Genomic DNA, 51,279 nt, shown 5'->3' with positions numbered 1-51,279 from the left:
AGAGAGGCTAGCACAGAGAGAGGAGCACAGAGAGAGAGGAGCACAGAGAGGAGCATAGAGAGAGGAGCACAGAGAGAGAGGAGTAGAGAGAGAGGAGCACAGAGAGAGAGGAGCATAGAGAGAGAGGGCACAGAGAGAGGAGCACAGAGAGAGGAGCACAGAGAGAGGAGCACAGAGAGAGGAGACAGAGAGAGGAGCATAGAGAGAGGAGCATAGAGAGAGGAGCATAGAGAGAGGAGCATAGAGAGAGAGGAGCATAGAGAGAGAGGAGCACAGAGAGAGGAGCACAGAGAGAGGAGCACAGAGAGAGGAGCAGAGAGAGAGGAGCACAGAGAGAGGAGCACAGAGAGAGGAGCACAGAGAGAGAGGAGCACAGAGAGAGAGGAGCATAGAGAGAGGAGCACAGAGAGAGAGGAGCACAGAGAGAGAGGAGCACAGAGAGAGAGGAGCATAGAGAGATAGGAGCACAGAGAGAGGAGCACAGAGAGAGAGGAGCATAGAGAGAGAGGAGCATAGAGAGAGAGGGCACAGAGAGAGGGGCACAGAGAGAGGGGCACAGAGAGAGGGGCACAGAGAGAGGGGCACAGAGAGAGGGGCACAGAGAGAGGGGCACAGAGAGAGGAGCACAGAGAGAGGGGCATAGAGAGAGGAGCATAGAGAGAGAGGAGCACAGAGAGAGAGGAGCATAGAGAGAGGAGCACAGAGAGGGGCACAGAGAGAGGGGCACAGAGAGAGGAGCACAGAGAGAGGAGCACAGAGAGAGGAGCATAGAGAGAGAGGAGCATAGAGAGAGAGGAGCATAGAGAGAGGAGCACAGAGAGAGGAGCACAGAGAGAGGAGCATAGAGAGAGGGAGCACAGAGAGAGAGGAGCACAGAGAGAGGAGCACAGAGAGAGGAGCACAGAGAGAGGAGCACAGAGAGAGGAGCACAGAGAGAGGAGCACAGAGAGAGGAGCACAGAGAGAGAGGAGCATAGAGAGAGGAGCATAGAGAGAGAGGAGCATAGAGAGAGAGGAGCATAGAGAGAGAGGAGCACAGAGAGAGAGGAGCACAGAGAGAGGGGCACAGAGAGAGAGAGGAGCAGAGAGAGAGGAGCATAGAGAGAGAGGAGCACAGAGAGAGAGGAGCACAGAGAGAGAGGAGCACAGAGAGAGAGGAGCACAGAGAGAGGAGCACAGAGAGAGGGAGCACAGAGAGAGGAGCACAGAGAGAGGAGCATAGAGAGAGGAGCAGAGAGGAGCACAGAGAGAGGAGCATAGAGAGAGAGGAGCATAGAGAGAGAGCACAGAGAGAGAGGAGCACAGAGAGGAGCATAGAGAGAGAGGAGCACAGAGAGAGGGGCACAGAGAGAGGGGCATAGAGAGAGGAGCATAGAGAGAGAGAGGGGGCAGATAGAGACACAGAGGAGCATAGAGAGAGAGGAGCATAGAGAGAGGAGCATAGAGAGAGAGGGACAGAGAGAGGAGCACAGAGAGAGAGGAGCAGAGAGAGGAGCACAGAGAGAGGAGCACAGAGAGAGGAGCATAGAGAGAGAGGGGCATAGAGAGAGAGGAGCACAGAGAGAGGAGCACAGAGAGAGGAGCATAGAGAGAGAGGAGCACAGAGAGGGGCACAGAGAGAGGAGCATAGAGAGAGGAGCACAGAGAGAGGAGCACAGAGAGAGGGGCACAGAGAGAGAGGAGCATAGAGAGAGAGGAGCCGGAGCATAGAGAGAGGAGCATAGAGAGAGAGGAGCCGGAGCATAGAGAGAGGAGCATAGAGAGAGAGGAGCACAGAGAGAGGAGCACAGAGAGAGGAGCACAGAGAGAGAGCATAGAGAGAGAGGAGCATAGAGAGAGAGGAGCACAGAGAGAGGAGAAATAGAGAGAGGAGCATAGAGAGAGAGGAGCACAGAGAGGGGCACAGAGAGAGGGGCACAGAGAGAGGGGCACAGAGAGAGGGGCACAGAGAGAGGGGCATAGAGAGAGGAGGAGCACAGAGAGGAGCACAGAGAGAGGAGGAGCATAGAGAGAGAGAGAGCACAGGGAGAGAGGAGCACAGAGAGAGGAGCACAGAGAGAGAGGAGCATAGAGAGAGGAGCATAGAGAGAGGAGCACAGAGAGAGGGGCACAGAGAGAGGGGCATAGAGAGAGGAGCCTAGAGAGAGAGGGGCATAGAGAGGAGCACAGAGAGAGAGGAGCATAGAGAGGAGCACAGAGAGAGAGGAGCATAGAGAGAGGAGCATAGAGAGAGGAGCATAGAGAGAGAGGAGCATAGAGAGGAGCACAGAGAGAGAGGAGCACAGAGAGAGGAGCATAGAGAGAGGAGCACAGAGAGAGGAGCACAGAGAGAGGAGCACAGAGAGAGGAGCACAGAGAGAGGAGCACAGAGAGAGGAGCACAGAGAGAGGAGCATAGAGAGGAGCACAGAGAGAGGAGCATAGAGAGGAGCACAGAGAGAGAGGAGCATAGAGAGAGGAGCATAGAGAGAGAGGAGCATAGAGAGAGGAGCCTAGAGAGAGGAGCACAGAGAGAGGAGCATAGAGAGAGGAGCACAGAGAGAGGAGCATAGAGAGGAGCATAGAGAGAGAGGAGCATAGAGAGGAGCATAGAGAGAGGAGCATAGAGAGAGAGGAGCATAGAGAGAGGAGCACAGAGAGAGGAGCATAGGAGCCGGGGCACAGAGAGCGGGGCACAGAGAGAGGAGCACAGAGAGAGGGGCACAGAGAGAGGGGCACAGAGAGAGAGGAGCATAGAGAGCGGAGCACAGAGAGAGGAGCATAGAGAGAGAGGAGCATAGAGAGAGGAGCATAGAGAGAGAGGAGCATAGAGAGAGGAGCATAGAGAGAGAGGAGCATAGAGAGAGGAGCCTAGAGAGAGGAGCACAGAGAGAGGAGCATAGAGAGAGGAGCACAGAGAGAGGAGCATAGAGAGAGAGGAGCATAGAGAGAGGAGCATAGAGAGAGGAGCACAGAGAGAGAGGAGCACAGAGAGAGGAGCATAGAGAGAGGAGCATAGGAGCCGGGGCACAGAGAGAGGAGCACAGAGAGAGGGGCACAGAGAGAGGGGCACAGAGAGAGGGGCACAGAGAGAGAGGAGCACAGAGAGGAGCACAGAGAGAGGAGCATAGAGAGAGGAGCATAGAGAGAGGAGCATAGAGAGAGAGGAGCATAGAGAGAGGAGCATAGAGAGAGAGGAGCATAGAGAGAGGAGCCTAGAGAGAGGAGCACAGAGAGAGGAGCATAGAGAGAGAGGAGCACAGAGAGAGAGGAGCATAGAGAGAGAGGAGCATAGAGAGAGAGGAGCATAGAGAGAGGAGCATAGAGAGAGGAGTATAGAGAGAGGAGCACAGAGAGAGGAGCATAGAGAGAGAGGAGCATAGAGAGAGGAGCATAGAGAGAGGAGCACAGAGAGAGAGGAGCACAGAGAGAGGAGCATAGAGAGAGGAGCACAGAGAGAGGGGCACAGAGAGAGGAGCCTAGAGAGAGAGGGGCATAGAGAGGAGCACAGAGAGAGAGGAGCATAGAGAGGAGCACAGAGAGAGAGGAGCATAGAGAGGAGCATAGAGAGAGAGGAGCATAGAGAGGAGCACAGAGAGAGAGGAGCATAGAGAGGAGCACAGAGAGAGAGGAGCATAGAGAGAGGAGCATAGAGAGAGAGGAGCACAGAGAGAGGAGCATAGAGAGAGGAGCATAGAGAGAGGAGCATAGAGAGAGGAGCATAGAGAGAGAGGAGCATAGAGAGAGGAGCATAGAGAGGAGCACAGAGAGAGAGGAGCATAGAGAGGAGCATAGAGAGAGAGGAGCATAGAGAGGAGCATAGAGAGAGAGGAGCATAGAGAGGAGCATAGAGAGAGGAGCATAGAGAGAGGAGCTGGGGCATAGAGAGAGGAGCATAGAGAGAGGAGCATAGGAGCCGGGGCACAGAGAGAGAGGAGCACAGAGAGAGGAGCATAGAGAGAGAGGAGCATAGAGAGAGGAGCATAGAGAGAGGAGCACAGAGAGAGAGGAGCACAGAGAGAGAGGAGCATAGAGAGAGGAGCATAGAGAGAGAGGAGCATAGAGAGAGGAGCATAGAGAGAGAGGAGCACAGAGAGAGAGGAGCACAGAGAGAGAGGAGCATAGAGAGAGGAGCATAGAGAGAGGAGCATAGAGAGAGGAGCATAGAGAGAGGAGCATAGAGAGAGGAGCACAGAGAGAGAGGAGCACAGAGAGAGAGGAGCATAGAGAGAGGAGCATAGAGAGAGAGGAGCATAGAGAGAGGAGCACAGAGAGAGGAGCACAGAGAGAGGAGCATAGAGAGAGGAGCACAGAGAGAGGAGCATAGAGAGAGGAGCACAGAGAGAGGAGCATAGAGAGAGAGGAGCATAGAGAGAGGAGCATAGAGAGAGGAGCATAGAGAGAGGAGCATAGAGAGAGAGGAGCACAGAGAGAGGGAGCACAGAGAGAGAGGAGCATAGAGAGAGAGGAGCAGAGAGAGAGGAGCATAGAGAGAGGAGCACAGAGAGAGAGGAGCACAGAGAGAGGAGCACAGAGAGAGGAGCACAGAGAGAGGAGCATAGAGAGAGGAGCACAGAGAGAGGAGTATAGAGAGAGGGGCATAGAGAGAGGAGCATAGAGAGAGGAGCACAGAGAGAGAGGAGCATAGAGAGAGGAGCACAGAGAGAGGAGCACAGAGAGAGAGGAGCACAGAGAGAGGAGCATAGAGAGAGGAGTACAGAGAGAGGGGCATAGAGAGAGGAGCATAGAGAGAGGAGCTGGGGCATAGAGAGAGGAGCATAGAGAGAGGAGCATAGAGAGAGGAGCACAGAGAGAGGAGCACAGAGAGAGGGGCATAGAGAGAGGAGCATAGAGAGAGGAGCACAGAGAGAGGAGCACAGAGAGAGGGGCACAGAGAGAGGGGCATAGAGAGAGGAGCACAGAGAGAGGAGCACAGAGAGAGGAGCATAGAGAGAGGAGCTGGGGCATAGAGAGAGGAGCATAGAGAGAGGAGCTGGGGCATAGAGAGAGGGGCACAGAGAGAGGGGAGCACAGAGAGAGGGGAGCATAGAGAGAGGAGCACAGAGAGAGGAGCACAGAGAGAGGAGCATAGAGAGAGGAGCACAGAGAGAGGAGCACAGAGAGAGGAGCACAGAGAGAGGAGCCGAGGCATAGAGAGAGGAGCATAGAGAGAGGAGCACAGAGAGAGGAGCACAGAGAGAGAGGAGCATAGAGAGAGGAGCACAGAGAGAGGAGCACAGAGAGAGGAGCATAGAGAGAGAGGAGCATAGAGAGAGGAGCATAGAGAGAGGAGCACTGAGAGAGAGGAGCACAGAGAGAGAGGCGCACAGAGAGAGGAGCACAGAGAGAGAGGAGCACAGAGAGAGGAGCATAGAGAGAGAGGAGCACAGAGAGAGGAGCACAGAGAGAGAGGAGCATAGAGAGAGGAGCATAGAGAGAGGAGCACAGAGAGAGAGGAGCACAGAGAGAGGAGCCGAGGCATAGAGAGAGGAGCACAGAGAGAGGAGCACAGAGAGAGGAGCATAGAGAGAGAGGAGCATAGAGAGAGAGGAGCATAGAGAGAGGAGCACAGAGAGAGAGGAGCACAGAGAGAGGAGCACACAGAGAGGAGCACAGAGAGAGGAGCACACAGAGAGGAGCACAGAGAGAGGAGCACAGAGAGAGAGGAGCATAGAGAGAGGAGCACAGAGAGAGGAGCACAGAGAGAGGAGCATAGAGAGAGGAGCACAGAGAGAGAGGAGCACAGAGAGAGGAGCATAGAGAGAGAGGAGCACAGAGAGAGGGGCACAGAGAGAGGAGCATAGAGAGAGAGGAGCACAGAGAGAGGAGCACACAGAGAGGAGCACAGAGAGAGGAGCACACAGAGAGGAGCACACAGAGAGGAGCACAGAGAGAGGAGCACAGAGAGAGGAGCACAGAGAGAGGGGCACAGAGAGAGGAGCATAGAGAGAGGAGCATAGAGAGAGGACCTGGGGCATAGAGAGAGGAGGCGGAGCATAGAGAGAGGAGCACAGAGAGAGGAGCACAGAGAGAGGACCTGGGGCATAGAGAGAGGAGGCGGAGCATAGAGAGAGGAGCACAGAGAGAGGAGCACAGAGAGAGGAGCACAGAGAGAGGAGCATAGAGAGAGGAGCATAGAGAGAGGAGCACAGAGAGAGAGGAGCATAGAGAGAGGAGCACAGAGAGAGGAGCATAGAGAGAGGAGCACAGAGAGAGGAGCATAGAGAGAGAGGAGCACAGAGAGAGGAGCACAGAGAGAGGAGCATAGAGAGAGGAGCACAGAGAGAGGGGCATAGAGAGAGGAGCATAGAGAGAGGAGCATAGAGAGAGAGGAGCATAGAGAGAGGAGCATAGAGAGAGAGGAGCATAGAGAGAGAGGGGCATAGAGAGAGGGGCATAGAGAGAGGGGCATAGAGAGAGGAGCATAGAGAGAGAGGAGCATAGAGAGAGGAGCACAGAGAGAGGAGCATAGAGAGAGGAGCATAGAGAGAGAGGGGCATAGAGAGAGGAGCACAGAGAGAGGAGCATAGAGAGAGAGGAGCATAGAGAGAGGAGCATAGAGAGAGAGGAGCATAGAGAGAGAGGAGCATAGAGAGAGAGGAGCATAGAGAGAGAGGAGCACAGAGAGAGGAGCATAGAGAGAGGAGCACAGAGAGAGGAGCATAGAGAGAGGAGCACAGAGAGAGAGGAGCATAGAGAGAGAGGAGCACAGAGAGAGGAGCATAGAGAGAGGAGCACAGAGAGAGGAGCATAGAGAGAGAGGAGCACAGAGAGAGGAGCACAGAGAGAGAGGAGCACAGAGAGAGGAGCATAGAGAGAGAGGAGCACAGAGAGGGGAGCATAGAGAGAGGAGCATAGAGAGAGGAGGCGGAGCATAGAGAGAGGAGGCGGAGCATAGAGAGAGGAGGCGGAGCATAGAGAGAGGAGCCGGGGCATAGAGAGAGAGAAGCATAGAGAGAGGAGCAGAGAGAGAGGAGGGGAGCAGAGAGAGAGAGAAGCATAGAGAGAGAGGAGTATAGAGAGAGGAGCAGAGAGAGAGAGGAGCAGAGAGAGAGGAGGGGAGCAGAGAGAGAGGAGGGGAGCAGAGAGAGAGGAGGGGAGCAGAGAGAGAGGAGGGGAGCAGAGAGAGAGGAGGGGAGCAGAGACACACACCACACAGTTTATTTGAGATCAACGTCCTTCTGCCTGCCTGTCCAGCCAAGGTAACCATGGGGAGAACGGAACTGTCTGACGCACCGTTCTGTCAAGGTAACCACGGGGAGAACGGAACTGTCTGACGCACCGTTCTGTCAAGGTAACCACGGGGAGAACGGAACTGTCTGACGCACCGTTCTGTCAAGGTAACCACGGGGAGAACGGAACTGTCTGACGCACCGTTCTGTCAAGGTAACCACGGGGAGAACGGAACTGTCTGACGCACCGTTCTGTCAAGGTAACCACGGGGAGAACGGAACTGTCTGAACCGCTCTGTCAAGGTAACCACGGGGAGAACGGAACTGTCTGACGCACCGTTCTGTCAAGGTAACCACGTGAGAACGGAACTGTCTGACGCACCGTTCTGTCAAGGTAACCACGGGGAGAACGGAACTGTCTGACGCACCGTTCTGTCAAGGTAACCACGGGGAGAACGGAACTGTCTGACGACCGTCTCTGTCAAGGACCACGGGAGAACGGAACTGTCTGACGCACCGTTCTGTCAAGGTAACCACGGGGAGAACGGAACTGTCTGACGCACCGTTCTGTCAAGGTAACCACGGGGAGAACGGAACTGTCTGACGCACCGTTCTGTCATCACACCAGAGACTGACCTTGACACGGTTAGTTGGTTGTGTCAGTGTTGTCTTTATGTTGCAACAATGTCGCTGTGCAAAGGCCTTGACCAGATGGAGTTGTCTCACTGACCTTTACCCATCCTCAACACCTGATTGGCTGATTTAAATGACGTGGTAAAGGACTGGATAGGACGGAGGTACTGTGCAGCCCTCTTTATTGACCTATCGGAGGCTTTCCATACTGTAGACCAAAGATCGTCTGCAGTCGTTGCGTTAATCTGGATGGGGGGTGGGAGGGGGATGTGGGAGGGGGAAGTGGGAGGGAGGGAAGTGTATTTCTGGATCGTAGGATCAATGTGGCTTCTTGTTGAAGAGGCAGCAGATAACGGTAGCTTTCTAGAGCTTTCTAAAGCTTTCTAAAGCTGTCTAGACATTTCTAGAGCTTTCTCTCCTCTTTCTCCATTTCTGAATTGGGGGCCATTTTCTTTCTAGCTGACAAAAAAAACCCCACTTTGTAGACAAAAGTATGTGGACAACCCTTTTCAAATGAGTGGATTATGTTTCAGCCACGTCCGTTGCTGACAGGTGTTATAAAGTCATGGACTCGACAAGGTGCCGAAAGAGTTCCCTGGTCTCATCAACTACGACTAGTGACGTTAATCTGTGTTGTATCAGGTGGATCCAGACACTGGTCTCATCAACTAGTGATGTTAATCTGTGTTGTATCAGGTGGATCCAGACACTGGTCTCATCAACTAGTGATGTTAATCTGTGTTGTATCAGGTAGATCCAGACACTGGTCTCATCCACTAGTGATGTTAATCTGTGTTGTATCAGGTGGATCCAGACACTGGTCTCATCAACTAGTGACGTTAATCTGTGTTGTATCAGGTGGATCCAGACACTGGTCTCATCAACTAGTGATGTTAATCTGTGTTGTATCAGGTGGATCCAGACACTGGTCTCATCCACTACGACTAGTGATGTTAATCTGTGTTGTATCAGGTGGATCCAGACACTGGTCTCATCCACTACGACTAGTGATGTTAATCTGTGTTGTATCAGGTGGATCCAGACACTGGTCTCATCAACTAGTGATGTTAATCTGTGTTGTATCAGGTGGATCCAGACACTGGTCTCATCAACTACGACTAGTGACGTTAATCTGTGTTGTATCAGGTGGATCCAGACACTGGTCTCATCAACTAGTGATGTTAATCTGTGTTGTATCAGGTGGATCCAGACACTGGTCTCATCCACTAGTGATGTTAATCTGTGTTGTATCAGGTGGATCCAGACACTGGTCTCATCAACTAGTGACGTTAATCTGTGTTGTATCAGGTGGATCCAGACACTGGTCTCATCCACTACGACTAGTGATGTTAATCTGTGTTGTATCAGGTGGATCCAGACACTGGTCTCATCCACTAGTGACGTTAATCTGTGTTGTATCAGGTGGATCCAGACACTGGTCTCATCCACTAGTGATGTTAATCTGTGTTGTATCAGGTGGATCCAGACACTGGTCTCATCCACTAGTGATGTTAATCTGTGTTGTATCAGGTGGATCCAGACACTGGTCTCATCAACTAGTGACGTTAATCTGTGTTGTATCAGGTGGATCCAGACACTGGTCTCATCAACTAGTGATGTTAATCTGTGTTGTATCAGGTGGATCCAGACACTGGTCTCATCAACTAGTGATGTTAATCTGTGTTGTATCAGGTGGATCCAGACACTGGTCTCATCAACTAGTGATGTTAATCTGTGTTGTATCAGGTGGGTCCAGACACTGGTCTCATCAACTACGACTAGTGATGTTAATCTGTGTTGTATCAGGTGGATCCAGACACTGGTCTCATCAACTAGTGACGTTAATCTGTGTTGTATCAGGTGGATCCAGACACTGGTCTCATCCACTACGACTAGTGACGTTAATCTGTGTTGTATCAGGTGGATCCAGACACTGGTCTCATCAACTACGACCGACTGGAGGAGAACGCCCGGCTGTTCCACCCTAGACTGATCATCGCAGGTAACACACACCATCATCATCATCATCATCATCATCATCATCATATACACACACACACCACCAGTGTGTCCAATCAGACTATAGATCCTCTCTGTTCGGGGACAGAATCTCCTGGTGTATCATTTGGGCCTGGTTTCCCAGACACAGAATCTCCTGTTGTATCATTTGGGCCTGGTTTCCCAGACACAGAATCTCCTGTTGTATCATTTGGGCCTGGTTTCTCAGACACAGAATCTCCTGTTGACATTGTATCATTTGGGCCTGGTTTCCCAGACACAGAATCTCCTGTTGACATTGTATCATTTGGGCCTGGTTTCCCAGACACAGAATCTCCTGTTGTATCATTTGGGCCTGGTTTCTCAGACACAGAATCTCCTGTTGACATTGTATCATTTGGGCCTGGTTTCCCAGACACAGAATCTCCTGTTGTATCATTTGGGCCTGGTTTCTCAGACACAGAATCTCCTGTTGACATTGTATCATTTGGGCCTGGTTTCTCAGACACAGAATCTCCTGTTGTATCATTTGGGCCTGGTTTCCCAGACACAGAATCTCCTGTTGTATAATTTGGGCCTGGTTTCTCAGACACAGAATCTCCTGTTGTATCATTTGGGCCTGGTTTCCCAGACACAGAATCTCCTGTTGTATCATTTGGGCCTGGTTTCTCAGACACAGAATCTCCTGTTGACATTGTATCATTTGGGCCTGGTTTCCCAGACACAGAATCTCCTGTTGACATTGTATCATTTGGGCCTGGTTTCCCAGACACAGAATCTCCTGTTGTATCATTTGGGCCTGGTTTCTCAGACACAGAATCTCCTGTTGACATTGTATCATTTGGGCCTGGTTTCCCAGACACAGAATCTCCTGTTGTATCATTTGGGCCTGGTTTCTCAGACACAGAATCTCCTGTTGACATTGTATCATTTGGGCCTGGTTTCTCAGACACAGAATCTCCTGTTGTATCATTTGGGCCTGGTTTCCCAGACACAGAATCTCCTGTTGTATAATTTGGGCCTGGCATCTTTTTAAATACAAAACATTGAAATCTGTCATTTTCACAGTTGATGTTGGGAATGGTGCTGAGAAGATGAGGTTTTAAAAAATGAGCCCGTTTCCTGTTAATCGTTCCGTTCTTCTCTCCAGGTACCAGCTGTTATTCCCGTAACCTCGACTACGCTCGGCTGCGTCGTATCGCCGATGAGAACGGAGCTTTCCTATTGGCCGACATGGCACACATCAGCGGACTGGTGGCGGCCGGGGTCGTCCCGTCTCCGTTCGAGTACTGTGACGTGGTCTCCACGACAACCCACAAGACGCTGCGGGGCTGTCGCTCCGGGGTCATCTTCTACAGAAAGGGTACGGAGAGGAGGGGGGTACCATGCTGGTCTCTCTCTCTCTGTGGGGTTTAGTGTGTGTATCATGCTGGTCTCTCTGTGGGGTTTAGTGTGTGTGTATCATGCTGGTCTCTGTGGGGTTTAGTGTGTGTGTATCATGCTGGTCTCTCTGTGGGGTTTAGTGTGTGTGTGTCATGCTGGTCTCTCTCTCTCTCTGTGGGGTTTAGTGTGTGTATCATGCTGGTCTCTCTGTGGGGTTTAGTGTGTGTATCATGCTGGTCTCTCTCTGTGGGGTTTAGTGTGTGTATCATGCTGGTCTCTCTCTCTCTCTCTCTCTCTCTCTGTGGGGTTTAGTGTGTGTGTATCATGCTGGTCTCTCTCTCTGTGGGGTTTAGTGTGTGTGTATCATGCTGGTCTCTCTGTGGGGGTTTGTGGGGTTTAGTGTGTGTATCATACTGGTCTCTCTGTGGGGTTTAGTGTGTGTATCATGCTGGTCTCTCTCTGTGGGGTTTAGTGTGTGTGTATCATGCTGGTCTCTCTCTCTGTATGGGGTTTAGTGTGTGTATCATGCTGGTCTCTCTGTGGGGTTTAGTGTGTGTATCATGCTGGTCTCTCTCTGTGTGGGGTTTAGTGTGTGTATCATACTGGTCTCTCTGTGGGGTTTAGTGTGTGTGTATCATGCTGGTCTCTCTCTCTGTGGGGTTTAGTGTGTGTATCATGCTGGTCTCTCTCTCTCTGTGGGGTTTAGTGTGTGTATCATGCTGGTCTCTCTGTGGGGTTTAGTGTGTGTATCATGCTGGTCTCTCTCTCTGTGTGGGGTTTAGTGTGTGTATCATGCTGGTCTCTCTCTATGGGGTTTAGTGTGTGTGTCATGCTGGTCTCTCTCTCTGTGGGGTTTAGTGTGTGTATCATACTGGTCTCTCTGTGGGGTTTAGTGTGTGTGTCATGCTGGTCTCTCTGTGGGGTTTAGTGTGTGTATCTTGCTGGTCTCTCTCTCTCTCTCTGTGGGGTTTAGTGTGTGTATCATGCTGGTCTCTCTCTCTCTCTCTGTGGGGTTTAGTGTGTGTATCTTGCTGGTCTCTCTCTCTCTCTCTGTGGGGTTTAGTGTGTGTGTCATGCTGGTCTCTCTCTGTATCCCTGTCCTCCAGGAATACGTAGTGTGGACCCTAAGGGAAAGGAGACTCTGTATAATCTGGAGTCTCTCATCAACCAGGCAGTGTTCCCAGGACTACAGGGAGGACCCCACAACCACGCCATCGCAGGTACAGGCACTTCTCTGGACACCTATATTGGCTTTATATACAGGCACCTACACAGACATCTCTAAGGTGGATATTAACTAGGAACAACCACACTATGACAGGTACAGTAGCTAGGACACCTCACTATGACAGGTACAGTAGCCAGGACACCTCACTATGACAGGTACAGTAACCAGGACACCTCACTATGACAGGTACAGTAACCAGGACACCTCACTATGACAGGTACAGTAGCCAGGACACCACACTATGACAGGTACAGTAACCAGGACACCTCACTATGACAGGTACAGTAACCAGGACACCTCACTATGACAGGTACAGTAACCAGGACACCTCACTATGACAGGTACAGTAACCAGGACACCTCACTATGACAGGTACAGTAACCAGGACACCTCACTACCACACTATGACAGGTACAGTAGCCAGGACACCTCACTATGACAGGTACAGTAGCCAGGACACCTCACTATGACAGGTACAGTAGCCAGGACACCTCACTACCACACTATGACAGGTACAGTAGCCAGGACACCTCACTATGACAGGTATAGTAACCAGGACACCTCACTATCACACTATGACAGGTACAGTAGCCAGGACACCACACTATGACAGGTACAGTAACCAGGACACCACACTATGACAGGTACAGTAGCCAGGACACCTCACTATGACAGGTACAGTAGCCAGGACACCTCACTATGACAGGTACAGTAGCCAGGACACCTCACTATGACAGGTACAGTAACCAGGACACCTCACTATGACAGGTACAGTAACCAGGACACCTCACTATGACAGGTACAGTAGCCAGGACACCACTATGACAGGTACAGTAACCAGGACACCTCACTATGACAGGTACAGTAACCAGGACACCTCACTATGACAGGTACAGTAACCAGGACACCTCACTATGACAGGTACAGTAGCCAGGACACCTCACTACCACACTATGACAGGTACAGTAGCCAGGACACCTCACTATGACAGGTACAGTAACCAGGACACCTCACTATGACAGGTAAAGTAACCAGGACACCTCACTACCACACTATGACAGGTAAAGTAGCCAGGACACCTCACTATGACAGGTACAGTAGCCAGGACACCTCACTATGACAGGTACAGTAACCAGGACACCTCACTACCACACTATGACAGGTAAAGTAACCAGGACACCCCACTATGACAGGTAAAGTAGCCAGGACACCACACTATGACAGGTACAGTAACCAAGACACCTCACTATGACAGGTACAGTAGCCAGGACACCACGCTATGACAGGTACAGTAACCAGGACACCACGCTATGACAGGTACAGTAACCAGGACACCTCACTACCACACTATGACAGGTACAGTAGCCAGGACACCTCACTATGACAGGTAAAGTAGCCAGGACACCTCACTACCACACTATGACAGGTACAGTAGCCAGGACACCTCACTACAACACTATGACAGGTACAGTAGCCAGGACACCTCACTACCACACTATGACAGGTACAGTAGCCAGGACACCTCACTATGACAGGTACAGTAACCAGGACACCACTATGACAGGTACAGTAGCCAGGACACCTCACTACCACACTATGACAGGTACAGTAGCCAGGACACCTCACTACCACACTATGACAGGTACAGTAGCCAGGACACCTCACTATGACAGGTACAGTAACCAGGACACCACTATGACAGGTACAGTAGCTAGGACACCTCACTACCACACTATGACAGGTACAGTAACCAGGACACCACTATGACAGGTACAGTAACCAGGACACCTCACTACCACACTATGACAGGTACAGTAACCAGGACACCTCACTATGACAGGTACAGTAACCAGGACACCTCACTACCACACTATGACAGGTACAGTAGCCAGGACACCTCACTATGACAGGTACAGTAACCAGGACACCTCACTACCACACTATGACAGGTACAGTAGCCAGGACACCTCACTATCACACTATGACAGGTACAGTAGCCAGGACACCTCACTACCACACTATGACAGGTACAGTAGCCAGGACACCTCACTACCACACTATGACAGGTACAGTAGCTAGGACACCTCACTACCACACTATGACAGGTACAGTAACCAGGACACCTCACTATGACAGGTACAGTAGCTAGGACACCTCACTACCACACTATGACAGGTACAGTAACCAGGACACCTCACTATGACAGGTACAGTAACCAGGACACCTCACTATGACAGGTACAGTAGCTAGGACACCTCACTACCACACTATGACAGGTACAGTAGCCAGGACACCTCACTACCACACTATGACAGGTACAGTAGCCAGGACACCTCACTACCACACTATGACAGGTACAGTAGCCAGGACACCTCACTACCACACTATGACAGGTACAGTAGCCAGGACACCTCACTACCACACTATGACAGGTACAGTAGCTAGGACACCTCACTACCACACTATGACAGGTATAGTAACCAGGACACCTCACTATGACAGGTACAGTAACCAGGACACCTCACTACCACACTATGACAGGTACAGTAGCTAGGACACCTCGCTACCACACTATGACAGGTACAGTAGCCAGGACACCTCACTATTACAGGTACAGTAGCCAGGACACCTCACTATGACAGGTACAGTAGCTAGGACACCTCACTACCACACTATGACAGGTACAGTAGCTAGGACACCTCACTACCACACTATGACAGGTACAGTAACCAGGACACCTCACTATGACAGGTACAGTAACCAGGACACCTCACTATGACAGGTACAGTAGCCAGGACACCTCACTACCACACTATGACAGGTACAGTAACCAGGACACCTCACTATGACAGGTACAGTAGCCAGGACACCACACTATGACAGGTACAGTAGCCAGGACACCTCACTACCACACTATGACAGGTACAGTAACCAGGACACCTCACTATGACAGGTACAGTAACCAGGACACCACTATGACAGGTACAGTAACCAGGACACCTCACTATGACAGGTACAGTAGCCAGGACACCTTACTATGACAGGTACAGTAACCAGGACACCTCACTATGACAGGTACAGTAGCCAGGACACCTCACTATGACAGGTACAGTAACCAGGACACCTCACTATGACAGGTACAGTAACCAGGACACCTCACTATGACAGGTACAGTAACCAGGACACCTCACTATGACAGGTACAGTAACCAGGACACCTCACTATGACAGGTACAGTACCCAGGACACCTCACTACCACACTATGACAGGTACAGTAACCAGGACACCTCACTATGACAGGTACAGTAGCCAGGACACCACACTATGACAGGTACAGTAGCCAGGACACCTCACTACCACACTATGACAGGTACAGTAACCAGGACACCTCACTATGACAGGTACAGTAGCCAGGACACCTCACTATGACAGGTACAGTAACCAGGACACCTCACTATGACAGGTACAGTAACCAGGACACCTCACTATGACAGGTACAGTAACCAGGACACCTCACTATGACAGGTACAGTAACCAGGACACCTCACTACCACACTATGACAGGTACAGTAACCAGGACACCTCACTATGACAGGTACAGTAACCAGGACACCTCACTATGACAGGTACAGTAACCAGGACACCTCACTATGACAGGTACAGTACCCAGGACACCTCACTACCACACTATGACAGGTACAGTAACCAGTACACCTCACTATGACAGGTACAGTAACCAGGACACCTCACTATGACAGGTACAGTAACCAGGACACCTCACTATGACAGGTACAGTAACCAGGACACCTCACTATGACAGGTACAGTAACCAGGACACCTCACTATGACAGGTACAGTAGCCAGGACACCTCACTATGACAGGTACAGTAGCCAGGACACCTCACTACCACACTATGACAGGTACAGTAGCTAGGACTCCTCACTATGACAGGTACAGTAACCAGGACACCTCACTATGACAGGTACAGTAACCAGGACACCTCACTATGACAGGTACAGTAGCTAGGACACCTCACTATGACAGGTACAGTAACCAGGACACCTCACTATGACAGGTACAGTAGCCAGGACACCTCACTATGACAGGTACAGTAACCAGGACACCTCACTATGACAGGTACAGTAGCCAGGACACCTCACTACCACACTATGACAGGTACAGTAGCTAGGACACCTCACTATGACAGGTACAGTAACCAGGACACCTCACTATGACAGGTACAGTAACCAGGACACCTCACTATGACAGGTACAGTAACCAGGACACCTCACTATGACAGGTACAGTAACCAGGACACCTCACTATGACAGGTACAGTCACGATACTCCATAATGACATCACGATACTCCATAATGACATCACGATACTCCATAATGACATCACGATGCTCCATTATGACATCACGATACTCCATAATGACATCACGATACTCCATAATGACATCACGATACTCCATAATGACATCACGATACTCCATAATGACATCACGATACTCCATAATGACATCACGATGCTCCATAATGACATCACGATGCTCCATAATGACATCACGATACCCCATAATGACATCACGATACTCCATAATGACATCACGATACTCCATAATGACATCACGATACTCCATAATGACATCACGATACTCCATAATGACATCACGATACCCCATAATGACATCACGATACCCCATAATGACATCACGATGCTCCATTATGACATCACGATACTCCATAATGACATCACGATACTCCATAATGACATCACGATACTCCATAATGACATCACGATACTCCATAATGACATCACGATACTCCATAATGACATCACGATGCTCCATTATGACATCACGATGCTCCATAATGGCATCACGATACTCCATAATGACATCACGATACCCCATAATGACATCACGATACTCCATAATGACATCACGATACTCCATAATGACATCACGATACTCCATAATACTCCATAATGACATCACGATACTCCATAATGACATCACGATACTCCATAATGACATCACGATACCCCATAATGACATCACGATACTCCATAATGACATCACGATACTCCATAATGACATCACGATACTCCATAATGACATCACGATACTCCATAATGACATCACGATACTCCATAATGACATCACGATACTCCATAATGACATCACGATACTCCATAATGACATCACGATACTCCATTATGACATCACGATACTCCATAATGACATCACGATACTCCATAATGACATCACGATACTCCATAATGACATCACGATACTCCATAATGACATCACGATACTCCATAATGACATCACGATGCTCCATTATGACATCACGATACTCCATAATGACATCACGATACCCCATAATGACATCACGATACTCCATAATGACATCACAATACCCCATAATGACATCACGATGCTCCATAATGACAAAGTGAAAACAGGTTTTTAGAATTGTTGGCAAATGTATAATTAGAATAAAAACATACCTCATTTACATAAGTATTCAGACCCTTTGCTATGAGACTTGAAATTGAGCTCAGATGCTTCCTGTTTCCATTGATCATCCTTGAGATGTTTGTGCATGTCAGAGCAAACACCGAGCCATGAGGTAAAACCATTTTGTCCGTCGAGCTCCGAGACGGGATAATGACATCACAATACCCCATAATGACATCACAATACCCCATAATGACATCACAATACCCCATAATGACAGGATTGTGTCGAGGCACAGATCTGGGGAAAGGTACCAAAAGGATATATCTGCGGCATTTGAACACAGTGGGTCTCCATCACTCCCGAGTGGAGCAGCGGTCTAAGCCACTGCATCTCAGCGCTAGAGGCCTCACTACAGACCCTGGTTTGATTCCAGGCTGTATCACAACCAGCCATGATTGGGAGTGCAATAGGGCGGCGCACAATTGGCCCAGCGTCGTCCGGGTTACGGTAGTATAGTACAGTATAATATATATATACAGTATAATCTGTCATTCTACCCCTGAACCCACTGTTCCCTGGTAGGCTGTCATTAATATATATATATACAGTATAATCTGTCATTCTACCCCTGAACCCACTGTTCCCTGGTAGGCTGTCATTAATATATATATATATACAGTATAATCTGTCATTCTACCCCTGAACCCACTGTTCCCTGGTAGGCTGTCATTAATATATATATATATACAGTATAATCTGTCATTCTACCCCTGAACCCACTGTTCCCTGGTAGGCTGTCATTAATATATATATACAGTATAATCTGTCATTCTACCCCTGAACCCACTGTTCCCTGGTAGGCTGTCATTAATATATATATATATATATACAGTATAATCTGTCATTCTACCCCTGAACCCACTGTTCCCTGGTAGGCTGTCATTAATATATATATATACACAGTATAATCTGTCATTCTACCCCTGAACCCACTGTTCCCTGGTAGGCTGTCATTAATATATATATATACAGTATAATCTGTCATTCTACCCCTGAACCCACTGTTCCCTGGTAGGCTGTCATTAATATATATATATATACAGTATAATCTGTCATTCTACCCCTGAACCCACTGTTCCTAGGCTGTCATTAATATATATATATATACAGTATAATCTGTCATTCTACCCCTGAACCCACTGTTCCCTGGTAGGCCGTCATTAATATATATATATACAGTATAATCTGTCATTCTACCCCTGAACCCACTGTTCCCTGGTAGGCTGTCATTAATATATATATACAGTATAATCTGTCATTCTACCCCTGAACCCACTGTTCCCTGGTAGGCTGTCATTATATATATATATATACAGTATAATCTGTCATTCTACCCCTGAACCCACTGTTCCCTGGTAGGCTGTCATTAATATATATATACAGTATAATCTGTCATTCTACCCCTGAACCCACTGTTCCCTGGTAGGCTGTCATTAATATATATATATATACAGTATAATCTGTCATTCTACCCCTGAACCCACTGTTCCCTGGTAGGCTGTCATTAATATATATATATATATACAGTATAATCTGTCATTCTACCCCTGAACCCACTGTTCCTAGGCTGTCATTAATATATATATATATACAGTATAATCTGTCATTCTACCCCTGAACCCACTGTTCCCTGGTAGGCTGTCATTAATATATATATATATACAGTATAATCTGTCATTCTACCCCTGAACCCACTGTTCCCTGGTAGGCTGTCATTAATATATATATATATACAGTATAATCTGTCATTCTACCCCTGAACCCACTGTTCCTAGGCTGTCATTAATATATATATATATACAGTATAATCTGTCATTCTACCCCTGAACCCACTGTTCCCTGGTAGGCCGTCATTAATATATATATATACAGTATAATCTGTCATTCTACCCCTGAACCCACTGTTCCCTGGTAGGCTGTCATTAATATATATATATATACAGTATAATCTGTCATTCTACCCCTGAACCCACTGTTCCCTGGTAGGCTGTCATTAATATATATATATATACAGTATAATCTGTCATTCTACCCCTGAACCCACTGTTCCCTGGTAGGCTGTCATTATATATATATATATACAGTATAATCTGTCATTCTACCCCTGAACCCACTGTTCCCTGGTAGGCTGTCATTAATATATATATATATACAGTATAATCTGTCATTCTACCCCTGAACCCACTGTTCCCTGGTAGGCTGTCATTAATATATATATATATACAGTATAATCTGTCATTCTACCCCTGAACCCACTGTTCCCTGGTAGGCTGTCATTAATATATATATATATACAGTATAATCTGTCATTCTACCCCTGAACCCACTGTTCCCTGGTAGGCTGTCATTAATATATATATATATACAGTATAATCTGTCATTCTACCCCTGAACCCACTGTTCCTAGACCAGTTAACCCACTGTTCCTAGACCAGTTAACCCACTGTTCCTAGACCAGTTAACCCACTGTTCCTAGACCAGTTAAACCCACTTGGTAGGCCGTCATTGTAAAGAAGGATTTGTTCTTAACTGACTTGCCTCGTTAAATAAAGGTTGAATAATAGACCAGTTAACCCACTGTTCCTAGACCAGTTAACCCACTGTTCCTAGACCAGTTAACCCACTGTTCCTAGACCAGTTAACCCACTGTTCCTAGACCAGTTAACCCACTGTTCCTAGGCCAGTTAACCCACTGTTCCTAGGCCAGTTAACCCACTGTTCCTAGACCAGTTAACCCACTGTTCCTAGACCAGTTAACCCACTGTTCCTAGACCAGTTAACCCCACTGTTCCTAGACCAGTTAACCCACTGTTCCTAGACCAGTTAACCCACTGTTCCTAGACCAGTTAACCCACTGTTCCTAGACCAGTTAACCCACTGTTCCTAGACCAGTTAAACCCACTGTTCCTAGACCAGTTAACCCACTGTTCCTAGGCCAGTTAACCCACTGTTCCTAGACCAGTTAACCCACTGTTCCTAGACCAGTTAACCCACTGTTCCTAGACCAGAGACCAGTTAACCCACTGTTCCTAGACCAGTTAAACCCACTGTTCCTAGACCAGTTAAACCCACTGTTCCTAGACCAGTTAACCCACTGTTCCTAGACCAGTTAACCCACTGTTCCACTGTTCCTAGACCAGTTAACCCCACTGTTCCTAGACCAGTTAACCCACTGTTCCTAGACCAGTTAACCCACTGTTCCTAGACCAGTTAACCCACTGTTCCTAGACCAGTTAACCCACTGTTCCTAGACCAGTTAACACACTGTTCCTAGACCAGTTAAATCCACTGTTCCTAGACCAGTTAAACCCACTGTTCCTAGACCAGTTAACCCACTGTTCCTAGACCAGTTAACCCACTGTTCCTAGACCAGTTAACCCACTGTTCCTAGACCAGTTAACCCACTGTTCCTAGACCAGTTAACCCCACTGTTCCTAGACCAGTTAACCTACTGTTCCTAGACCAGTTAACCCACTGTTCCTAGACCAGTTAACCTACTGTTCCTAGACCAGTTAAACCCACTGTTCCTAGACCAGTTAACCCACTGTTCCTAGACCAGTTAACCCACTGTTCCTAGACCAGTTAACCCACTGTTCCTAGACCAGTTAACCCACTGTTCCTAGACCAGTTAACCCACTGTTCCTAGACCAGTTAAACCCACTGTTCCTAGACCAGTTAACCCACTGTTCCTAGACCAGTTAACCCACTGTTCCTAGACCAGTTAACCCACTGTTCCTAGACCAGTTAACCCACTGTTCCTAGACCAGTTAACCCACTGTTCCTAGGCCAGTTAACCCACCGTTCCTAGACCAGTTAACCCACCGTTCCTAGACCAGTTAACCCACTGTTCCTAGACCAGTTAACCCACTGTTCCTAGACCAGTTAAACCCACTTCCTAGGCCGTCATTGTAAATAAGGATTTGTTCTTAACTGACTTGCCCAGTTAAATAAAGGTTAAGTTAAACCTAAATGGAAAAAGTTTGGAAGCCCCCAAAATTCTTCCTAGAGCTGGCCGCCCAGGAAAACTGAGCAATCGTGGGAGAAGGGCCTTGGTCAGGGAGGTGACCAAAGACCCGATGGTCTCTGGCAGAGCTCCAGATTTCCTCTGTGGAGAACCTTCCAGAAGGACAACCATCTCTGCAGCACTCCACCAATCAGGCCTTTATGGTAGAGTGGCCAGACGGAAGCCACTCCTCCGTAAAAGGGACATGACAGCCCGCTTAGAGTTTGCCAAAAGGCAACTAAAGGACAGACCATGAGAAACAAGATTCTTTGGTCTGATAAAACCAAGATTGAAGTCTTTGGCATGAATGCTAAGCTTCATGTCTGGAGGAAACCTGGCACCATGACGGTGAAGCACGGTGGTGGCAGCATCCCTACGGTGGTGGCAGCATCCCTACGGTGAAGCACGGTGGTGGCAGCATCCCTACGGTGAAGCACGGTGGTGGCAGCATCCCTACGGTGAAGCACGGTGGTGGCAGCGTCCCTACGGTGAAGCGTGGTGGTGGCAGCATCATGCTGTGGGGATGTTTTTTAGCTGCAGGGACTGGGAGACTAGTCAGGATCGAGGGAAAGATGAACGGAGCAAAGTGCAGAGAGATCCTTAATGAAAAGGTGCTCCAGAGCGCTCAGAACCTCAGACTAGGGAGAAGGTTCACCTTCCAACAGGACAATGACCCCTAAGCACACAGCCAAGACAACACAGGAGTGGCTTCGGGACAAGTCTCTGAATGTCCTTGAATGGCCCAGCCAGAGCCCGGACTTGAACCTGATCGAACATCTCTGTAGAGACCTGAAAATAGCTATGCAGTGACACTCCCTGTCCAACCTGACAGAGCTTGAGAGGATCTGCAGAGAAGAACGGGAGAAACTCCCCAAATACAGGTGTGCCAAGGTTGTAGCATCACACCCAAGAAGACTAGAGGCTGTAATCGCTGCCAAAGGTGCATCAACAAAGTACTGAGTAAAGGGTCTGAATACTTATGTAAATGTGATATTTCAAATTTAATTTGTCAATGTGATGTTTCAGTTTTTTATTTTTTATACATTTGCAAAAAAAATCCAAAAACCCGTTTTTGCTTTGTCATCATGGGGTATTGTGATGTCATTATGGGGTATTGTGATGTCATCATGGGGTATTGTGATGTCATTATGGGGTATTGTGATGTCATCATGGGGTATTGTGATGTCATTATGGGGTATTGGGATGTCATTATGGGGTATTGTGATGTCATTATGGGGTATTGTGATGTCATCATGGGGTATTGTGATGTCATTATGGGGTATTGTGATGTCATTATGGGGTATTGTGATGTCATCATGGGGTATTGTGATGTCATTATGGGGTATTGTGATGTCATCATGGGGTATTGTGATGTCATTATGGGGTATTGTGATGTCATCATGGGGTATTGTGATGTCATTATGGGGTATTGGGATGTCATTATGGGGTATTGGGATGTCATTATTGGTTATTGGGATGTCATTATGGGGTATTGTGATGTCATCATGGGGTATTGGGATGTCATTATGGGGTATTGGGATGTCATTATGGGGTATTGGGATGTCATCATGGGGTATTGTGATGTCATTATGGGGTATTGGGATGTCATTATGGGGTATTGGGATGTCATCATGGGGTATTGTGATGTCATTATGGGGTATTGTGATGTCATCATGGGGTATTGGGATGTCATTATGGGGTAGTGTGATGTCATTATGGGGTAGTGTGATGTCATTATGGGGTATTGGGATGTCATTATGGGGTATTGGGATGTCATTATGGGGTATTGGGATGTCATCATGGGGTATTGTGATGTCATTATGGGGTATTGGGATGTCATTATGGGGTATTGTGATGTCATTATGGGTTATTGGGATGTCATTATGGGGTATTGGGATGTCATTATGGGGTATTGGGATGTCATTATGGGGTATTGGGATGTCATTATGGGGTATTGGGATGTCATTATGGGGTATTGTGTGTAAATTGATAAGGGGAAAAAAATATTGAATCCACTTTAGAATGATGCTGCAGCGTAACAAAATGTGGAAAAAGCCAAGTTGGTCTCAATACTTTCTGAATGCACTGTGTATTTCTCCAGGTGGAGCAGGCTCTGACCCCAGAGTTTAAGGGTTAATGTTTCTCCAGGTGGAGCAGGCTCTGACCCCAGAGTTTAAGGGTTAATGTTTCTCCAGGTGGAGCAGTCTCTGACCCCAGAGTTTAAGGGTTAATGTTTCTCCAGGTGGAGCAGGCTCTGACCCCAGAGTTTAAGGGTTAATGTTTCTCTAGGTGGAGCAGGGTCTGACCCCAGAGTTTAAGGGTTAATGTTTCTCCAGGTGGAGCAGGCTCTGACCCCAGAGTTTAAGGGTTAGGGTGTTAATGTGTATGAATGTTTCTCTAGGTGTGGCGGTGGCCCTGAAGCAGGCTCTGACCCCAGATTTCAAGGCGTATCAGTACCAGGTGCTCTCTAACTGCAGAGCGATGGCCCCAGTTTAAGGGTTAATGTTTCTCTAGGTGTGGCCGTGGCCCTGAAGCAGGCTCTGACCCCAGAGTTCAAGGCGTATCGGTACCAGGTGCTCTCTAACTGCAGAGCTATGGCCCCAGAGTTTAAGGGTTAATGTTTCTCTAGGTGTGGCGGTGGCCCTGAAGCAGGCTCTGACCCCAGAGTTCAAGGCGTATCAGTACCAGGTGCTCTCTAACTGCAGAGCGATGGCCCCAGAGTTTAAGGGTTAATGTTTCTCTAGGTGTGGCCGTGGCCCTGAAGCAGGCTCTGACCCCAGAGTTCAAGGCGTATCGGTACCAGGTGCTCTCTAACTGCAGAGCTATGGCCCCAGAGTTTAAGGGTTAATGTTTCTCTAGGTGTGGCGGTGGCCCTGAAGCAGGCTCTGACCCCAGAGTTCAAGACGTATCAGTACCAGGTGCTCTCTAACTGCAGAGCTATGGCCCCAGAGTTTAAGGGTTAATGTTTCTCTAGGTGTGGCCGTGGCCCTGAAGCAGGCTCTGACCCCAGAGTTCAAGGCGTATCAGTACCAGGTGCTCTCTAACTGCAGAGCGATGGCCCCAGTTTAAGGGTTAATGTTTCTCTAGGTGTGGCCGTGGCCCTGAAGCAGGCTCTGACCCCAGAGTTCAAGGCGTATCAGTACCAGGTGCTCTCTAACTGCAGAGCGATGGCCAACGCCCTCATCAACCACGGGTACAAGATCGTCACCGGTGAGACAATAATGTCATGGTTGGGTTAATGTTGTGTTAATGTTGCTGTATGGTTGTGTTAATGTTGCTGTAGGGTTGTGGTTAACAGACTGTAACCTGTGTTAATGTTGTGTTAATGTTGCTCTAGGGTTGTGTTAATGTTGCTGTAGGGTTGTGGTTAACAGACTGTAACCTGTGTTAATGTTGCTGTATGGTTGTGTTAATGTTGCTGTATGGTTGTGTTAATGTTGCTGTATGGTTGTGTTAATGTTGCTGTATGGTTGTGTTAATGTTGCTGTAGGGTTGTGTTAATGTTGCTGTAGGGTTGTGTTAATGCTGCTCTAGGGTTGTGTTAATGTTGTGTTAATGTTGCTGTATGGTTGTGTTAATGTTGTGTTAATGTTGTGTTAATGTTGCTGTATGGTCGTGTTAATGTTGTGTTAATGTTGCTGTATGGTTGTGTTAATGTTGCTGTAGGGTTGTGTTAATGTTGCTGTATGGTTGTGTTAATGCTGCTCTAGGGTTGTGTTAATGTTGTGTTAATGTTGCTGTATGGTTGTGTTAATGTTGTGTTAATGTTGTGTTAATGTTGCTGTATGGTCGTGTTAATGTTGCCGTAGGGTTGTGTTAATGCTGCTCTAGGGTTGTGTTAATGTTGTGTTAATGTTGCTGTATGGTTGTGTTAATGTTGTGTTAATGTTGTGTTAATGTTGCTGTATGGTCGTGTTAATGTTGTGTTAATGTTGCTGTATGGTTGTGTTAATGTTGCTGTAGGGTTGTGTTAATGTTGCTGTATGGTTGTGTTAATGCTGCTCTAGGGTTGTGTTAATGTTGTGTTAATGTTGCTGTATGGTTGTGTTAATGTTGTGTTAATGTTGCTGTATGGTTGTGTTAATGTTGCTGTATGGTTGTGTTAATGTTGTGTTAATGTTGCTGTAGGGTTGTGTTAATGTTGCTGTAGGGTTGTTGTATGGTTGTGTTAATGTTGTTGTATGGTTGTGTTAATGTTGTTGTATGGTCGTGTTAATGTTGCTGTAGGGTTGTTGTATGGTTGTGTTAATGTTGTTGTATGGTCGTGTTAATGTTGTTGTATGGTTGTGTTAATGTTGCTGTATGGTTGTTGTATGGTTGTGTTAATGTTGTTGTATGGTTGTGTTAATGTTGCTGTAGGGTTGTTGTATGGTTGTGTTAATGTTGTTGTATGGTCGTGTTAATGTTGCTGTATGGTTGTTGTATGGTTGTGTTAATGTTGTTGTATGGTCGTGTTAATGTTGCTGTATGGTTGTTGTATGGTTGTGTTAATGTTGTTGTATGGTTGTGTTAATGTTGCTGTAGGGTTGTTGTATGGTTGTGTTAATGTTGTTGTATGGTTGTGTTAATGTTGCTGTAGGGTTGTTGTATGGTTGTGTTAATGTTGTTGTATGGTTGTGTTAATGTTGCTGTAGGGTTGTTGTATGGTTGTGTTAATGTTGTTGTATGGTTGTGTTAATGTTGCTGTAGGGTTGTTGTATGGTTGTGTTAATGTTGTTGTATGGTTGTGTTAATGTTGTTGTATGGTTGTGTTAATGTTGCCGTAGGGTTGTTGTATGGTTGTGTTAATGTTGTTGTATGGTTGTGTTAATGTTGTTGTATGGTTGTGTTAATGTTGTTGTATGGTTGTGTTAATGTTGCTGTATGGTTGTGTTAATGTTGCTGTATGGTTGTGTTAATGTTGCTGTATGGTTGTGTTAATGTTGCTGTAGGGTTGTGTTAATGTTGCTGTAGGGTTGTGTTAATGTTGTGTTAATGTTGCTGTATGGTCGTGTTAATGTTGCCGTAGGGTTGTGTTAATGCTGCTCTAGGGTTGTGTTAATGTTGTGTTAATGTTGCTGTATGGTTGTGTTAATGTTGCTGTAGGGTTGTGTTAATGTTGCTGTATGGTTGTGTTAATGCTGCTCTAGGGTTGTGTTAATGTTGTGTTAATGTTGCTGTATGGTTGTGTTAATGTTGTGTTAATGTTGCTGTATGGTTGTTGTATGGTTGTGTTAATGTTGTTGTATGGTTGTGTTAATGTTGTTGTATGGTTGTGTTAATGTTGTTGTATGGTTGTGTTAATGTTGCTGTAGGGGGTTCTGATAACCATCTGATCTTACTGGACCTGAGACCCAACGGGACGGACGGAGGACGAGCTGAGAAGGTTCTAGAAGCTGCTGCCATCGCCTGCAACAAGAACACCTGTCCAGGTAACTAACAGACACAGTCCTCTGTATATAGTAACAGACACAGTCCTCTGTATATAGTAACAGACACAGTCCTCTGTAGGTGGTCAGAGTGCTCTGTCTCCCCAGTTGTCTGTATATAGTAACAGACACAGTCCTCTGTAGGTGGTCAGAGTGCTCTGTCTTCCCAGTTGTCTGTATATAGTAACAGACACAGTCCTCTGTAGGTGGTCAGAGTGCTCTGTGTCCCCAGTTGTCTGTATATAGTAACAGACACAGTCCTCTGTAGGTGGTCAGAGTGCTCTGTGTCCCCAGTTGTCTGTATATAGTAACAGACACAGTCCTCTGTAGGTGGTCAGAGTGCTCTGTGTCCCCAGTTGTCTGTATATAGTAACAGACACAGTCCTCTGTTAGGTGGTCAGAGTGCTCTGTGTCCCCAGTTGTCTGTATATAGTAACAGACACAGTCCTCTGTAGGTGGTCAGAGTGCTCTGTGTCTCCAGTTGTCTGTATATAGTAACAGACACAGTCCTCTGTAGGTGGTGAGAGTGCTCTGTGTCCCCAGTCCTCTGTAGGTGGTCAGAGTGCTCTGTGTCCCCAGTTGTCTGTATATAGTAACAGACACAGTCCTCTGTAGGTGGTCAGAGTGCTCTGTGTCTCCAGTTGTCTGTATATAGTAACAGACACAGTCCTCTGTAGGTGGTGAGAGTGCTCTGTGTCCCCAGTTGTCTGTATATAGTAACAGACACAGTCCTCTGTAGGTGGTCAGAGTCCTCTGTGTCCCCAGTTGTCTGTATATAGTAACAGACACAGTCCTCTGTAGGAGACACAGTCCTCTGTTAGGTGGTCAGAGTGCTCTGTGTCCCCAGTTGTCTGTATATGGTAACAGACACAGTCCTCTGTATATGGTAACAGACACAGTCCTCTGTAGGTGGTCAGAGTGCTCTGTCTCCCCAGTTGTCTGTATATAGTAACAGACACAGTCCTCTGTAGGTGGTGAGAGTGCTCTGTGTCCCAGTTGTCTGTATATAGTAACAGACACAGTCCTCTGTAGGTGGTCAGAGTGCTCTGTGTCCCCAGTTGTCTGTATATAGTAACAGACACAGTCCTCTGTAGGTGGTGAGAGTGCTCTGTGTCCCCAGTTGTCTGTATATGGTAACAGACACAGTCCTCTGTAGGTGGTCAGAGTGCTCTGTGTCCCCAGTTGTCTGTATATAGTAACAGACACAGTCCTCTGTAGGTGGTCAGAGTGCTCTGTGTCCCCAGTTGTCTGTATATAGTAACAGACACAGTCCTCTGTAGGTGGTGAGAGTGCTCTGTGTCCCAGTTGTCTGTATATAGTAACAGACACAGTCCTCTGTAGGTGGTCAGAGTGCTCTGTCTCCCCAGTTGTCTGTATATAGTAACAGACACAGTCCTCTGTAGGTGGTCAGAGTGCTCTGTGTCCCCAGTTGTCTGTATATAGTAACAGACACAGTCCTCTGTAGGTGGTGAGAGTGCTCTGTGTCCCCAGTTGTCTGTATATGGTAACAGACACAGTCCTCTGTAGGTGGTCAGAGTGCTCTGTGTCCCCAGTTGTCTGTATATAGTAACAGACACAGTCCTCTGTAGGTGGTCAGAGTGCTCTGTGTCCCCAGTTGTCTGTATATAGTAACAGACACAGTCCTCTGTAGGTGGTCAGAGTGCTCTGTGTCCCCAGTTGTCTGTATATAGTAACAGACACAGTCCTCTGTAGGTGGTCAGAGTGCTCTGTGTCCCCAGTTGTCTGTATATGGTAACAGACACAGTCCTCTGTAGGTGGTCAGAGTGCTCTGTGTCCCCAGTCGTCTGTATATAGTAACAGACACAGTCCTCTGTAGGTGGTCAGAGTGCTCTGTGTCCCCAGTTGTCTGTATATAGTAACAGACACAGTCCTCTGTAGGTGGTCAGAGTGCTCTGTGTCCCCAGTTGTCTGTATATAGTAACAGACACAGTCCTCTGTAGGTGGTCAGAGTGCTCTGTGTCCCCAGTTGTCTGTATATAGTAACAGACACAGTCCTCTGTAGGTGGTCAGAGTGCTCTGTGTCCCCAGTTGTCTGTATATAGTAACAGACACAGTCCTCTGTAGGTGGTCAGAGTGCTCTGTGTCCCCAGTTGTCTGTATATAGTAACAGACACAGTCCTCTGTAGGTGGTCAGAGTGCTCTGTGTCCCCAGTTGTCTGTATATGGTAACAGACACAGTCCTCTGTAGGTGGTCAGAGTGCTCTGTGTCCCCAGTTGTCTGTATATAGTAACAGACACAGTCCTCTGTAGGTGGTCAGAGTGCTCTGTGTCCCCAGTTGTCTGTATATAGTAACAGACACAGTCCTCTGTAGGTGGTCAGAGTGCTCTGTGTCCCCAGTTGTCTGTATATAGTAACAGACACAGTCCTCTGTAGGTGGTCAGAGTGCTCTGTGTCTCCAGTTGTCTGTATATAGTAACAGACACAGTCCTCTGTAGGTGGTCAGAGTGCTCTGTGTCCCCAGTTGTCTGTATATAGTAACAGACACAGTCCTCTGTAGGTGGTCAGAGTGCTCTGTGTCCCCAGTTGTCTGTATATGGTAACAGACACAGTCCTCTGTAGGTGGTCAGAGTGCTCTGTGTCTCCAGTTGTCTGTATATAGTAACAGACACAGTCCTCTGTAGGTGGTCAGAGTGCTCTGTGTCCCCAGTTGTCTGTATATAGTAACAGACACAGTCCTCTGTATATGGTAACAGACACAGTCCTCTGTAGGTGGTGAGAGTGCTCTGTGTCCCCAGTTGTCTGTATATAGTAACAGACACAGTCCTCTGTAGGTGGTCAGAGTGCTCTGTGTCCCCAGTTGTCTGTATATAGTAACAGACACAGTCCTCTGTAGGTGGTCAGAGTGCTCTGTGTCCCCAGTTGTCTGTATATAGTAACAGACACAGTCCTCTGTAGGTGGTCAGAGTGCTCTGTGTCTCCAGTTGTCTGTATATAGTAACAGACACAGTCCTCTGTAGGTGGTCAGAGTGCTCTGTGTCCCCAGTTGTCTGTATATAGTAACAGACACAGTCCTCTGTATATAGTAACAGACACAGTCCTCTGTAGGTGGTCAGAGTGCTCTGTGTCCCCAGTTGTCTGTATATAGTAACAGACACAGTCCTCTGTAGGTGGTCAGAGTGCTCTGTCCCCCCAGTTGTCTGTATATGGTAACAGACACAGTCCTCTGTAGGTGGTCAGAGTGCTCTGTGTCTCCAGTTGTCTGTATATAGTAACAGACACAGTCCTCTGTATATGGTAACAGACACAGTCCTCTGTAGGTGGTCAGAGTGCTCTGTGTCCCCAGTTGTCTGTATATAGTAACAGACACAGTCCTCTGTAGGTGGTCAGAGTGCTCTGTGTCTCCAGTTGTCTGTATATAGTAACAGACACAGTCCTCTGTAGGTGGTCAGAGTGCTCTGTGTCCCCAGTTGTCTGTATATAGTAACAGACACAGTCCTCTGTAGGTGGTCAGAGTGCTCTGTCCCCCCAGTTGTCTGTATATGGTAACAGACACAGTCCTCTGTAGGTGGTCAGAGTGCTCTGTGTCTCCAGTTGTCTGTATATAGTAACAGACACAGTCCTCTGTATATGGTAACAGACACAGTCCTCTGTAGGTGGTGAGAGTGCTCTGTGTCCCCAGTTGTCTGTATATAGTAACAGACACAGTCCTCTGTAGGTGGTCAGAGTGCTCTGTGTCCCCAGTTGTCTGTATATAGTAACAGACACAGTCCTCTGTAGGTGGTCAGAGTGCTCTGTGTCCCCAGTTGTCTGTATATAGTAACAGACACAGTCCTCTGTAGGTGGTCAGAGTGCTCTGTGTCCCCAGTTGTCTGTATATGGTAACAGACACAGTCCTCTGTAGGTGGTCAGAGTGCTCTGTGTCCCCAGTTGTCTGTATATAGTAACAGACACAGTCCTCTGTAGGTGGTCAGAGTGCTCTGTGTCCCCAGTTGTCTGTATATAGTAACAGACACAGTCCTCTGTAGGTGGTCAGACTGCTCTGTGTCTCCAGTTGTCTGTATATAGTAACAGACACAGTCCTCTGTATATAGTAACAGACACAGTCCTCTGTAGGTGGTCAGAGTGCTCTGTGTCCCCAGTTGTCTGTATATAGTAACAGACACAGTCCTCTGTAGGTGGTCAGAGTGCTCTGTGTCCCCAGTTGTCTGTATATAGTAACAGACACAGTCCTCTGTAGGTGGTCAGAGTGCTCTGTGTCCCCAGTTGTCTGTATATAGTAACAGACACAGTCCTCTGTAGGTGGTCAGAGTGCTCTGTGTCCCAGTTGTCTGTATATAGTAACAGACACAGTCCTCTGTAGGTGGTCAGAGTGCTCTGTGTCCCCAGTTGTCTGTATATAGTAACAGACACAGTCCTCTGTAGGTGGTCAGAGTGCTCTGTGTCCCCAGTTGTCTGTATATAGTAACAGACACAGTCCTCTGTAGGTGGTCAGAGTGCTCTGTGTCCCCAGTTGTCTGTATATGGTAACAGACACAGTCCTCTGTAGGTGGTCAGAGTGCTCTGTGTCCCCAGTTGTCTGTATATAGTAACAGACACAGTCCTCTGTAGGTGGTCAGAGTGCTCTGTGTCCCCAGTTGTCTGTATATAGTAACAGACACAGTCCTCTGTAGGTGGTCAGAGTGCTCTGTGTCCCCAGTTGTCTGTATATGGTAACAGACACAGTCCTCTGTAGGTGGTCAGAGTGCTCTGTGTCCCCAGTTGTCTGTATATAGTAACAGACACAGTCCTCTGTAGGTGGTCAGAGTGCTCTGTCTCCCAGTTGTCTGTATATAGTAACAGACACAGTCCTCTGTAGGTGGTCAGAGTGCTCTGTGTCCCCAGTTGTCTGTATATAGTAACAGACACAGTCCTCTGTAGGTGGTCAGAGTGCTCAGTCTCCCCAGTTGTCTGTATATAGTAACAGACACAGTCCTCTGTAGGTGGTCAGAGTGCTCTGTGTCCCCAGTTGTCTGTATATAGTAACAGACACAGTCCTCTGTAGGTGGTCAGAGTGCTCTGTCTCCCCAGTTGTCTGTATATAGTAACAGACACAGTCCTCTGTAGGTGGTCAGAGTGCTCTGTGTCCCCAGTTGTCTGTATATAGTAACAGACACAGTCCTCTGTAGGTGGTCAGAGTGCTCTGTGTCCCCAGTCCTCTGTATATAGTAACAGACACAGTCCTCTGTAGGTGGTCAGAGTGCTCTGTGTCCCCAGTCCTCTGTAGGTGGTCAGAGTGCTCTGTGTCCCCAGTTGTCTGTATATAGTAACAGACACAGTCCTCTGTAGGTGGTCAGAGTGCTCTGTGTCCCCAGTTGTCTGTATATAGTAACAGACACAGTCCTCTGTAGGTGGTCAGAGTGCTCTGTGTCCCCAGTTGTCTGTATATAGTAACAGACACAGTCCTCTGTAGGTGGTCAGAGTGCTCTGTGTCCCCAGTTGTCTGTATATAGTAACAGACACAGTCCTCTGTAGGTGGTCAGAGTGCTCTGTGTCCCCAGTTGTCTGTATATAGTAACAGACAGAGTCCTCTGTAGGTGGTCAGAGTGCTCTGTGTCTCCAGTTGTCTGTATATAGTAACAGACACAGTCCTCTGTAGGTGGTCAGAGTGCTCTGTGTCCCCAGTTGTCTGTATATAGTAACAGACACAGTCCTCTGTAGGTGGTCAGAGTGCTCTGTGTCCCCAGTTGTCTGTATATAGTAACAGACACAGTCCTCTGTAGGTGGTCAGAGTGCTCTGTGTCCCCAGTTGTCTGTACATGTGTGTGTATATACGTAATGTGTGTGTGTGTGTGTGTGTATATACATAATGTGTGTGTGTGTGTGTATACATAATGTGTGTGTGTGTGTGTATACATAATGTGTGTGTGTATACATAATGTGTGTGTGTGTATATACATAATGTGTGTGTGTGTGTATACATAATGTGTGTGTGTGTATACATAATGTGTGTGTGTGTATATACATAATGTGTGTGTGTGTGTATACATAATGTGTGTGTGTATACATAATGTGTGTGTGCGTATATACATAATTTGTGTGTGTGTGTATACATAATGTGTGTGTGTGTGTGTATACATAATGTGTGTGTGTGTATATACATAATGTGTGTGTGTGTGTATACATAATGTGTGTGTGTGTGTATATACATAATGTGTGTGTGTGTGTGTATACATAATGTGTGTGTGTGTGTGTATACATAATGTGTGTGTATGTATATACATAATGTGTGTGTGTATACATAATGTGTGTGTGTGTGTATATACATAATGTGTGTGTGTGTATATACATAATGTGTGTGTGTGTGTGTGTGTGTGTGTGTGTGTAGGTGATAAGAGTGCGCTGCGTCCCAGCGGTCTGAGGTTCGGCTCTCCTGCTCTGACCTCCAGAGGAATGGTTGAAGACGACTTCAGGAAGGTCGCAGAGTTCATCCACAGAGGTGACCCCTGACCCCTAACCTCTGTGTCTATAGACATAGTGCTGACCCTAGATGTCCAGCTAGCAGACCAAGGCCACCCCTAACCCCCTGACCTCTGTGTCTATAGACATAGTGCTGACCCTAGATGTCCAGCTAGCAGACCAAGGCCACCTCTAACCCCCTGACCCCTGACCTCTGTGTCTATAGACATAGTGCTGACCCTAGATGTCCAGCTAGCAGACCAAGGCCACCCTAACCCCTGACCTCTGTGTCTATAGACATAGTGCTGACCCTAGATGTCCAGCTAGCAGACCAAGGCCACCTCTAACCCCCTGACCCCTGACCTCTGTGTCTATAGACATAGTGCTGACCCTAGATGTCCAGCTAGCAGACCAAGGCCACCCCTAACCCCCTGACCTCTGTGTCTATAGACATAGTGCTGACCCTAGATGTCCAGCTAGCAGACCAAGGCCACCTCTAACCCCCTGACCTCTGTGTCTATAGACATAGTGCTGACCCTAGATGTCCAGCTAGCAGACCAAGGCCACCTCTAACCCCCTGACCTCTGTGTCTATAGACAGTGCTGACCCTAGATGTCCAGCTAGCAGACCAAGGCCACCTCTAACCCCCTGACCTCTGTGTCTATAGACATAGTGCTGACCCTAGATGTCCAGCTAGCAGACCAAGGCCACCTCTAACCCCCTGACCTATGTGTCTATAGACAGTGCTGACCCTAGATGTCCAGCTAGCAGACCAAGGCCACCTCTAACCCCCTGACCTCTGTGTCTATAGACATAGTGCTGACACTAGATGTCCAGCTAGCAGACCAAGGCCACCTCTAACCCCCTGACCTCTGTGTCTATAGACATAGTGCTGACCCTAGATGTCCAGCTAGCAGACCAAGGCCACCTCTAACCTCTGACCTCTGTGTCTATAGACATAGTGCTGACCCTAGATGTCCAGCTAGCAGACCAAGGCCACCTCTAACCCCCTGACCTCTGTGTCTATAGACATAGTGCTGACCCTAGATGTCCAGCTAGCAGACCAAGGCCACCTCTAACCCCCTGACCTCTGTGTCTATAGACATAGTGCTGACCCTAGATGTCCAGCTAGCAGACCAAGGCCACCTCTAACCCCTTGACCTCTCACCCCTCGTTCTCCTTACAGGTATCCAGATGACCCTGGACCTCCAGGCCTCTCTGCAGCCCAAGGCGACCCTGAAGGAGTTTAAGGAGGCCCTGGCAGGGGAGGGGAAGCACCAGGAGAGGGTATCAGAGCTGAGGGGGGAGGTGGAAGCTTTCGCTGGGGGGTTCCCCATGCCTGGTCTGGAGGAACTTTAAAGACCTGTTTTCAAGATGAAATGTTTTCATGTCACCTCATCATACCTCTGCTGTCCTCTGCCTTACCGGTTTGACTGACTGTTTCCTTCTCTGCTGTCCTCTGTCTTAACGGTTTGACTGACTGTTTCCTTCTCTGCTGTCCCCTGTCTTAACGGTTTGACTGACTGGTTTGTCCTCTGCCTTAACGGTTTGACTGACTGGTTTGTCCTCTGCCTTAACGGTTTGACTGACTGGTTTGTCCCCTGCCTTAACGGTTTGACTGACTGGTTTGTCCTCTGCCTTAACGGTTTGACTGACTGGTTTGTCCCCTGTCTTAACGGTTTGACTGACTGGTTTGTCCCCTGCCTTAACGGTTTGACTGACTGGTTTGTCCTCTGCCTTAACGGTTTGACTGACTGGTTTGTCCCCTGCCTTAAAGGTTTGACTGACTGGTTTGTCCTCTGCCTTAACGGTTTGACTGACTGTTTCCTTCTCTGCTGTCCTCTGTCTTAACGGTTTGACTGACTGTTTCCTTCTCTGCTGTCCTCTGTCTTAACGGTTTGACTGACTGGTTTGTCCTCTGCCTTAACGGTTTGACTGACTGGTTTGTCCTCTGTCTTAACGGTTTGACTGACTGGTTTGTCCTCTGCCTTACCGGTTTGACTGACTGTTTCCTTCTCTGCTGTCCTCTGTCTTACCGGTTTGACTGACTGGTTTGTCCTCTGCCTTAACGGTTTGACTGACTGGTTTGTCCTCTGTCTTAACGGTTTGACTGACTGTTTCCTTCTCTGCTGTCCTCTGTCTTACCGGTTTGACTGACTGGTTTGTCCTCTGCCTTAACGGTTTGACTGACCGGTTTGTCCCCTGCCTTAACAGTTTGACTGACCGGTTTGTCCCCTGCCTTAACAGTTTGACTGACCGGTTTGTCCCCTGCCTTAACAGTTTGACTGACTGTGTTTCCTTCTCTGCCTTAACAGTTTAATGTAATGAAACCCAACACCAATAAAACTCAAAGATGTGGAACACACCTCGGTCTCTACCTTCTCTTTTTCTTCAGAAGATGAACAATACTGTAGATAGCATGTGTGGATCAATGGATGTGATTAGAGATGAACTGTAGGTAGCATGTGTGGATCAATGGATGTGATTAGAGATGAACTGTAGGTAGCATGTGTGGATCAATGGATGTGATTAGAGATGAACTGTAGGTAGCATGTGTGGATCAATGGATGTGATTAGAGATGAACTGTAGGTAGCATGTGTGGATCAATGGATGTGATTAGAGATGAACTGTAGGTAGCATGTGTGGATCAATGGATGTGATTAGAGATGAACTGTAGGTAGCATGTGTGGATCAATGGATGTGATTAGAGATGAACTGTAGGTAGCATGTGTGGATCAATGGATGTGATTAGAGATGAACTGTAGGTAGCATGTGTGGATCAATGGATGTGATTAGAGATGAACTGTAGGTAGCATGTGTGGATCAATGGATGTGATTAGAGATGAACTGTAGGTAGCATGTGTGGATCAATGGATGTGATTAGAGATGAACTGTAGGTAGCATGTGTGGATCAATGGCTGTGATTAGAGATGAACTGTAGGTAGCATGTGTGGATCAATGGATGTGATTAGAGATGAACTGTAGGTAGCATGTGTGGATCAATGGATATGAGTAGAGCATTGTGGGTAGATGTAGAGCCCGTCGGCCATTAGGATTTGGTTCCAGATACACACATTTATCATGTTTCCATTGAGAGAGAAAGATGACTGTAGAGGAACCGTCTGGAGAGGAACCGTCTGGAGAGGAACCGTCTGGAGAGGAACCGGCTGGAGAGGAACCGGCTGGAGAGGAACCGGCTGTGTTTTATCTGTCTGGAGAGGAACCGTCTGGAGAGGGACTGGCTGGAGAGGAACCGTCTGGAGAGGAACCGTCTGGAGAGAGGAACCGTCTGGAGAGAGGAACCGTCTGGAGAGGAACCGGCTGTAGAGGAACCGTCTGGAGAGGAACCGGCTGGAGAGGAACCGGCTGGAGAGGAACCAGCTGTGTTTTATCTGACTGGAGAGGAACCGGCTGTGTTTTATCTGACTGGAGAGGAACCGTCTGGAGAGGAACCGGCTGGAGAGGAACCGGCTGGAGAGGAACCGGCTGTGTTTTATCTGACTGGAGAGGAACCAGCTGTGTTTTATCTGACTGGAGAGGAACCGTCTGGAGAGGAACCAGCTGTGTTTTATCTGACTGGAGAGGAACCGGCTGGAGAGGAACCGGCTGGAGAGGAACCGTCTGGAGAGGAACCAGCTGTGTTTTATCTGACTGTAGAGGAACCGTCTGGAGAGGAACCGGCTGTAGAGGAACCGGCTGTGTTTTATCTGACTGGAGAGGAACCGTCTGGAGAGGAACCGGCTGTGTTTTATCTGACTGGAGAGGAACCGGCTGTGTTTTATCTGACTGGAGAGGAACCGGCTGTGTTTTATCTGACTGGAGAGGAACCGGCTGGAGAGGAACCGGCTGTGTTTTATCTGACTGGAGAGGAACCGTCTGGAGAGGAACCAGCTGTGTTTTATCTGACTGGAGAGGAACCGGCTGTGTTTTATCTGACTGGAGAGGAACCGGCTGTGTTTTATCTGACTGGAGAGGAACCGGCTGTGTTTTATCTGACTGGAGAGGAACCGTCTGGAGAGGAACCGGCTGGAGAGGAACCGTCTGGAGAGGAACCAGCTGTGTTTTATCTGACTGTAGAGGAACCGTCTGGAGAGGAACCGGCTGGAGAGGAACCGGCTGTAGAGGAACCGGCTGTGTTTTATCTGACTGGAGAGGAACCGTCTGGAGAGGAACCGGCTGTGTTTTATCTGACTGGAGAGGAACCGGCTGTGTTTTATCTGACTGGAGAGGAACCGGCTGTGTTTTATCTGACTGGAGAGGAACCGGCTGGAGAGGAACCGGCTGTAGAGGAACCGGCTGTGTTTTATCTGACTGGAGAGGAACCGGCTGTAGAGGAACCGGCTGTAGAGGAACCGGCTGTGTTTTATCTGACTGTAGAGGAACCGTCTGGAGAGGGACCGGCTGTGTTTTATCTGACTGTAGAGGAACCGGCTGGAGAGGAACCGGCTGTGTTTTATCTGACTGTAGAGGAACCGGCTGGAGAGGAACCGGCTGTGTTTTATCTGACTGTAGAGGAACCGGCTGTGTTTTATCTGACTGTAGAGGAACCGTCTGGAGAGGAACTGGCTGTGTTTTATCTGACTGGAGAGGAACCGGCTGTGTTTTATCTGACTGGAGAGGAACCGGCTGTAGAGGAACTGGCTGTGTTTTATCTGACTGGAGAGGAACCGGCTGGAGAGGAACCGGCTGGAGAGGAACCGGCTGTGTTTTATCTGACTGGAGAGGAACCGGCTGGAGAGGAACCGGCTGTGTTTTATCTGACTGTAGAGGAACCGTCTGGAGAGGGACTGGCTGTGTTTTATCTGACTGTAGAGGAACCGGCTGTGTTTTATCTGACTGGAGAGGAACCGGCTGTAGAGGAACCGGCTGTGTTTTATCTGACTGTAGAGGAACCGGCTGTGTTTTATCTGACTGTAGAGGAACCGTCTGGAGAGGAACAGTCTGGAGAGGAACCGGCTGGAGAGGAACCAGCTGTGTTTTATCTGACTGGAGAGGAACCGGCTGTGTTTTATCTGACTGGAGAGGAACCGTCTGGAGAGGAACCGGCTGGAGAGGAACCGGCTGGAGAGGAACCGGCTGTGTTTTATCTGACTGGAGAGGAACCAGCTGTGTTTTATCTGACTGGAGAGGAACCGTCTGGAGAGGAACCAGCTGTGTTTTATCTGACTGGAGAGGAACCGTCTGGAGAGGAACCGGCTGGAGAGGAACCGTCTGGAGAGGAACCAGCTGTGTTTTATCTGACTGTAGAGGAACCGTCTGGAGAGGAACCGGCTGTAGAGGAACCGGCTGTGTTTTATCTGACTGGAGAGGAACCGTCTGGAGAGGAACCGGCTGTGTTTTATCTGACTGGAGAGGAACCGGCTGTGTTTTATCTGACTGGAGAGGAACCGGCTGTGTTTTATCTGACTGGAGAGGAACCGGCTGGAGAGGAACCGTCTGGAGAGGAACCAGCTGTGTTTTATCTGACTGGAGAGGAACCGTCTGGAGAGGAACCGGCTGTGTTTTATCTGACTGGAGAGGAACCGGCTGTGTTTTATCTGACTGGAGAGGAACCGGCTGTGTTTTATCTGACTGTAGAGGAACCGTCTGGAGAGGAACCGGCTGTAGAGGAACCGGCTGTGTTTTATCTGACTGGAGAGGAACCGTCTGGAGAGGAACCGGCTGTGTTTTATCTGACTGGAGAGGAACCGGCTGTGTTTTATCTGACTGGAGAGGAACCGGCTGTGTTTTATCTGACTGGAGAGGAACCGGCTGGAGAGGAACCGGCTGTAGAGGAACCGGCTGTGTTTTATCTGACTGGAGAGGAACCGGCTGTAGAGGAACCGGCTGTAGAGGAACCGGCTGTGTTTTATCTGACTGTAGAGGAACCGTCTGGAGAGGGACTGGCTGTGTTTTATCTGACTATAGAGGAACCGGCTGGAGAGGAACCGGCTGTGTTTTATCTGACTGTAGAGGAACCGGCTGGAGAGGAACCGGCTGTGTTTTATCTGACTGTAGAGGAACCGGCTGTGTTTTATCTGACTGTAGAGGAACCGTCTGGAGAGGAACTGGCTGTGTTTTATCTGACTGGAGAGGAACCGGCTGTGTTTTATCTGACTGGAGAGGAACCGGCTGTAGAGGAACTGGCTGTGTTTTATCTGACTGGAGAGGAACCGGCTGGAGAGGAACCGGCTGGAGAGGAACCGGCTGTGTTTTATCTGACTGGAGAGGAACCGGCTGGAGAGGAACCGGCTGTGTTTTATCTGACTGTAGAGGAACCGTCTGGAGAGGGACTGGCTGTGTTTTATCTGACTGTAGAGGAACCGGCTGTAGAGGAACCGGCTGTGTTTTATCTGACTGGAGAGGAACCGGCTGTGTTTTATCTGACTGGAGAGGAACCGGCTGGAGAGGAACCGGCTGTAGAGGAACCGGCTGTGTTTTATCTGACTGTAGAGGAACCGGCTGTGTTTTATCTGACTGTAGAGGAACCGTCTGGAGAGGAACTGGCTGTGTTTTATCTGACTGGAGAGGAACCGGCTGTGTTTTATCTGACTGGAGAGGAACCCGCTGTAGAGGAACTGGCTGTGTTTTATCTGACTGGAGAGGAACCGGCTGGAGAGGAACCGGCTGGAGAGGAACCGGCTGTGTTTTATCTGACTGGAGAGGAACCGGCTGGAGAGGAACCGGCTGTGTTTTATCTGACTGGAGAGGAACCGGCTGTGTTTTATCTGACTGGAGAGGAACCGGCTGTGTTTTATCTGACTGGAGAGGAACCGGCTGTGTTTTAACTGACTGGAGAGGAACCGGCTGGAGAGGAACCGGCTGTGTTTTATCTGACTGGAGAGGAACCGGCTGGAGAGGAACCGGCTGTGTTTTAACTGACTGGAGAGGAACCGGCTGTGTTTTATCTGACTGGAGAGGTACCGGCTGTGTTTTATCTGACTGGAGAGGAACCGGCTGTGTTTTAACTGACTGGAGAGGAACCGGCTGGAGAGGAACCGGCTGTGTTTTATCTGACTGGAGAGGAACCAGCTGGAGAGGAACCGGCTGTGTTTTATCTGACTGGAGAGGTACCGGCTGTGTTTTATCTGACTGGAGAGGAACCGGCTGTGTTTTAACTGACTGGAGAGGAACCGGCTGGAGAGGAATCGGCTGGAGAGGAACCGGCTGGAGAGGACCCGGCTGTGTTTTATCTGACTGGAGAGGAACCGGCTGGAGAGGAATCGGCTGTGTTTTATCTGACTGGAGAGGAACCGGCTGGAGAGGAACCGGCTGGAGAGGACCCGGCTGTGTTTTATCTGACTGGAGAGGAAGCGGCTGTAGAGGAACCGGCTGTGCTTTATCTGACTGCAGAGGAACCGGCTGTGTATTATCTGACTGGAGAGGAACCGGCTGTAGAGGAACCGGCTGTGTTTTATCTGACTGGAGAGGAACCGGCTGGAGAGGAACCGGCTGTGTTTTATCTGACTGGAGAGGAACCGGCTGTGTTTTATCTGACTGGAGAGGAACCGGCTGTGTTTTATCTGACTGGAGAGGAACCGGCTGTGTTTTAACTGACTGGAGAGGAACCGGCTGGAGAGGAACCGGCAGTGTTTTATCTGACTGGAGAGGAACCGGCTGGAGAGGAACCGGCTGTGTTTTATCTGACTGGAGAGGAACCGGCTGGAGAGGAACCGGCTGGAGAGGACCCGGCTGTGTTTTATCTGACTGGAGAGGAACCGGCTGTAGAGGAACCGGCTGTGTTTTATCTGACTGCAGAGGAACCGGCTGTGTTTTATCTGACTGCAGAGGAACCGGCTGTGTTTTATCTGACTGGAGAGGAACCGGCTGTGTTTTATCTGACTGGAGAGGAACCGGCTGTGTTTTATCTGACTGGAGAGGAACCGGCTGTAGAGGAACCGGCTGTGTTTTATCTGACTGGAGAGGAACCGGCTGGAGAGGAACCGGCTGTGTTTTATCTGACTGCAGAGGAACCGGCTGTGTTTTATCTGACTGCAGAGGAACCGGCTGTGTTTTATCTGACTGGAGAGGAACCGGCTGTGTTTTATCTGACTGCAGAGGAACCAGCTGTGTTTTATCTGACTGAAGAGGACCCGTCTGGAGAGGAACCGGCTGTGTTTTATCTGACTGGAGAGGAACCGGCTGTGTTTTATCTGACTGCAGAGGAACCGGCTGTGTTTTATCTGACTGGAGAGGAACCGGCTGTGTTTTATCTGACTGGAGAGGAACCGGCTGTGTTTTATCTGACTGGAGAGGTACCGGCTGTAGAGGAACCGGCTGTGTTTTATCTGACTGGAGAGGAACCGGCTGGAGAGGAACCGGCTGGAGAGGACCCGGCTGTGTTTTATCTGACTGGAGAGGAGCCGGCTGGAGAGGAACCGGCTGTGTTTTATCTGACTGCAGAGGAACCGGCTGTGTTTTATCTGACTGGAGAGGAACCGGCTGTGTTTTATCTGACTGCAGAGGAACCGGCTGTAGAGGAACCGGCTGTGTTTTATCTGACTGGAGAGGAACCGGCTGTGTTTTATCTGACTGGAGAGGAACCGGCTGGAGAGGAACCGGCTGTGTTTTATCTGACTGGAGAGGAACCGGCTGTGTTTTATCTGACTGGAGAGGAACCGGCTGTGTTTTATCTGACTGGAGAGGAACCGGCTGTGTTTTAACTGACTGGAGAGGAACCGGCTGGAGAGGAACCGGCTGTGTTTTATCTGACTGGAGAGGAACCAGCTGTGTTTTATCTGACTGGAGAGGACCCGTCTGGAGAGGAACCGGCTGTGTTTTATCTGACTGGAGAGGAACCGGCTGTGTTTTATCTGACTGCAGAGGAACCGGCTGTGTTTTATCTGACTGGAGAGGAACCGGCTGTGTTTTATCTGACTGGAGAGGAACCGGCTGTGTTTTATCTGACTGGAGAGGAACCGGCTGTAGAGGAACCGGCTGTGTTTTATCTGACTGGAGAGGAACCGGCTGGAGAGGAACCGGCTGTAGAGGAACCGGCTGGAGAGGAACTGGCTGTGTTTTATATGACTGGAGAGGAACCGGCTGTGTTTTATCTGACTGGAGAGGAACCGGCTGTGTTTTATCTGACTGGAGAGGAACCAGCTGTGATTTATCTGACTGGAGAGGAGCCGGCTGGAGAGGAACCGGCTGTGTTTTATCTGACTGCAGAGGAACCGGCTGTGTTTTATCAGACTGGAGAGGAACCGGCTGGAGAGGAACCGGCTGTGTTTTATCTGACTGGAGAGGAACCAGCTGTGTTTTATCTGACTGGAGAGGAACCGGCTGTAGAGGAACCGGCTGTGTTTTATCTGACTGGAGAGGAACCGGCTGTGTTTTATCTGACTGGAGAGGAACCGGCTGGAGAGGAACCGGCTGTGTTTTATCTGACTGGAGAGGAACCGGCTGGAGAGGAACCGGCTGTGTTTTATCTGACTGGAGAGGTACCGGCTGTAGAGGAACCGGCTGTGTTTTATCTGACTGGAGAGGAACCGGCTGGAGAGGAACCGGCTGTGTTTTATCTGACTGGAGAGGAACCAGCTGGAGAGGAACCGGCTGTAGAGGAACCGGCTGGAGAGGAACCGGCTGTAGAGGAACCGGCTGTAGAGGAGCCGGCTGTAGAGGAGCCGGCTGTAGAGGAGCCGGCTGTAGAGGAGCCGGCTGTAGAGGAACCGGCTGTAGAGGAACCGGCTGTGTTTTATCTGACTGGAGAGGAACCATCAGGATGGATCCGTCTTCGTAACAACAAACAACAAATGACGGAGACTTCAAGAACTTCCAAATCGACAGAAACATTCAACAATTTAATGTAATTATAACAACAACACTGGTCCTAGATCAGTCTCTAATGGTGTGAACCAGACATTCAGCTCTGTTTAACACTGGTCCTAGATCAGTCTCTAATGGTGTGAACCAGACATTCAGCTCTGTTTAACACTGGTCCTAGATCAGTCTCTAATGGTGTGAACCAGACATTCAGCTCTGTTTAACACTGGTCCTAGATCAGGCGCTGGCTCTCCACCAATCAGAACAGCTTCAATAGATGGAATGGTCTGGTAACAGGTTATAGATGGAATGGTCTGGTAACAGGTTATAGATGGAATGGTCTGGTAACAGATGGAATGGTCTGGTAACAGATGGAATGGTCTGGTAACAGGTTATAGATGGAATGGTCTGGTAACAGGTTATAGATGGAATGGTCTGGTAACAGGTTATAGATGGAATGGTCTGGGTAACAGGTTATAGATGGAATGGTCTGGTAACAGGTTATAGATGGAATGGTCTGGTAACAGGTTATAGATGGAATGGTCTGGTAACAGGTTATAGATGGAATGGTCTGGTAACAGGTTATAGATGGAATGGTCTGGTAACAGGTTATAGATGGAATGGTCTGGTAACAGGTTATAGATGGAATGGTCTGGTAACAGGTTATAGATGGAATGGTCTGGTAACAGGTTATAGATGGAATGGTCTGGTAACAGATGGAATGGTCTGGTAACAGATGGAATGGTCTGGTAACAGATGGAATGGTCTGGTAACAGATGGAATGGTCTGGTAACAGATGGAATGGTCTGGTAACAGATGGAATGGTCTGGTAACAGGTTATAGATGGAATGGTCTGGTAACAGATGGAATGGTCTGGTAACAGGTTATAGATGGAATGGTCTGGTAACAGATGGAATGGTCTGGTAACAGGTTATAGATGGAATGGTCTGGTAGCAGGTTATTGTGTCAATCCACAAACATTTGGTCAACATCTCCGTAAAATGGTGGTCGTCCCGTCAACGTTTAAAAACGAACTTCGTCACACCCTCATGCTGACGTCACAACACTCCCACAACGTTACTACGACAACGTTACTACGACAACCTTCAAAAAACAGTTTCAATTACGTCACATTTAGTAGTACTTTTAAAAAAAGTGTCCAGGGAGACGCTGGATGGTTACTATGGGGAAAGTGGTTGCCGCCGCCCGGGTGTAGTAGCGCCGTAACCAGGAACGTACAGACAGAGTAGGAACTGTCGGACGCTTCACCCCCGGGTGTAGTAGCGCCGTAACCAGGAACGTACAGACAGAGTAGGAACTGTCGGACGCTTCACCCCCGGGTGTAGTAGCGCCGTAACCAGGAACGTACAGACAGAGTAGGAACTGTCGGACGCTTCACCCCCGGGTGTAGTAGCGCCGTAACCAGGAACGTACAGACAGAGTAGGAACTGTCGGACGCTTCACCCCCGGGTGTAGTAGCGCCGTAACCAGGAACGCACAGACAGAGTAGGAACTGTCGGACGCTTCACCCCGGGTGTAGTAGCGCCGTAACCAGGAACGTACAGACAGAGTAGGAACTGTCGGACGCTTCACCCCCCGGGTGTAGTAGCGCCGTAACCAGGAACGACAGACAGAGTAGGAACTGTCGGACGCTTCACCCCGGTGTAGTAGCGCCGTAACCAGGAACGTACAGACAGAGTAGGAACTGTCGGACGCTTCACCCCCGGGTGTAGTAGCGCCGTAACCAGGAACGTACAGACAGAGTAGGAACTGTCGGACGCTTCACCCCCGGGTGTAGTAGCGCCGTAACCAGGAACGTACAGACAGAGTAGGAACTGTCGGACGCTTTCACCCCGGTGTAGTAGCGCCGTAACCAGGAACGTACAGACAGAGTAGGAACTGTCGGACGCTTCACCCCCGGGTGTAGTAGCGCCGTAACCAGGAACGTACAGACAGAGTAGGAACTGTCGGACGCTTCACCCCCGGGTGTAGTAGCGCCGTAACCAGGAACGTACAGACAGAGTAGGAACTGTCGGACGCTTCACCCCCGGGTGTAGTAGCGCCGTAACCAGGAACGTACAGACAGAGTAGGAACTGTCGGACGCTTCACCCCCGGGTGTAGTAGCGCCGTAACCAGGAACGTACAGACAGAGTAGGAACTGTCGGACCCAATAAACAGGGAAATGGTTCCCATCTACCAGTCCCTCCTCTGTAGAGTACCACAGTACAGTCATAGGACCCAATAAACAGGGAAATCGTTCCCATCTACCAGTCCCTCCTCTATAGAGTACCACAGTACAGTCATAGGACCCAATAAACAGGTTCACATCTACCAGTCCCTCCTCTGTAGAGTACCACAGTACAGTCATAGGAACCAATAAACAGGGAAATGGTTTTTCCCAGAATACAGTCCAGGATCTTAAAATAAGGGCTGTGTAAATCTCTCTTGGACAAGGTGATTCTTTAAATCAAATATAGGTTGCCTTTATTTACCCCCCCACACACACACAAAAAAATGCTAATTAGCTGCTAATGTGGCTATCATAAAGAACTACAAATACCATGATGATCTGGACAAGAGACTGACGAATCGAGACAAAGGTAAGAATCTCTGTATTAACTATCTAATGTTAGCTAAAGGTAAAGTCAAAAATAAAGTGAATACCAAAGTGTATCATGTATGAACCTCTCACCTTGTTCCAATGTTACTTATTTACCTGTTATCAGAAAGGTTCATTTTAAAGATGTCTCTTTTTAAAAAAAAAATGAAATCCTTTATATAACAGAGCCCCAACTGACCATCATTCATAATGTCCATTTGTTGACTAAAACAATGCTGTTTAAATGTCTAATTGACAGTCTATTAACTGCCATTTTTTTTATCATGTCATGTTCAGTTAAGGCATTAGTTGACCGTACTAGACTACCGTATTTATTATTATGGTTATTAATAAATTGGCTACATTTCATTTAAATGGACAATTCTGCTCACTGTCTTGTGTAAGTTTATAATTGACACAATACCTGTTAGCAAGGTGTCAGCTAGAGATGACGTGCAGGAGCATGCTGGGATTTGTAGTTTTGCATGTTGTCTACTTTGATGCTAATTAGCATTTTCAAATCAGAGTAAACTGAGCGAATATATTGATAAAAGTCACCTTGTCCGAGAGAGATTAACATGGTGGAAAAATGATTGGAACCATTTCCCTATTTGACCGCTAGGTTTTATGGGAATTATGACACCACTATGGGGCTCTATAAATCAATGATGTGTATAAACCCTGGATGGCTGACAGGGGGGTGCTGTATTGAAGCCACCGGCAGCCATCTTGGCTCTCCTTAATGATGTGTATAAACCCTGGATGGCTGACAAGGGGGTGCTGTATTGAAGCCACCGGCAGCCATCTTGGCTCTCCTTAATGATGTGTATAAACCCTGGATGGCTGACAGGGGGGTGCTGTATTGAAGCCACCGGCAGCCATTTTGGCTCTCCTTAATGTGTATAAACCCTGGATGGCTGACAGGGTGCTGTATTGGAAGCCACCGGGCAGCCATCTTGGCTCTCCTTAATGATGTGTATAAACCTTGGATGGCTGACAGGGGGGTGCTGTATTGAAGCCACCGGGCAGCCATCTTGGCTCTCCTTAATGATGTGTATAAACCCTGGATGGCTGACAGGGGGGTGCTGTATTGAAGCCACCGGCAGCCATCTTGGCTCTCCTTAATGATGTGTATAAACCTTGGATGGCTGACAAAGGGGTGCTGTATTGAAGCCACCGGCAGCCATCTTGGCTCTCCTTAATGATGTGTATAAACCCTGGATGGCTGACAGGGGGTGCTGTATTGAAGCCACCAGGGCAGCCATCTGTTTGCAGCCTCTCCTTAATGATGTGTATAAACCCTGGATGGCTGACAGGGGGTGCTGTATTGAAGCCACCGGCAGCCATCTTGGCTCTCCTTAATGATGTGTATAAACCCTGGATGGCTGACAGGGGGTGCTGTATTGAAGCCACCAGGCAGCCATCTTGGGCTCTCCTTAATGATGTGTATAAACCCTGGATGGCTGACAGGGGGGTGCTGTATTAAAGCCACCGGCAGCCATCTTGGCTCTCCTTAATGATGTGTATAAACCCTGGATGGCTGACAGGGGGTGCTGTATTGAAGCCACCGGCAGCCATCTTGGCTCTCCTTAATGATGTGTATAAACCCTGGATGGCTGACGGGGGGGTGCTGTATTGAAGCCACCAGGCAGCCATCTTGGCTCTCCTTAATGATGTGTATAAACCCTGGATGGCTGACAGGGGTGCTGTATTAAAGCCACCGGCAGCCATCTTGGCTCTCCTTAATGATGTGTATAAACCTGGATGGCTGACAGGGGTGCTGTATTGAAGCCACCGGGCAGCCATTTTGGCTCTCCTTAATGATGTGTATAAACCCTGGATGGCTGACAGGGGGGTGCTGTATTGAAGCCACCGGCAGCCATCTTGGCTCTCCTTAATGATGTGTATAAACCCTGGATGGCTGACAGGGGGGTGCTGTATTGAAGCCACCGGCAGCCATCTTGGCTCTCCTTAATGATGTGTATAAACCCTGGATGGCTGACAGGGGGTGCTGTATTAAAGCCACCGGCAGCCATCTTGGCTCTCCTTAATGATGTATAAACCCTGGATGGCTGACAGGGGGTGCTGTATTGAAGCCACCGGCAGCCATCTTGGCTCTCCTTAATGATGTGTATAAACCCTGGATGGCTGACAGGGGGTGCTGTATTGAAGCCACCAGGCAGCCATCTTGGCTCTCCTTAATGATGTGTATAAACCCTGGATGGCTGACAGGGGTGCTGTATTGAAGCCACCGGCAGCCATCTTGGCTCTCCTTAATGATGTGTATAAACCCTGGATGGCTGACAGGGGGTGCTGTATTGAAGCCACCGGGCAGCCATTTTGGCTCTCCTTAATGATGTGTATAAACCCTGGATGGCTGACAGGGGGGTGCTGTATTGAAGCCACCAGGCAGCCATCTTGGCTCTCCTTAATGATGTGTATAAACCCTGGATGGCTGACAGGGGGGTGCTGTATTGAAGCCACCGGCAGCCATCTTGGCTCTCCTTAATGATGTGTATAAACCCTGGATGGCTGACAGGGGGGTGCTGTATTGAAGCCACCGGCAGCCATCTTGGCTCTCCTTAATGTGTATAAACCCTGGATTAATTGAAGCCACCGGCAGCCATTTTGCTCTCCTTAATGATGTGTATAAACCCTGGATGGCTGACAGGGGGGTGCTGTATTGAAGCCACCAGCAGCCATCTTGGCTCTCCTTAATGATGTGTATAAACCCTGGATGGCTGACAGGGGGTGCTGTATTGAAGCCACCGGCAGCCATCTTGGCTCTCCTTAATGATGTGTATAAACCCTGGATGGCTGACGGGGGGGTGCTGTATTGAAGCCACCAGGCAGCCATTTTGGCTCTCCTTAATGATGTGTATAAACCCTGGATGGCTGACAGGGGGTGCTGTATTGCTCTCCTTAATGATGTGTATAAACCCTGGATGGCTGACAGGGGGTGCTGTATTGAAGGCAGCCATCTTGGCTCTCTTTTAATGATGTGTATAAACCCTGGATGGCTGACAGGGGGGTGCTGTATTGCTCTCTTTAAGCCAGGCAGCCATCTTGGCTCTCCTTAATGATGTGTATAAACCCTGGATGGCTGACAGGGGGTGCTGTATTGAAGCCACCTTGGCTTAATGAGCCTGGATGGCTTGGCTGAAGCCACCGGCAGCCATCTTGGCTCTTAATGATGTGTATAAACCCTGGATGGCTGACTGCTGATGGCTGAGCTATTTTGGGGTGCTGGCCAGATAGGGGTGCTGTATTGAAGCCACCGGCAGCCATCTTGGCTCTCCTTAATGATGTGGCAAACCCTGGATGGCTGACAGGGGGGTGCTGTATTGAAGCCACCGGCAGCCATCTTGGCTCTCCTTAATGATGTGTATAAACCCTGGATGGCTGACAGGGGGTGCTGTATTGAAGCCACCAGGCAGCCATCTTGGCTCTCCTTAACGATGTGTATAAACCCTGGATGGCTGACGGGGGGGTGCTGTATTGAAGCCACCGGCAGCCATTTTGGCTCTCCTTAATGATGTGTATAAACCCTGGATGGCTGACGGGGGGGTGCTGTATTGAAGCCACCAGGCAGCCATCTTGGCTCTCCTTAATGATGTGTATAAACCCTGGATGGCTGACAGGGGGGTGCTGTATTGAAGCCACCGGGCAGCCATCTTGGCTGACGGGGCACAGGCCACCGGCAGCCTCCTTAATGATGTATAAACCCTGGATGGCTGACAGGGGGTGCTGTATTGAAGCCACCGGCAGCCATCTTGGCTCTCCTTAATGATGTGTATAAACCCTGGATGGCTGACAGGGGGTGCTGTATTGAAGCCACCAGGCAGCCATCTTGGCTCTCCTTAATGATGTGTATAAACCCTGGATGGCTGACAGGGGGTGCTGTATTGAAGCCACCAGGCAGCCATCTTGGCTCTCCTTAATGATGTGTATAAACCCTGGATGGCTGACAGGGGGTGCTGTATTGAAGCCACCGGCAGCCATTTTGGCTCATTTTCCTTAATGATGTGTATAACCCCTGGATGGCTGACAGGGGGTGCTGTATTGAAGCCACCGGCAGCCATCTTGGCTCTCCTTAATGATGTGTATAAACCCTGGATGGCTGACAGGGGGGTGCTGTATTGAAGCCACCGGCAGCCATCTTGGCTCTCCTTAATGATGTGTATAAACCCTGGATGGCTGACAGGGGGTGCTGCTCTCCTTAATGATTAAAGCCACCGGCAGCCATCTTGGCTCTCCTTAATGATGTGTATAAACCCTGGATGGCTGACAGGGGGTGCTGTATTGAAGCCACCGGGCAGCCATTTTGGCTCTCCTTAATGATGGAGGAACCCTGGATGGCTGACAGGGGGGTGAGACCGGCAGCCATCTGATGTGGCAAACCCTGATGGCTGACAGGGGTGCTGTATTGAAGCCACCGGCAGCCATCTTGGCTCTCCTTAATGATGTGTATAAACCCTGGATGGCTGACAGGGGGTGCTGTATTGAAGCCACCAGGCAGCCATCTTGGCTCTCTTTTAATGATGTGTATAAACCCTGGATGGCTGACAGGGGTGCTGTATTGAAGCCACCAGGCAGCCATCTTGGCTCTCCTTAATGATGTGTATGAACCCTGGATGGCTGACAGGGGGGTGCTGTATTGAAGCCACCGCAGCCATCTGGCTCTCCTAATGATGTGGTATAAACCCTGGATGGCTGACAGGGGTGCTGTATTAAAGCCACCGGCAGCCATCTTGGCTCTCCTTAATGATGTGTATAAACCCTGGATGGCTGACAGGGGTGCTGTATTGAAGCCACCGGCAGCTATTTTGGCTCTCCTTAATTGAACCTGATGGCTGACAGGGGGTGCTGTATTGAAGCCACCAGCAGCCATCTTGGCTCTCCTTAATGATGTGTATAAACCCTGGATGGCTGACAGGGGGTGCTGTATTGAAGCCACCGGCAGCCATTTTGGCTCTCTTTTAATGATGTGTATAAACCCTGGATGGCTGACAGGGGTGCTGTATTGAAGCCACCGGCAGCCATCTTGCCTTCCTTAATGATGTGTATAAACCCTGGATGGCTGACAGGGGGTGCTGTATTGAAGCCACCGGCAGCCATTTTGGCTCTCCTTAATGATGTGTATAAACCCTGGATGGCTGACAGGGGTGCTGTATTGAAGCCACCGGCAGCCATCTTGGCTCTCCTTA

The 51,279-nt window shown here is 48.8% G+C and overlaps 1 protein-coding gene across 1 annotated transcript; it reads left to right on the top strand.

Moving 5' to 3' along the window:
• Window positions 1-9,687: 9,687 nt before the first annotated feature.
• LOC135567410 (serine hydroxymethyltransferase, cytosolic-like) lies at window positions 9,688-36,095 on the top strand (the record flags this gene model as incomplete). The annotated part of the gene is made up of 7 exons (XM_065014809.1): window positions 9,688-9,784; window positions 10,931-11,143; window positions 12,270-12,383; window positions 25,013-25,135; window positions 27,220-27,336; window positions 33,660-33,770; window positions 34,917-36,095. Coding segments are annotated over 7 exons (948 nt in total), but the record flags the coding sequence as incomplete, so codon positions are not given.
• Window positions 36,096-51,279: the final 15,184 nt, after the last annotated feature.

Source organism: Oncorhynchus nerka, unplaced genomic scaffold, assembly GCF_034236695.1.
Source record: "Oncorhynchus nerka isolate Pitt River unplaced genomic scaffold, Oner_Uvic_2.0 unplaced_scaffold_2086, whole genome shotgun sequence".
In the NCBI taxonomy this organism is placed as follows: domain Eukaryota; kingdom Metazoa; phylum Chordata; class Actinopteri; order Salmoniformes; family Salmonidae; genus Oncorhynchus; species Oncorhynchus nerka.
This window is presented reverse-complemented; position numbering and strand designations above follow the sequence as displayed.